General features: G+C 48.0%; 2 protein-coding genes across 4 annotated transcripts in view; one reads left to right on the top strand and one right to left on the bottom strand.

Annotated features, from left to right (window-relative positions):
- The window catches only part of STING1 (stimulator of interferon response cGAMP interactor 1), a 21,805-nt gene extending 16,136 nt beyond the window's left edge, over positions 1–5,669 (bottom strand). For 2 of the 3 annotated variants that reach the window (XM_038771366.1, XM_038771369.1), the window contains exons 1-3: positions 5,592–5,669; positions 2,362–2,690; positions 2,085–2,262 (exon numbers count right to left, since the gene is read on the bottom strand). In XM_038771366.1, the coding sequence (XP_038627294.1) occupies positions 2,085–2,262; positions 2,362–2,603 (420 nt within the window). In that variant the 5' untranslated portion in view covers positions 2,604–2,690; positions 5,592–5,669. Of the gene's footprint in view, positions 1–2,084; positions 2,263–2,361; positions 2,725–5,591 lie in introns of all 3 variants that reach the window. The other variant, XM_038771368.1, reaches the window with a different exon arrangement.
- Positions 5,670–19,576: 13,907 nt separating this feature from the next.
- UBE2D2 (ubiquitin conjugating enzyme E2 D2) lies at positions 19,577–55,721 on the top strand. Its single transcript, XM_038771185.1, has 7 exons — positions 19,577–19,775; positions 42,546–42,609; positions 48,979–49,010; positions 49,113–49,190; positions 49,294–49,399; positions 54,573–54,666; positions 55,534–55,721. Exons 1-7 carry the CDS (start codon positions 19,752–19,754, stop codon positions 55,577–55,579), a joined length of 444 nt encoding a protein of 147 aa, XP_038627113.1. The 5' UTR covers positions 19,577–19,751; the 3' UTR covers positions 55,580–55,721.
- Positions 55,722–72,089: the final 16,368 nt, after the last annotated feature.

The raw sequence follows: 72,089 nt of genomic DNA, 5'->3' as shown, positions 1-72,089 counted from the left end.
AGCACTTACTGCGTGCAGAGCACTGCACTAAGATTCACTCATTCATTCAACCGTATTTATTGAGCACTTACCTCACTAAGCACCTAGCAAGCGCTTAATTAATGCCATCATCATCATCATTAACTGTATTTATTGAGCACTTACTGTGTGTGCAGCACTGCACTAAGATTCACTCATTCATTCAACCGTATTTATTGAGCACTTACTGGACTAAGCACCTAGTAAGCGCTTAATAAACACCATCATCATCATCATTAACTGTATTTATTGAGCGCTTACTGTGTGCAGAGCACTGCACTGAGATTCACTCATTCATTCAACCGTACTTATTGAGCACTTACCGCACTAAGCACCTAGCAAGCGCTTAATAAACGCCATCATCATCATCATTAACTGTATTTATTGAGCACTTACTGTGTGCGCAGCACTGCACTAAGATTCACTCATTCATTCAACCGTATTTATTGAGCACTTACTGGACTAAGCACCTAGTAAGCGCTTAATAAACGCCATCATCATCATCATTAACTGTATTTATTGAGCACTTACTGTGTGCAGAGCACTGCACTGAGATTCACTCATTCATTCAACCGTATTTATTGAGCACTTACCGCACTAAGCACCTAGTAAGCGCTTAATAAATGCCATCATCATCATTATCAACCTTATTTATTGAGCACTTACTGTGTGCAGAGCACCGCACTGAGATTCACTCATTCATTCAACCGTATTTATTGAGCACTTACTGCACTAAGCACCTAGTAAGTGCTTAATAAATGCCATCATCATCATCATTAACTGTATTTATTGAGCACTTACTGTGTGCAGAGCACTGCACTGAGATTCACTCATTCATTCAACCATATTTATTGAGCACTTACTGCACTAAGCACCTAGCAAGCGCTTAATAAACGCCATCATCATCATCATTAACTGTATTTATTGAGCGCTTACTGTGTGCAGAGCACTGCACTGAGATTCACTCATTCATTCAACCGTACTTATTGAGCACTTACCGCACTAAGCACCTAGCAAGCGCTTAATAAACGCCATCATCATCATCATTAACTGTATTTACTGAGCACTTACTGTGTGCAGACGTTTGGTTTTGTTCTCCGTCTCCCCCTTTTAGACCGTGAGCCCGCTGTTGGGTAGGGACCGTCTCTAGATGTTGCCAACTTGGACTTCCCAAGCGCTTAGTCCGGTGCTCTGCACGCAGTAAGCGCTCAATAAATACGATTGATGATGATAGCAAGCGCTTAATAAACGCCACCATCATCATCATTAGCTGTATTTATTGAGCACTTACTGTGTGCAGAGCACTGCACTAAGATTCACTCATTCATTCAACCATATTTATTGAGCACTTACTGCACTAAGCACCTAGCAAGCGCTTAATAAACACCATCATCATCATCATTAACTGTATTTATTGAGCGCTTACTGTGTGCAGAGCACTGCACTAAGATTCATTCATTCATTCAACCGTATTTATTGAGCACTTACTGCACGAAGCACATAGTAAGCTAGCTCTCTTCCTCCCTACAAGGCCCTACTGAGAGCTCACCTCCTCCAGGAGGCTTCCCAGACTGAGCCCCTTCCTTCCTCTCCCCCTCGTCCCCCTCTCCATCCCCCCATCTTACCTCCTTCCCTTCCCCACAGCACCTGTATATATGTATAGATGTTTGCACATATTTATTACTCTATTTATTTTACTTGTACATATCTATTCTATTTATTTGATTTTGTTAGTATGTTTGGTTTTGTTCTCTGTCTCCCCCTTCTAGACTGTGAGCCCACTGTTGGGTAGGGACTGTCTCAAGATGTTGCCAACTTGGACTTCCCAAGCGCTTAGTCCGGTGCTCTGCACGCAGTAAGCGCTCAATAAATACGATTGATGATGATAGCAAGCGCTTAATAAACGCCACCATCATCATCATTAGCTGGATTTATTGAGCGCTTCCTGTGTGCAGAGCACTGCACTGAGATTCACTCATTCATTCAACCGTTTTTATTGAGCACTTACTGCACTAAGCACCTAGTAAGCGCCTAATAAACGCCATCCTCCTCCTCCTCCTCATCACCTGGAGTCCCAGAATGAGGCTCAGGAGGTGGCAGAGGCACTCCAGAGTCAGGGCCAGGGGCAGATCCAGCTCAGGGCAAAAGGCGACGTGGAAATAGGTGCAGAGGAGCAGCAGGGTGCCGAGCCGGACGGACCCACCGAGGCAGGAGAGGGCAGCCCTCCAGTAGCTGCCCTGGTACCTGGGGATGGGAGAGAGGGGCTCAGGCCGCAGCAGGCCCCCCGTCCACCCTCCCGCAGCCGTGGATATTCGGGGGGGAGAGCGAGGGTCCTGCCTCTACCTCTCCCGGACGTGGCCGAGCTCTTCGGCCAGGCCGCAGACCCTCTGGGCCAGTTGTCCGACGTGCAGGGCCAAGAAGTGGCCGAGGAGCAGGGGCAGGGCCGAGGCGGCGGGGGGCCCCAGGACGCTCAGTCCGACCAAGCAGAGGACCAGAAGGGCGCTGGCCATCATCCGAGCCCGTCCCCTCCGCGGCCGGGGGATCAGCGGATGGGGCTGTGGGTATCTCTCGCCGGCCCTGGACATCGGCGGACGCGAGGGCTGCGCGGGCCTAGACTGGGCCCGACCTGGTTAGCTGCTCTCCGCGGCGGCGCTCACTACGGTGCCCGGCACCTATTAAGCAAAGAGACCAAAAAAAAGCCCACCCCTGGCTCCCAGTCAATCCATCTGTTGCATTTATTAAGCACTGTACTTAGGTTCATTCATTCATTCAATTTATTTATGTACTTAGGTTCATTCATTCATTCGTATTTATTGAGCACTTACTGTGTGCAGGGCACTGTACTAAGATTCACTCATTCATTCAATCGTATTTATTGAGCGTTTACTGTGTGCAGAGCACCGTACTAAGATTGATTCATTTAACTGTATTTATCGAGCACTTACTGTGTGCAGAGCACCGCCCTAAGATTCATTCATTCAATCGTATTTATTGAGCACTTACTGTGTGCAGAGCACCGTACTAAGAGTCACTCGTTCATTCAATCGTATTTATTGAGCGTTTACTGTGTGCAGAGCACCATACTAAGATTCATTCATTTCGTTGTATTTACTGAGCACTTACTGTGTGCAGAGCATCGTACTAAGATCCATTCATTCAATCGTATTTATTGAGCACTTACTGTGTACAGAGCACCGTACTAAGAGTCACTCGTTCATTCAATCGTATTTATTGAGCGTTTACTGTGTGCACTGTACTGATTCATTCATTCAATCGTATTTATTGAGCACTTACTGTGTGCAGAGCACCGTACTAAGATCCATTCATTCAATCGTATTTATTGAGCGTTTACTGTGGGCAGAGCACTGTACTAAGATTCACTCGTTCTTCAGTCATATTTATTGAGCATTTACTGTGTGCACCGTACTGATTCATTCATTCAATCATATTTATTGAGCATTTACTGTGTGCAGAGCACTGTACTAAGATTCATTCATTCAGTCGTATTTATTGAGCATTTACTGTGGGCAGAGCACCATACTAAGATTCATTCATTCAATCATATTTATTGAGCATTTACTGTGTGCAGAGCCCCCTACTAAGATTCACTCATTCAATCGTATTTACTGAGCACTTACTGTGTGCAGAGTACTGTACTAAGATTCACTCGTTCATTTAATCATATTTATTGAGCGTTTACTGTGTGCAGAGCACTGTTCTAAGATTCATTCATTCAATCATATTTATTGAGCACTTACTGTGTGCAGAGCACTGCACTAAGATTCATTCATTCATTCAATCGTATTTATTGAGCACTTACTGTGGGCAGAGCACCCTATTAAGATTCACTCATTCATTCAATCATAATTATTGAGTGTTTACTGTGTGCAGAGCACTGCACTAAGATTAATTCATTTAATTGTACTTATTGAGCACTTACTGTGTGCAGAGCACCGTACTAAGATTCATTCATTCAATCATATTTACTGAGCACTTACTGTGTGCAGAGCACTGTACTAAGATTCACTCGTTCATTCAATCATATTTATCGAGTGTTTACTGTGTGCAGAGCACTGCACTAAGATTAATTCATTTAATTGTATTTATTGAGCACTTGCTGTGTGCAGAGCACCGTACTAAAATCCATTCATTCAATCGTATTTATTGAGCGTTTACTGTGTGCAGAGCACCGTACCAAGATTAATTCATACAGACTTCTAGTCTTGTACAAACATATATACATATATACAGACTTCTGTACAAGTAAAATAGAGTAATAAATATGTACAAACATATATACATCTATACAGACTTCTAGTCTTGTACAAACATATATACATATATAGACTTCTGTACAAGTAAAATAGAGGAATAAATATGTACAAACATATATACATCTATACAGACCTCTAGTCTTGTACAAACATATATACATATATAGAGATTTCTGTACAAGTAAAATAGAGTAATAAATATGTACAAACATATATACATCTATACAGACCTCTAGTCTTGTACAAACATATATACATATATAGAGACTTCTGTACAAGTAAAATAGAGTAATAAATATGTACAAACATATATACATCTATACAGACCTCTAGTCTTGTACAAACATATATACATATATAGAGACTTCTGTACAAGTAAAATAGAGTAATAAATATGTACAAACATATATACATCTATACAGACTTCTAGTCTTGTACAAACATATATACATATATACAGACTTCTGTACAAGTAAAATAGAGGAATAAATATGTACAAACATTTTAGACTGTGAGCCCACTGTTGGGTAGGGACTGTCTCTATATGTTGCCAATTTGTACTTCCCAAGCGCTTAGTACAGTGCTCTGCACATAGTAAGCGCTCAATAAATACGATTGATGATGATATACATATATACAGACTTCTAGTCTTGTACAAACATATATACATATATATAGACTTCTGTACAAGTAAAATAAAGTAATAAATATGTACAAACATTTATACATATATACAGACCTAGTCTTGTACAAACATATATACATATATAGACTTCTGTACAAGTAAGATAGAGTAATAAATATGTACAAACATATATACATCTATACAGACTTCTAGTCTTGTACAAACATATATACATATATATATAGACTTCTGTACAAGTAAAATATAGTAATAAATATGTACATATATACATCTATACAGACTTCTAGTCTTGTACAAACATATATACATATATACAGACTACAGTACAAGGAAAATAGAGTAATAAATATGTACAAACATATATACATATATACAGACTTCTAGTCTAGTCTAGTCTTCTAGGCCATGAGCCCGCTGTTGGGTAGGGACCGTCTCTCTATGTTGCCGACTTGGACTCCCCAAGCGCTTAGTGAGTGCTCAGTAAGTGCTCAATAAATACGGTTGAATGAATGAACTCCAGCAATCTCTCCGGTCGCCCACCGTGTTCCAGCCCCCATTCTCCTCCCAATCCCCAATTTCCCATCCCGTGACCCACCTTCCCAGAACCGAGAGGGATGGGCTGGAGATGGGGAAGGGGCCGCGACCCCACTCACCTGACCAGGGTCCTTGGGGGGGGACAGAGGAGAGAGAGGATGGCGTGTCCGAGCCCCTCAAGCGCCTGAGGAGAAGGCAGGCGTGGGGCAGGGAACCCCCTCTCTCACAGGGGAAGTTGGCCTGGAAATCAGGAACTAGGGAAGGCACAGAAAGAAACTGAAAGTCCAGTCATTTCCCCTCTGGTTTTGTCCCACCACCTTGGCACCCTGATCACGCTGGCACCGTGAGGGCAGCAGGACTCAGAGGCTAAGATGACCTCTGACCCGCTCCCCAGAGCAGGGGCTTGGAGGGGCCCACCTCCTCATTCATTCACTCGTTCATTCAATCGTATTTACTGAGCGCTTACTGTGTGCAGAGCACTGGACTAAGCGCTTGGGAAGTAATCCTCCAGTCCAGCCACCCATTCCCACCGGGACCGCCCCCATGGGCCCACAGTCTGTCTTTTCTTCCCCATTTTTCGATTCCTCTTTCCAGATTCCTCTTTCTGGACCGGGAAACCGCAGTTGGAAATGCCAGTTGGAAGTTCATGCATTCATTCATTAAGGCCCTACTGAGAGCTCACCTCCTCCAGGAGGCCTTCCCAGACTGAGCCCCTTCCTTCCTCTCCCCCTCGTCCCCCTCTCCATCCCCCCCAACTTACCTCCTTCCCTTCCCCACAGCACCTGTATATATGTATATATGTTTGTACATATTTGTTACTCTATTTATTTTACTTGTACATATCTATTCTATTTATTTTATTTTGTTAGTATGTTCGGTTTTGTTCTCTGTCTCCCCCTTTTAGACTGTGAGCCCACTGTTGGGTAGGGACTGTCTCTATATGTTGCCGACTTGGACTTCCCAAGAGCTTAGTCCAGTGCTCAGCACACAGTAAGCGCTCAATAAATATGATTGATGATGATGACGATGATTCAATTGTATTTATTGAGCACTTACTGTGTGCAGAGCACTGGACTAAGCGCTTGGGAAGTACTCCTCCAGCCCAGCCACCCATTCCCACCGGGACCTCCCCCATGGATCCACGGTCCGTCTTCTCTTCCCCTTTTTTCGATTCCTCTTTCCAGATTCTTTCTGGACCGGGAAACCGCAGTTGGAAATGCCAGTTGGAAGTTCATTCATTCATTCAATCGATCGTATTTATTGAGCGCTTACTGTGTGCAGAGCGCTGGACTAAGCGCTTGGGAAGTCCAAGTTGGCAACATCTAGAGACGGTCCCTACCCAACAGCGGGCTCACAATCCAGAAAAGGGAGACAGACAACAAAACAAAACATGGATACAGGCCGACGGGTGCCCTAACGCAACAAGTCCGCCTTGGGAATCCAATCCCTTTTCCAGGAAACGTGAATTACCCAGAGGCCTTTGCTGAAATACCCGGAGCGCTCAGAGTTAGTGGCGGAGCCAGGATTAGAACCCATGACCTTCAGATTCCCAGGCCCGTGGTCTATCTACTATCCATGCTGCTTCCTTGCTATTCACTGGGGTAGGTAATCAGATAATAATAATGGTAATAACGGTAGTTGTGACATTTGTTAAGCACTTACTTTGTGCCATGCACTGTACTAAGCACTAGGGTAAATACAAGATAATCGATACCGATGATAATAGTATTTGTGCATTTGTTAAACACTTACTTTGTGCCAAGCACTGTACTGAGCACTAGGGTAGATATAAGATAATCGGATACTGATGATAATAGTATTTGTGCATTTGTTAAACACTTACTTTGTGCCAAGCGCTGTACTAAGCACTAGGGTAGACATAAGATAATTGGATACTGATGATAATAGTATTTGTGCATTTGTTAAACACTTACTTTGTGCCAAGCACTGTACTAAGCACTAGGGTAGATACAAGATAATCGGATACTGATGATAATAGTATTTGTGCATTTGTTAAACACTTACTTTGTGCCAAGCACTGTACTAAGCACTAGGGTAGATATAAAATAATCGCATACTGATGGTAATAGTATTTGTGCATTTGTTAAACACTTACTTTGTGCCAAGCACTGTACTAAGCACTAGGGTAGATATAAAATAATCGCATACTGATGGTAATAGTATTTGTGCATTTGTTAAACACTTACTTTGTGCCAAGCACTGTACTAAGCACTAGGGTAGATACAAGATAATCGGATACTGATGATAATAGTATTTGTGCATTTGTTAAACACTTACTTTGTGCCAAGCACTGTACTAAGCACTAGGGTAGATATAAAATAATCGCATACTGATGGTAATAGTATTTGTGCATTTGTTAAACACTTACTTTGTGCCAAGCACTGTACTAAGCACTAGGGTAGATACAAGATAATCGGATACTGATGATAATAGTATTTGTGCATTTGTTAAACACTTACTTTGTGCCAAGCACTGTACTAAGCACTAGGGTAGATACAAAATAACTGGATACTGATGATAATAGTATTTGTGCATTTGTTAAACACTTACTTTGTGCCAAGCACTGTAGTAAGCACTAGGGTAGATAGAAAATAATTGCATACTGATGGTAATAGTGTTTGTGCATTTGTTAAACACTTACTTTGTGCCAAGCACTGTACTAAGCACTAGGGTAGATACAAGATAATTGGATACTGATGATAATAGTATTTGTGCATATGTTAAACACTTACTTTGTGCTAAGCCCTGTACTAAGCACTAGGGTAGATACAAGATAATCGGATACTGATGATAATAGTATTTGTGCGTTTGTTAAACACTTACTTTGTGCTAAGCCCTGTACTAAGCACTAGGGTAGATACAAGATAATCGGATACTGATGATAATAGTATTTGTGCGTTTGTTAAACACTTACTTTGTGCCAAGCACTGTACTAAGCACTAGGGTAGATATAAGATAATCGGATACTGATCATAATAGTATTTGCGCATTTGTTAAACACTTACTTTGTGCCAAGCACTGTACTAAGCACTAGGGTAGATGCAAGGTAATTGGATACTGATGGTAATAGTATTTGTGCATTTGTTAAATACTTACTTTGTGCCAAGCACTGTACTGAGCACTAGGGTAGATGCAAGATAACTGTATACTGATGATAATAGTATTTGTGCATTTGTTAAACACTTACTTTGTGCCAAGCACTGTACTAAGCACTAAGGTAGATACAAGATAACTGGATACAGATGATAATAATATTTGTGCATTTGTTAAACACTTACTTTGTGCCAAGCACTGCACTAAGCGCTAGGGTAGATACAAGATAATCGGATACTGATTTTAATAGTCTTTGTGGCATTCGTGAAGCACTTACTTTGTGCCGGGGTTGATACAGGATAATCATACGATAATATTTATTAAGCCAACTTGTACTTCCCAAGCGCTTAGTCCAGTGTTCTGCGCACAGTAAGCGCTCAATAAATACAATTGAATGAATGAATGAATTAATTAAGCATGTACTATGAGTTTAGCACTGTACTAAGTGTATTAAGTCCCTAAGATTTAAGTACAAGTACATGTTGGCATCATCTAGAGACGGTCCCTACCCAACAACGGGCTCACAGTCTAGAAGGGGGAGACAGACAACAAAACCAACTGAGCCCCCTCCTCCCCATCTCCCCACCCACCTACCTTCTTCCCCTCCCCACAGCACCTGTATATATGTATATATGTTTGTACGGATTTATTACTCCATTTATTTTACTTGTACATATTTATTCTATTTATCTTATTTTGTTAATCTGTTTTGTTTTCTTGTCTGTCTCCCCCTTCTAGACTGTGGGCCCGCTGTGGGGTAGGGACTGTCTCTAAATGCTGCCAACTTGTACTACCCAAGCGCTTAGTCCAGTGCTCAGCACACAGTAAGCGCTCAATAAATACGATTGAATGAATGAATGAATGAATGAATGTGGACAGGTGTCAAGTCATCAGAATAAACAGAAGTAAAGCTAGATGCACATCATTAACAAAATAAATGGAATAGTAAATATGTAGAAGTCAAATAAATAGCGTAATAAATCTGTACAAACAGATATACAGGTGCTGTGGGGAGGGGATGGCACATAGTAAGCGCTTAACAAATACCACAATTATTTATTATTATTATTATTATTATTGTTAATTATTGGAAGGCGGCTCTCCTGCGCCACCTGGCGGACCAAACTCGGCACAGCTCGGTGTCCAATTCAGTCATTCATTCATTCATTCAATCGTATTTATTGAGCGCTTACTGTGTGCAGAGCACTGTACTAAGCGCTTGGGAAGTACAAGTTGGCAACATATAGAGACGGTCCCTACCTGTATATGTATATATGTTTGTACATATTTATTACTCTATTTATTTATTTATTTTACTGGTACATATCTGTTCTATTTATTTTATTTTGTTAATATGTTTGGTTTTGTTCTCTGTCTCCCCCTTCTAGACTGTGAGCCCACTGTTGGGGAGGGACCGTCTCTAGATGTTGCCAAATTGGACTTCCCAAGCGCTTAGTACAGTACTCTGCACACAGTAAGCACTCAATAAATACGATTAATTGATTAGAAGGGGGAGACAGACAACAAAACATATTAACAAAATCAATCAATCAATCAATCGTATGTATTGAGCGCTTACTGTGTGCAGAGCACTGTACTTAGCGCTTGGGAAGTCCAAGTTGGCAACATCTAGAGACAGTCCCTACCCAACAGTGGGCTCACAGTCTAAAAAGGGGAGACAGAGAACAAAACCAAAGATACTAACAAAATAAAATAAATAGAATAGATATGTACAAGTAAAATAAATAAATAGAGTAATAAATCTGTACAAACAAATATACATATATACAGGTGCTGTGGGGAAGGGAAGGAGGTAAGATGGGGGGGATGGAGAGGGGGGCGAGGGGGAGAGGAAGGAAGGATTTATTTCTAAAATAAATAGAATAAATATGTACAAATAAAATAAATAAATAAATAAATAAATAGAGAAATCAATCTGTACAAACATATATACAGGTGCTGTGGGGAGGGGCAGGGGGCAACAGGGGCGTTTTGGAAAAACTGCGACCCCCAGGCAAGTGGTAGATAGAAGGGAGAGATCAATGAACGGAGGGGAAGGGGCGTGGGATCGATGAATCAATCAATCAAAGGTATTTCATTCATTCAGTCGTGTTTATTGAGTTTCCTGAGTGCTTACTGCGTGCCCAGCACTGTACTAAGCGCTGTGGTGCAGTGAAAAGAGCCCCGGCCTGCGAATCAGAAGGTCATGGGTTCTAACCCCAGCTCTGCCTTCTTGCCTGCTGTGTGACCTTGGGCAAGTCGCTTCTCTGGGCCTCAGTTCCCTCCCCTGTAAAATGAGGATTGAAACTGTGAGCCCCAAGTGGGCAACCCAATTTGGTTATATCCACCCCAGCGCTTAGTAATAATAATAATAATAATAATAATGATAATAATAATGGCATTTATTAAGAGCTTACGATGTGCAAAGTACTGTTCTAAGCGCTGGGGGAATACAAGGTGATCAGGTTAGAAGAGAGAACAGGGGGCTGGGCCCCTCGTACAGTGCATTTCCCCAAGCAGGAACTCAATAAATACTGTTACTGCTGCCGCTGCTACTATTACTATGTTATTACTTTATTTATTTATTTTTTTATTTGTACGTATTTATTCTATTTATTTTATTTCGTTAATATGTTTTGTTTTGTTCTCTGTCTCCCCCTTCTAGACTGTGAGCCCACTGTTGGGTAGCTATTTATAAATTGTTGGTATAATTAAAGACTATTTAATTTTTTTAAAAAAGGGGGCAGGGACAAGACCCTTAACAAATACCATAAAAAAAGGCCTGATTATCTTCTATCTCCTTCGTCACTTAGTACAGTACCTGGCCTATGCTAAGTGGTTAACAAAGACTATTTAATTTTTTTAAAAAGGGGGCAGAGACAAGACCCTTAACAAATACCATAAAAAGACCTGATTATCTTATATCTCCCTCATCACTTAGTACAGTACCTGACCTATACTAAGTGGTTAATAAAGACTATTTAATTTTTTTAAAAAAGGGGGCAGAGACAAGACCCTTAACAAATACCATAAAAAAGGCCTGATTATCTTCTATGTCCCTCAGCACTTAGTACAGTACCTGGGCTATATTAAGTGGTTAACAAAGACTATTTAATTTTTTAAAAAAGGAGGCAGAGACAAGACCCTTAACAAATACCATAAAAAAAGGCCTGATTATCGTCTATGTCCCTCATCACTTAGTACAGTACCTGGCCTATACTAAGTGGTTAACAAAGACTATTTAATTTTTTTTAAAAAAGGGGGCAGAGACAAGACCCTTAACAAACACCATAAAAAAAGGCCTGATTATCTTCTATCACCCTGAGCACTTAGTACAGTACCTGGCCTATACTAAGTGGTTAACAAAGACTATTTAATTTTTTTAAAAAAGGGGGCAGAGACAAGACCCTTAACAAATACCATAAAAAAGGCCTGATTATCTTCTATGTCCTTCATCACTTAGTACAGTACCTAGCCTATACTAAGTGGTTAACAAAGACTATTTAATTTTTTAAAAAAAGATTAAAGAGACAAGACCCTTAACAAATACCATAAAAAAAGGCCTGATTATCTTCTATGTCCCTCATCACTTAGTACAGTACCTGGCCTATACTAAGTGGTTAACAAAGACTATTTAATTTTTTTTTAAAAAGGGGGCAGAGACAAGACCCTTAACAAATACCATAAAAAAAGGCCTGATTATCTTCTATCTCCCTCAGCACTTAATACAGTACCTGGCCTATACTAAGTGGTTAACAAAGACTATTTAATTTTTTTTAAAAAGGGGCCAGAGACAAGACCCTTAACAAATACCATAAAAAAAGGCCTGATTATCTTCTATGTCCCTCATCACTTAGTACAGTACCTGCCCTATACTAAGTGGTTAACAAAGACTATTTAATTTTTTTAAAAAGGGGGCAGAGACAAGACCCTTAACAAACACCATAAAAAAAGGCCTGATTATCTTCTATCACCCTGAGCACTTAGTACAGTACCTGGCCTATACTAAGTGGTTAACAAAGACTATTTAATTTTTTTAAAAAAGGGGGCAGAGACAAGACCCTTAGCAAATACCATAAAAAAGGCCTGATTATCTTCTATGTCCCTCATCACTTAGTACAGTACCTGGCCTATACTAAGTGGTTAACAAAGACTATTTAATTTTTTTTTAAAAAGGGGGCAGAGACAAGACCCTTAACAAATACCATAAAAAAAGGCCTGATTATCTTCTAGCTCCCTCAGCACTTAGTACAGTACCTGGCCTATACTAAGTGGTTAACAAAGACTATTTAATTTTTTTAAAAAAGGGGGCAGAGACAAGACTAAAATCCAGGTTTTCTGATTCCCGGGCCTGGGCTCTTTCCACTAGGCAACATTAATTAATGTGCACAGAAGGCCAACTCGAATTAGCCTTATCTATATTTTATTCATCAATTAATGCTATTTATTGGAGTGTGGAATGGGGGAATAGAGAGATGACATGGCATAATGGATAGAGCCCATGCATGGGAATCAGAAGGTCATGGGTTTTATTTAGTCCGGGGTCTGCCCCTCATCTGCTGTGTGACCTTAGGCAAATCACTTCACTTCTCTGTGCCTCAGGCCCCTCATCTGTAAAATGGGAATTGAGACTGTGAGCCCCACGTGGGGCAGGGACTGTGTTCCAGTTTTACTTGTATCCACCCCGGCGCATAGTACAGTGCCTGGCACGTAGTAAGTGCTTAACAAATACCGTGATTATTCTATTATTAATTTCTGTGCCTCAGGGACCTCATCTGTAAAATGGGGATGAAAACAGTGAACCCCATGTGGGACAATATATAATATATGACAATATATGTGTGACGATATATGTGGCCAACGCGTACTTCCCAAGCGCTTTCCAGTGCTTAGAACAATACTTTGCACATAGTAAGCGCTTAATAAATGCCATCATTATTTTATTAGTAGTAGTACAGTGCTCTGCACACAGTAAGTGCTCAATAAATACGATTGAATGAATGACGACCTTGTATGTACCCCAGCGCTTGGAACAGTATTTATACAATGATTATTGTATTATTATTCTCTGTGTCTCAGGGACCTCATCCTAAAATGGGGAGGAAGACTGTGGGTCCCACATGGGACAACCTGCTTACTTTGTATCTACCCCAGCGCTTGAAACGGTGCTTATACCATCATTATTACATTATCCATTCATTCAATCGTATTTATTGAGCGCTCACTGTGTGCAGAGCACTGGACTAAGCGCTTGGGAAGTACAAGTTGGCAACGTATATTATTTTCTGTGCCTCAGTGACCTCATCTGTAAAATGGGGATAAGTGTGGGCCCCACGTGGGACAACCTGATGACCCTGTAGAAGCAGCGTGGCTCAGTGGAACGAGCCCGGGCTCTGGAGTCAGAGGTCATGGATTCAAATCCCGGCTCTGCCAATTGTCAGCTGGGCGACTTTGGGTAATGTCACTCCACTTTGGCGTGCCTCAGTCCCCTCATCTGTAAAATGGGGATGAAGACTGTGAGCCCCGTGGGGGACAAGCTGATGACCTTGTATCCCCCCCAGCGCTTAGAACAGCGTGTGGCACATGTACCATCATCACCAATTGTCAGCTGGGTGACTTTGGGCAATGTCACTTGACTTCTCTGTGCCTCAGTCCCCTCGTCTGGAAAATGGGGGTGAAGACTGTGAGCCCCCTGTGGGACAACCTGATCACCTTGTATCTACCCCAGCGCTTAGAATAGTGTGTGGCACATATGCAGTGTGGCTCAGTGGAAAAGAGCCTGGGCTTTGGAGTCATAGGTCATGGGTTCAAATCCCGGCTCCGCCGATTGTCAGCTGGGTGACCTTGGGCAAGTCACTTCACTTCTCTGCGCCTCAGTGACCTCATCTGTCAAATGGGGATTATTCATTCATTCATTCCATCGTATTTATTGAGCGCTTACTGTGTGCAGAGCACTGTACTAAGCGCTTGGGAAGTCCAAGTTGGCAACATATAGAGACGGTCCCTACCCAACAACGGGCTCCCATGGGACAACCTGATCACCTTGTAACCTCCCCAGTGCTTAAAACAGTGCTTTGCACATAGTAAGCGCTTAATAAATGCCATCCTTATTATAACTGTGAGCCCACTGTTGGGTAGGGACTGTCTCTATATGTTGCCAGCTTGTACTTCCCAAGCGCTTAGTCCAGTGCTCTGCACACAGTAAGCGCTCAATAAATACGATTGATTGATTGATTGATTATTGTCAGCTGGGTGACTTTGGGCAAGTCACTTCACTTCTCTGCGCCTCAGTGACCTCATCTGTCACATGGGGATTATTCATTCAGTCGTATTTATTGAGCGCTTACTGTGTGCAGAGCACTGTACTAAGCGCTTGGGAAGTCCAAGTTGGCAACATACAGAGACGGTCCCTACCCAACAACCGGCTCCCATGGGACAACCTGATCACCTTGTAACCTCCCCAGTGCTTAAAACAGTGCTCTGCACATAGTAAGTGCTTAATAAACGCCATCATTATTATAACTGTGAGCCCACTGTTGGATAGGGACTCCCATGGGACAACCTGATCACCTTGTAACCTCCCCAGTGCTTAGAACAGTGCTTTGCACATAGTAAGCGCTTCATAAATGTTGGGTAGGGACTGTCTCTCTATGTTGCCAGCTTGTACTTCCCAAGCGCTTAGTCCAGTGCTCTGCACACAGTAAGCGCTCCATAAATACGATTGATTGATTGATTGATTGATCATAATTATAACTGTGAGCCCACTGTTGGGCAGGGACCGTCCCTATATGTTGCCAGCTTGTACTTCCCAAGTGCTTAGTCCTGTGCTCTGCACACAGTAAGCGCTCCATAAATACGATTGATTGATTGATTGATTGATTGATCATAATTATAACTGTGAACCCACTGTTGGGTAGGGACCGTCTCTATATGTTGCCAGCTTGTACTTCCCAAGTGCTTCGTCCAGTGCTCTGCACACAGTAAGCGCTCCATAAATACGATTGATTGATTGATTGATTGATCATAATTATAACTGTGAGCCCACTGTTGGGTAGGGACCGTCTCTATATGTTGCCAGCTTGTACTTCCCAAGCGCTTAGTCCAGTGCTCTGCACACAGTAAGCGCTCCATAAATACGATTGATTGATTGATTGATCATTATTATAACTGTGAGCCCACTGTTGGGTAGGGACTGTCCCTATATGTTGCCAGCTTGTACTTCCCAAGCGCTTAGTCCAGTGCTCTGCACACAGTAAGCGCTCCATAAATACGATTGATTGTATATATGTATATATGTTTGTACACATTTATTACTCTATTTATTTTATTTGTACATATCTATTCTATTTTATTTTGTAGTATGTTTGGTTTATATCTCCCCCTTTTAGATGGTGAGCCCACTGTTGGGTAGGGACTGTCTCTATATGTTGCCAATTTGTACTTCCCAAGCGCTTAGTCCAGTGCTCTGCACGCAGTAGGCGCTCAATAAATACGATTGATTGATTGATTGATTATTAATTGTCAGCTGGGTGACTTTGGGCAAGTCACTGTGGTGGGCCTCAATCTGGAAGGCGGGGGTGAAGACTGTCCCTGGGGGACAACCTGATGACCTTGTATCCCCCCCCAGCGCTTAGAACAGTGATTGGTGCATAGTAAGCGCTCCATAAATACGATTGATTGATTGATTGATCATTATTATAACAACTGTGAGCCCACTGTTGGGCAGGGACCGTCTCTATATGTTGCCAGCTTGTACTTCCCAAGCGCTTAGTCCAGTGCTCTGCACACAGTAAGTGCTCAATAAATACGATCGATGATGATGATTGATTGATTATTAATTGTCAGCTGGGTGACTTTGGGCAAGTCACTATGGTGGGCCTCAGTCTGGAAGGCGGGGGTGAAGACTGTCCCTGGGGGACAAGCTGATGACCTTGTATCCCCCCCCAGCGCTTAGAACAGTGATTGGTGCATAGTAAGCGCTCCATAAATACGACTGATTGATTGATTGATCATTATTATAACTGTGAGCCCACTGCTGGGCAGGGACCGTCTCTATATGTTGCCAGCTTGTACTTCCCAAGCGCTTAGTCCAGTGCTCTGCACGCAGTAAGCGCTCAATAAATACGATTGATTGTATATATGTATATATGTTTGTACACATTTATTACTGTATTTATTTTACTTGTACATATCTATTCTATTTTATTTTGTAGTATGTTTGGTTTTATCTCCCCCTTTTAGATGGTGAGCCCACTGTTGGGTAGGGACTGTCTCTATATGTTGCCAATTTGTACTTCCCAAGCGCTTAGTCCAGTGCTCTGCATGCAGTAGGCGCTCAATAAATACGATTGATTGATTGATTGATTATTAATTGTCAGCTGGGTGACTTTGGGCAAGTCACTGTGGTGGGCCTCAATCTGGAAGGCGGGGGTGAAGACTGTCCCTGGGGGACAACCTGATGACCTTGTATCCCCCCCCCAGCGCTTAGAACAGTGATTGGTGCATAGTAAGCGCTCCATAAATACGACTGATTGATTGATTGATTGATCATTATTATAACTGTGAGCCCACTGTTGGGCAGGGACCGTCTCTATATGTCGCCAGCTTGTACTTCCCAAGCGCTTAGTGCAGTGCTCTGCACGCAGTAAGCGCTCAATAAATACGATCGATGATGATGATTGATTGATTATTAATTGTCAGCTGGGTGACTTTGGGCAAGTCACTGTGGTGGGCCTCAGTCTGGAAGGCGGGGGTGAAGACTGTCCCTGGGGGACAACCTGATGACCTTGTATCCCCCCCCCCAGCGCTTAGAACAGTGATTGGTGCATAGTAAGCACTCCATAAATACGATTGATTGATTGATTGATTGATCATAATTGTAACTGTGAGCCCACTGCTGGGCAGGGACCGTCTCTATATGTTGCCAGCTTGTACTTCCCAAGCGCTTAGTCCAGTGCTCTGCACACAGTAAGCGCTCAATAAATACGATTGATTGTATATATGTATATATGTTTGTACATATTTATTACTCTATTTATTCATTTTACTTGTACATATCTATTCTATTTTATTTTGTAGTATGTTTGGTTTTGTCTCCCCCTTCTAGACGGTGAGCCCACTGTTGGGTAGGGACCGTCTCTATATGTCGCCAGCTTGTACTTCCCAAGCGCTTAGTCCAGTGCTCTGCACATAGTAAGCGCTCAATAAATACGATTGATTGATTGATTGATTAGAACAGTGATTGGTGCATAGTAAGCGCTCCATAAATACGATTGATTGATTGATTAATTGATCATTATTATAACTGTGAGCCCACTGTTGGGCAGGGACCGTCTCTATATGTCGCCAGCTTGTACTTCCCAAGCGCTTAGTCCAGTGCTCTGCACGCAGTAAGCGCTCAATAAATACGATCGATGATGATGATTGAGTGATTATTAATTGTCAGCTGGGTGACTTTGGGCAAGTCACTGGGGTGGGCCTCAGTCTGGAAGGCGGGGGTGAAGACTGTCCCTGGGGGACAAGCTGATGACCTTGTATCCCCCCCCAGCGCTTAGAACAGTGATTGGTGCATAGTAAGCGCTCCATAAATACGATTGATTGATTGATTAATTAATTGATCATTATTATAACTGTGAGCCCACTGCTGGGCAGGGACCGTCTCTATATGTCGCCAGCTTGTACTTCCCAAGCGCTTAGTCCAGTGCTCTGCACGCAGTAAGCGCTCAATAAATACGATTGATTGTATATATGTATATATGTTTGTACATATTTATTACTCTATTTATTTATTTTACTTGTACATATCTATTCTATTTTTTGTAGTATGTTTGGTTTTGTCTCCCCCTTTTAGACGGTGAGCCCACTGTTGGGTAAGGACCGTCTCTATATGTCGCCAGCTTGTACTTCCCAAGCGCTTAGTCCAGTGCTCTGCACATAGTAAGCGCTCAATAAATATGATTGATTGATTGATTGATTAGAACAGTGATTGGTGCATAGTAAGCGCTCCATAAATACGATTGATTGATTGATCATTATTATAACTGTGAGCCCACTGTTGGGTAGGGACTGTCTCTATATGTCGCCATCTTGTACTTCCCAAGCGCTTAATCCAGTGCTCTGCATGCAGTAAGCGCTCAATAAAGACGATTGATTGATTGATTGATTATTGTCAGCTGGGTGACTTTGGGCAAGTCACTGTGGTGGGCCTCAATCTGGAAGGCGGGGGTGAAGACTGTGAGCCCCCTGGGGGACAACCTGATGACCTTGTATCCCCCCCCAGCGCTTAGAACAGTGATTGGTGCATAGTAAGCGCTCCATAAATATGATTGATTGGTTGATTGATTGATTATTAATTGTCAGCTGGGTGACTTTGGGCAAGTCACTGGGGTGGGCCTCAATCTGGAAGGCGGGGGTGAAGACTGTCCCTGGGGGACAACCTGATGACCTTGTATCCCCCCCAGCGCTTAGAACAGTGCTTGGTACATAGTAAGCGCTTAATAAGTGCCATTATTATTATTATTATTAGTATTAGTATTATTATCAGGGTGGCAGGGCCACCGCCCTTCACGTTTCCGGCCCCGCCCCCTCCCCCGTCGCCTCAGCCGCCTCAGCCGCCCTCCGTTCTCGCGCGCGCGCGCGCGCCCGCTCTCGCGAGAGTTTCCCCGGGCGACGTCACCCTGGAGGAATCGCAGCGCTCCTTCCGCGGTGTATCCCTCCGCCCCGCGCCCTCCATCCGCGCCCCCTCGGGACCCCCGCCCCGCCACACCGGACGGGGCCCCTCCCGCCGATCGGGCCGAGGGGTCGGGGTCGCCTCTGGGGGTCGCGCGGCCGAGCCGGGCGGGCGGAGGCGGCGGACTACTTCGCCCTCGGGCGGCGGACTACTTCGTCCTCAGGCAGCGGAGGGATCCGCGGTGTGGGGGCGGAGGGGGGGCGGTGCCTGAGGAGAGGAGGAAGGGGAGGCGGCGGCGGCGGCGGCGGCGATCGGGCGCGGGGGGGCCGCCGCCGGGTCGGGCGCTTAGCACAGCCTCCGCGCCTGCAGTCGGGGGGATCCGGGGCGGATCGAACACCCCGACGACGTGACGACGCCCAGCCGGGGTCCGTCGCCCCCTCGCACGGCCATCCCTCCTCCTCCTTCGTCGTCGTCCTCCTCCTCCTCCCCGCACACAATGGCTCTGAAGAGAATCCACAAGGTAAGTGGGGCCTCCCCCACTCGTCCTATTTATTCCTAACCGGGCTATTGATTAAGCGCTCCCCAGGCGCGCTTAGAACCGTGCTGGGCACACACAAGCCCTTAATAAATGCCGTCGTTAGTATTATTAGTGCAGGGCAATCAGGTGGTCCCATTATTGTTATTAGTGCAGGGCAATTAGGTGGTCCCATTATTATTATTAGTGCAGGTCAATCAGGTGGTCCTATTATTATTATTAGTGCAGGTCAATTAGGTGGTCCCATTATTATTATTAGTGCAGGGCATTCAGGTGGTCCCATTATTATTATTAGTGCAGGGCAATCAGGTGGTCCCATTATTATTAGTGCAGGTCAATCAGGTGGTCCTATTATTATTATTAGTGCAGGTCAGTTAGGTGGTCCCATTATTATTATTAGTGCAGGGCATTCAGGTGGTCCCATTATTATTATTAGTGCAGGGCAATCAGGTGGTCCCATTATTATTATTAGTGCAGGACAATCCGGTGGTCCTATTATTATTACAGGACAATCAGGTGGTCCCATTATTATTATTATTACAGGGCAATCAGGTGGCCCTATTATTATTATTGCAGGACAATCAGGTCGTCCTGTTATTATTATCGCAGGACAATCAGGTGGTCCCATTATTGTTATTATTATTATTACCACTATTGCAGGACAATCAGGTGGTCCTACTATTATTATTATTGCAGGGCAATTAGGTGGTCCTACTATTAGTATTATTATTAGTGCAAGGTAATCAGGTGGTCCCATTATTATTATTATTATTAGTGCAGGACAATCAGGTGGTCCCATTATTATTATTATTATTATTATTAGTGCAGGACAATCAGGTGGTCCCATTATTATTATTAGTGCAGGACAATCCGGTGGTCCCATTATTATTACAGGACAATCAGGTGGTCCCATTATTATTATTATTATTACAGGGCAATCAGGTGGTCCTGTTATTATTATTGCAGGACAATCAGGTCGTCCTGTTATTATTATCGCAGGACAATCAGGTGGTCCCATTATTGTTATTATTATTATTATCACTATTGCAGGACAATCAGGTGGTCCTACTATTATTATTATTGCAGGGCAATTAGGTGGTCCTACTATTATTATTATTATTAGTGCAAGGTAATCAGGTGGTCCCATTATTATTATTATTATTAGTGCAGGACAATCAGGTGGTCCCATTATTATTATTATTATTATTATTATTATTAGTGCAGGACAATCAGGTGGCCCCATTATTATTATTAGTGCAGGGCAATCAGGTGGTCCCATTATTATTATTATTATTATTATTATTATTATTAGTGCAGGGCAATCATGTGGTCCCATTATTATTATTGCAGGGCAATCAGGTGGCCCCATTATTATTATTATTAATAATATTGCAGGGCAATCAGGTGGTCACATTATTATTAATATTGCAGGGCAATCAGGTGATCCCATTATTATTATCATTATTTCAGGGCAATCAGGTGGTCCCATTATTATTATTATCATTATTTCAGGGCAATCAGGTGGTCCTATTATTATTATCATCGTATTGCAGGGCAATCAGGTGGTCCCATTATTATTATTATTATTATTCTTATCATTATTGCAGGGCAATCAGGTGGTCCCACATGGGGATCACATTTTATGTTTTTTTTTTAAATGATGGCATTTGTTAAGCGCTTACTATGTGCCAAGCACTGATCTAAGCGCTGGAGTGGATACAGAGTAGTCGGGTGGTCCCACATGGGGCTCACAGCTTTTGTTTTTTTTTTTTTAAAAAAAATGATGGTATTAAGCGCTTACTAGGGTCCAAGCACTGTTCTAAGTGCTGGGGTGGATACAGGGTAATCAGGTAGTCCCACATGGGGATCACAGTTTTTGGGTGTTTTTTTTTTCATGATTTTTTTTAAGTGCTTACTAGGGGCCAAGCACTGTTCTAAGCGCTGGGGTGGATACAGGGTAATCAAGTGGGCTCACAGTTCTGGGTTTTTTTAAAAAAAATGATGGTATTTGCTAAGCGCTTACTAGGAGCCAAGCACTGTTCTAAGCACTGGGGAAGGTACAGGGTAATCAGGTGGTCCCACATGGGGAACACAGTTTTGGGGTTTTTTTTTTTTTATAATGGTATTTGTTAAGCGCTTACTATGGGCCAAACACTGTTCTAAGCGCTGGGGGAGATACAGTGCTTAGAACAGTGCTTGGCACATAGGAAGTGCTTAATAAATGCCATCGTTATTATTATTATTATCATTATTGCAACACAATCAGGTGGTCCCATATGGGGCTCACAGTTTTGAGTTTTTAAAAAAAATAATGGTATTTGTTAAGTGCTTACTATAGGCCAAGCACTGTTCTAAGCACTGGGGTGGATACAGGGTAATCAGGTGGTCCTACATAGGGCTCATAGTTTTGGGTTTGTTTTTTTTTAATGGCATTTGTTAAGCATTTACTGGGGGCCAAGCACTGTTCTAAGCGCTGGGGGAAGTACAGCGCTTAGAACAGTGCTTGGCCCCTAGTAAATGCTTAATAAATGCCTTTGTTGTTATTATCATTATTATTACAGGGCAATCAGTTGGTCCCACATGGGGCTCACAGTTTTGTTTTGTTTTAAATGCTGGTATTAAGCGCTTACTGTGGGCCAAGCACTGTTCTAAGCGCTGGGGGAGATCCAGGGTAATCAGATGGTCCCACAAGGGGCTCATAGTTTTTGGGTTTGTTTTTTTTATGATGGTATTTGATAAGTGCTTACTAGGGGCCAAGCACTGTACTAAGCGCTGGGGGAGATACAGGGTACTCAGGTGGTCCCACATGGGGCTCACAGTTTTGGGGTGGTTTTTTTTATGATTGTATTTGTTAAGCACTTACTATGGGCCAAGCACTGTTGTAAACACTGGGGGAGATCCAGGGCAATCAGGTGGTCCCACATGGGGCTCACAGTTTTTGTATTGGAAAAAAAATAGTATTTGTTAAGCGCTTACTATGGGCCAAGCACTCATTCATTCAATCGTATTTATTGAGCACATACTGTGTGCCGAGCACTGTCCTAAGCAATGGGGAGATACAGGGTAATCAGGTGGTCCCACATGGGACTCACAGTTTTTGGGTTTTTTTTTTAAATGATGGTATTTGTTAAGCGCTTATTAGGGGCCAAGCGCTGTTCTAAGCGCTGGGGGAGATACAGGGTAATCAGGTTGTCCCACATGGGGCTCACAGTTTTTGTTTGTTTTTAAAAATAATGGTATTAAGCGCTTATTATGGGCCAAGCACTGTTCTAATCGCCGGGGGAGATCCAGGGCAATCAGGTGGTCCCACATGGGGTTCACAGTTTTGTTTTGTTTTTAATCCCCATTTTACAGATGAGGTCACTGAGAAGTGACTTGCCCAAGGTCACACAGCCGATAAGTGGCAGAGTCAGGATTAGAACGCAACCTGTGACTCCCAAGCCCGAGTTCTTTCCATTGAGCCACGCTGCTTATTCATTCATTCAGTTGTATTTATTGAGCGCTTACTGTGTGCAGAGCACTGTACTAAGCGCTTGGGAAGTTCAAATCGGCACCAGGGACAGTCCCCACCCAGCAATGGGCCCCCGCTTGTGGTGGGAGCCAATCCCCCCACCCCGGGGGCCATTGTCCCTCAGGACCGGCTCCTTCCCCCTCCCCCCTTCCTCCTGGGGGGAACCTCCACCACCGCCCCCCAAAAAGAACAAAACAGGACCCCCTTCACCCCCATCCCCCTGGGTCCTCAGGGCCAAAAGGGGTCGAGACCCCCGTTCCATTGTAACAGGAAGTTAAGGAGGGAATAATGGGGCTCCGGCTCGGCATTCATTCATTCAGTCGCCTTTATTGGGCGCTTACAGTGTGCAGAGCACTGTACTAAGCGCTTGGGAAGTTCAAAAAAGCGTTGAAAAGGTGGGGGGGAGAAGGCGTTTTAATTCCTGCAGCTCGCCGTGGGTACAGTCAGCAGCCTCCATTTCAACCGGCAGAAGCCCAGCCGCCCTGAAGAGAGGAAATAAAGCCTATTTGGAAAGCAGGGGGGAAGGCCTCCAATGTCTGAAAAAGGGATAGGAATGTGCATTTTTAAGGGGGTGTGGGCCTGGGGGCTGTTTCTCGTCCATTTCGATCAGATTTAATTCGTAGTGATCAGTTTCGATCAGATTTAATTGTCGTAGTGATCGAGTGCTTACTGTGGGCAGAGCACTGAGCCGAGCGCTTGGAGAGTGCAATTCTAAGCGCTCAGTACAGTGCTCTGCACACAGTAAGCGCTCAATAAATGCGACTGATTGAATGAATCCAGCAAGCGCGGTCCAGTTGTTGTCTTTTGACACGTCGGGTTGTCGTTGGGAACGACGGGGCCCGGCCCGCTGCGGCTTTGGGACCTGATCTGACCCAAAACAGCAGGAAGTGACCCTTTCGCTGGCGACGGTTAGGTCATTATGTCCAGCGTGGTCTCCCAGAAGCGACCCCAGGAAGGTAACCCATTCGGAGTTTTAAGCTTCGGCTGGGGCTTCAAACACAGATTTTACGTACGTGTGTTCACCGGGGGACTAGGCCGGGGTGACGTCTGGGGGCTGTTGGGGTAGGACTCGGAAAGCTTTCGGGGCGAGAGTGATTTCACCCGCCCCTGGGCCTCCATTTAAGAGTTGGGCTGAACGGCCCCCATTTTAGGCCTGGAGAACGGCGTTTGACAGCCAAGCATCATTCCCACTCCAGGCCGAAGGATTTGAGGATCGAGAAAAGGCAGGTTGCAAATGGAGCAGGCCGGTCTGAAAAATGAAAACTAGTGCGAAGCCGAGCAGAAACCTCCCTCCCCCCTTCCCCTCCACGATTGGAATTTGGTTCATCTCTTCGGGACAAGTGAAGATTCCCGAGGTCTTGGCTGCGATCGCGTGTGGCTGATGAGCCCGAAATCCATCGTGAAATCCATTTGGGAGACGGGACGGGCCTTTTCGGGGGCTTTTAACTCTGCTGAAGCGAGTGTTTTAAGTTAACGTTTTCATTAAGCGGTGCCTTCCTCTTATTGCAGATTATCCAAATGAGACTGAGAAGGGCTTCGCTAATGCCTGTAGAAATCCTTTTCTCTTGAAGGTCTTGGGAGCTGGTCCCAGAGGCTCCCCTGCCTCAGAGGTGAATCAGATTCAAACTGCCAGCCACACACTTCCATCTTCCCAGCAAACATGAATCTAATATCTAGAGGTGACTCTGAAAAACGAGGTTTATGGTCTTGCCGTTTAGGGGGTACATTTGGGCCACAGTGAGCTGGTTGCTGTAAAATTTTGTCCCTTTCACATCCTTAAAACCTGGAGCTTGAAATTTTCCATGTCAGGGTAACACGGCCTCCGTACTTCGAGACCAGTAAGACTCCTTGATGTGATTCTTTTCTTCCGGCCTTCTTGAAGCACTTTTAGGAAGAACGTTGTGTTCGGAGGTTTTAGCGTTTTGTAACCCTAAGCGCCGTGCTTAATATGGGAAAGGGAATAATAGAGTACAGGCCAGGACACCAGGAGACTCAGCTCTGTCACTGAACCTCTCCAGCCCTCAGTTTCTTCACCTGTAGAATGGGGATCCTATGCCTGTTCCCCTTCCCTCCGAGACTGTGAACCCTGTGTGGGACAGGAACTGTGTCTGACCTGATTACCTTCTATCTACCCCAATGCTTGTCCCAGTGAGCACTTACAAGATATCATTATTTTACCCATTCTATCTAAAATCTGCCTTTTCCTAGACATCCAAAATGCTCCCACATTAATTCAGGCACTTATCCTATCCTGCCATGATTGCTATATCAACCTCTTTGCTGACCTCCCTGCCTCCTGTCTCCCCACTTCAGCCCATACTTCACTCTGCTGCCCGGGTCATTTTTCTACAAAAACGTTCAGTCCGTATTTCCCCACTCTGATGCCCAGATCGTTTTTTCTACAAAATCGTTCAGTCCATGTCTCCCCACTCCTCAAGAGCTTCCAGTCATTCAGTCGTATTTATTGAGCGCTTAAGCGCTTGGGAAGTACAAGTTGGCAACATATAGAGACAGTCCCTACCCAACAGCGGGCTCACAGTCTAGAAGGGGTAGACAGACAACAAAACAAAACATATTAACAAAATAAAATAAATAGAATAAATACGTACAAGTAAAATAAATAGAGTAATATATGTACAAACATATATACATATATATACAGGTGCTGTGGGGAGGGGAAGGAGGTAAGGCAGGGGGGTGGATGAGGAGGGGGAGAGGAAGGAGGGGTGTTGTTATGGTATTTAAGTGCTTACTGTATCCCAAGCACTGTACTAAGATAAAAGCTAATCAAGTCGGACACAGTCCTTGTCCCACATGGGGCTCACAGTCTCAATCCCCATTTTACAGATGAGGTAACTGAGACCCAGAGAAGTTAAGTGACTTGCCCAAGGTCACACAGGAGACAAGTGGCAGAGCAGGGATTAGGACCCATGGACTTCTGACCCCATGGCACGTGCTCTGTAAAGCATACTGCTTCACTAAACATTATGGTTTTATAAAAGCAAGAGGAAGAAAGGTCATTTTGATCCCAGGTACGAATGAGCGGCCTAGATGGTGAAAATGTCAAGGTTTATAATAATAATAATTGTATTAATGCTTCCTTTTGTGCCAAGCACTGTACTGAGCACTAGGGTAGATACAAGATAATCAGATCCCATGTGGCGCTCTCATCTTTAGGGGGGCGAACAGGTATTGGATCCCCGTCTTGCAGTAGAGGGGAAATGAGACGAAGTGGAGTGACTTGCTCAAGGTCATGGTTGGGACCGGGATTAGAACCCAGGTCCTCTGACTCCCACTCCCGTGCTCTTTGCACCCGGCCACGCTGCTTCCCGAAAAGTTGGGATTGTTGAAACCCCATCTTCAATCAATCAGTAGTACTTATTGAGCGGTTACTGTGTGCAGAGCACTGTACCAAGTGCTTGGGAGAGAACAGCGTGGCTCAGTGGAAAGAGCTTGGGTTTTGGAGTCAGAGGTCATGGGTTCAAATCCCGGCTCTGCCACTTGTCAGCTGAGAGACTTTGGGCAAGTCACTTAACTTCTCTGAGCCCCAGTTACCTCATCTGTAAAATGGGGATTAAGACTGTGAGTGCCCCGTGGGATACCTTGATCACCTTGTAACCTCCCCAGTGCCTAGAACAATGCTTTGCACATAGTAAGTGCTTAATAAATGCCATTATTATTAACAATATAAGAGAGTTGGTAGACACTTCTCCATCCACTCAGAGTACTGCTTGAGAGCTAGATTCTCTTGCCTGTTAAGTCTTCCTGTGCATCCATTTAAGGTTCAGATTATGACCACATCGCAGCTCCTGGCTTCTTGAGACTGCCCGATGAAAACGGCCCCAGGGCACAGAGGTGGTGGAACTTGGGTTCACGGACACGGGGAGAGGTGGCCTGTTAAAAACATTGATCATGGATCGATTGTCAACTCCCTCCTGCCTTTAACCTCACGCATCTTTTCCCGATGCCAGGGTGACCCTCTCCTTCCGATCTGCGTAGATGAGGCGGGCCTGGACCCCTTCAGTATTCCGCCCACCCAAAGGACACTCCTGTTCAGAGGTGAAGGTCCCTTCCATCTTGCCTTCAGAGACATCATCATCAATCGTATTTATTGAGCGCTTACTATGTGCAGAGCACTGTACTAAGCGCTTGGGAAGTACAAGTGGCAAGAAGGCTCTGTCAGTAGTCCAGTGGCCGCCCTCCATTTCAAGTTATGAGGCATTCACACTTCTATCTCTCTCTCTCTCTCTCTCTCTCTCTCTCTCTCTCTCTCTCTCTCTCTTTCGCTCTGCCTCAGTTTTTTCACCTATAAAATGGGAGGGTAAGCTGCAGTTCTCCCTCCTTACTCTGTGAGCACCATGCGGGCCAGGGACTGTGTCCGATCTGACGGGATCTATGTCAACGCTTAGCACAGTGCTGGGCAGATAGTGGTTAACAAATACCAGTAGCACCCCATGTTTCCTTTCTAGACTCTAGGCTACTTCGGCCACCTAGGAAGGCTCAATTGACTACCTCGTATTCCCGACTAACGGGCCATTGCAGAGCATTTCTCACAAAAAAACACCTGGTCGTGCAGAATATGGATTTTTTTTTTTTAATGGTATTTAAGTGCTTACTATGGGCCTGGCACTCTATTGAGGGCTGAATAGGTATAAGCTATTCAGGTTGGGTATAGTCCCTGTCCCACATGGGCCTCACAGTCTTAATTCGGATTTTACAGGCAAGGTATCTGAGGCCCAGAGAAGTAAAGTGACTTGTCCAAGGTCACGGAGCAGACAAGCGCCCAGCTGGGATTAGAACTCAGGTTCTCCAGATTCTATCGACTAGGCACTGCTTCTCTTTAGGGAAAGTCGTCCTGGTTGTTCGGGGACTTTGGGAGAAACCCAAGTTTCTGACACATCAGTGCCCTCGGGTTTAGAGCCCTGAAATCTTTATTCCTCCAACTCAGCCGACTCGATGAATAAGAACTTCAGAAACCAGTGGAATTCCTTCCTGAAGAGCAGGGTGGGGTCCCTTTTAACCCCTTGAAGATTCTTAAGGTCCTAACTCCCCCCGCACTGGCCCATGTCCTCAACAAGCAGATGCTCCTGAGACCTAAATAAAATAGCTGGCCCAGCTCGAAATGTTCCTCTTGGGGACATGGGTTTGCCACCCTCAGTACCCCGTGAGCAACAACATCCCGCATTGGCTTACTCACCATCCCAAGAAGAAATGGCGTTTCACCACAGGCCACGCGTGGTTCCAGGTTAAACGTCGGAGGATCCCAGAAGTCCAGGACGGTTTTCCTCTTGCCGTGCGTGGGCGCCTTCTCCGGCATTCCCTTGGGGAAGCGATCGCATCCTGATAGCTGGAAATGGCTCCTCACTCTGATTTCTCTATGGTGCTGTCCACTATAGTAAAAAAAAAAAAAAAAACCACCCCCAGCCCCCCGCCCTCATGGATATCTTGACCCACCTCTTTTCTCTTCCAGTAAAGTTTGCGGCATGTGCCATTGTGGCTGAGAAGTTGACTTTGTCTACCAAGGGTTATCCAACTCAACCTCTTTCCGGCTGTTTCAAAGCTGAGTTTTTGGTTTGTTTTTGTTAAAAGGAGGCAGGAGTGGACTTTAGGTAGAAATAGTCCTTTAGAACCCAGGTTTGAGATGTACTCCTGAAAATTTTCCCCAAGTAATTGAGGAAAATCAGGGCGTTCAGTTCTCAAAACTGCAAATTTGTGTTCCGCGATGGCTTCTTGGTCTTTTTTGTTTGTAGTTTAATAATCTAGTCTGGGCACTCTTTTTGGGTCGTTTGTGTTTTGTTTTGCTTCATTTACTTGCCTTCCACCTAGCTGGATGCGCCATCCATTTCAGGGTTTGTATTTTATTTGAAATCTTGTCTTTTGTTATAGACGGGCTGTTTACCAGCCCCAGCTCAGGCTTTTGATCTTGCATTTACGTAACAGCCCCACAAGTGACTCTCCTCTTTCTGGGAAAGAAAGAGGCAGGAGGCCACAGCGAAAAAAAGAGGTGTCGGTGTGTCCCGAAGAAGCGGTCATGTGTGTGATAAGTGCCCCCGGTGCAGCTCTTCGGATTGGTGGATTTGATGTTTTAATCTAATAGAGCTGGCATCCTTGGGATGTGGAGATGTATCTGAATGGCGAGTTCTTCAGGCCCCAGGGAAAGGCGATCCTTTTCCAAGGAAGGCAGTCCTTCCAGACTTCATATTTGTTTCTAAATGGGACAAGTGGTTCCCGCCCTTTGAGCCTTCCTTTAAAAAGACAAACAAAAAAAACTAACAAAAGCAAAAACACCCCCGTAAAACTGACTCCTAAAGATTTCCTGTAAATCTAGACTTTAGATTTACTCTAGACGATAAGCTCCCTTTAGACTGTAAGCTTGTTGTGGGCAGAGAATGGGTTTACCAAGTAGTCTCTCCATTTTCAAGGTTCTTTTGAAGTCACATGTCCTCTCAAGCCTTCTGTGACTAAGCCCTTATTTCCTCTTCTCTCACTCCCTTCCGCGTCACCCTTGCACCTGAAAATGTTCCCTTCTTTCACCCCTCCCTCAGCCCCACAGCACTTAGGTACGTATCCTTAATTTATTTATATGATTAACATCAGTCTCTCCCTCTAGACTGTAAGCTCACTGTGGGCAGAGAGTGTGGCTACCAACTCTATTATATTGTACACTCCCAAGCACTTAGAACAATGCTGTGCACACACTAAGCACTCAATAAATGCAAATAATTGTGATAACAATAGTAATTGTGGCATTTGTTAAGCACTTACAGTGTGCCAGGCACTGTACTAAGCGCTGGGATAGATCATCCCCATTTCTTTGCAAACAGGGGCCTCTTTGGCAAGGTCCTCAGAATCTTTGGGGCGGTGGTATTTCTAACTAGTGCATCATAATAATGATAATAATTGTGGCATTTAAGCACTTACTATGTACCAGGAAGTGTACTAAGTGTAAGCGCTTAGTACAGTGCTCTGCACACAGTAAGCGCTCAATAAATACGATTGATTGGGGTGAATTCAAGCAAATTGGGTCGAACACAGTCCTCATGTCTTTTGGGGCTCATAGTCTTAATTCCCATTTTACAGGGGAGGTAACTGAGGCCCAGAGAAGTGAAATGACTTACCTAAGGTGCCACAGCAGGCGAGTGGCAGGGCCAGGATTAGAACCCAGATCCTCCTGATTCCCAGACCCCCAGGCTCTGCCCACTAGGCTAATCCCAGGCGAGAGGGCCCGGCTGATCACGGCTGTGGGCCGTGGGCACTTAGTACAGTGCTCTGCACACAGTAAGCGCTCAAATACGATTGACTGACATGAGGTGGAAACCCAGATGGGTCCTACGTGCTGTCCTACCTCCTCTAAAAATGGCAAGGGCCCCTGTCAACATCCTCCCTCTCTATATATAGACAATATTGTAAGAGGGTTGTGTGTGTGTGTGTGTGTGCTTGTGTATGTAAATGTCTACCCTTCGTGTACACACACACAAAACACTCTGCAGTCCTTCAGTCTGAAATTAAGTCCACATCTTCAGGGATGAACCGGGGTGGTTTAGAAGACTTTTGAACTGGTCTTGACAGGTCTCTTGACTTGATTATTCGCACTTAAAAAGTCAGACACGCCGTTCTCAGATGGAAACCTTCAAACCTTTGACACGAGACACTTTTGTCCTTTTGTGTTTCTGCTGAGGCACTCGATGGAGTGCTCTACCTCATGGACGCTCAGAATGAGAGAGAGAGAAAAAGAAAGAAAGAGAAAAAGAAAGCAGAAAAGTCTTTTCCCCCTGAGTGTGGTGGTGTGGTCACACAGGGAAAAAAGAGGTCTCCCTTGGAGTAAATTGGCAGAGACCAAGGACCCCAAGAATTCTTTCCTCTTAGGCCCCTGTTTCCTCAGATCTGGATCTTAAGACTGCCATTATGATCTCTTGATTGCTCCTCCCAATGACGCGAGACCTGGGTAGCTTCCCGAAGGAGGTTAATTGAGGAGGGAGACTTTTATCATGCCAACTAAACTTCAACAAGAAACTCAGGAGGGAAATAAAATAATCAAGGGGACTTCTTGGGTTCCAGTTGTCAGTCCATAACCCGATTAACGGGGCAATTTTAAAAGCAGGAACTTCCCTGGACGTGATTTTTCAGGCGCTTCAGGGCACCACGTCCACCTTGATAGTCCCTCTTCTTTTCTTTTTTTTAATGGCATCTTCGATAGCGCCCGGCGGCCCCCAAATTCTCCTACCTCTGAAAATTCTAGAGAGGAAATGATGTTGAGCTTTCCAAATTCAGATGTGGACTTCCAAAGGCTTAGGCAACCCCACAGCAGCCTGGAATAGTTGTGGCCTTAGTGGGAAAAGCCTAGGTCTTGGGAGTCAGAGGACCTGGGTTCTAATCCCGGCTCCGCCACTTGTCTGCTGTGTGACAGCGGGCAAATCACTTCACTTCCCTGGACCTCCATTTCCTCATTTGTAAAATAGACTTTAGACTTTTAGACTGTGAGCCCACTGTTGGGTAGGGACTGTCTCTATATGTTGCCAACTTGTACTTCCCAAGCGCCTAGTACAGTGCTGTGCACACAGTAAGCGCTCAATAAATACGATCGATGATAAAATAGGGATTAAATCCTACTTAGACGATGAGCCCCATGTGGGACAGGGACCATGTCCACGCTGATTCTCTTGTATCTACCCCAGGGCTTAGCACAGTGCATATCCCATTGTCATTGTGGGCATGTTGTTATTGTTGTACTCACCCAAGCGCTTAGTACAGAAGCAGCATGGCCTAGTAGAGTGTGGTGTAGAGACGTAGAGAGGTCTAGTGGCTAGAGCATGGGCCTGGGAGAAAATTGTGGGTTGTATTCCCAGCTCCACCACTTGTCTGCTGTGTGACCTTGGGCAAGTCACTTCACTTCTCTCCCCTCTTCCCAACCCAAGCGCTTAGTACAGTGCATCGCACCCAGTGGGCGCTCAGATACTATCACTACTACCGCCACCGACCCTTGGAAAGACGCATGGCAACAGGCATGACTCGCTTCAGTGGGAATTTTAACACTTGTAACTGAATATCAGCAACTCTGGGGTTTTGGGGCACTGACTTGGGCCCCTTTGCCAAAGAACCTTGGCAGTCGCAAATAAACGGTGCCACCAGGATGATTGCCAGCTCACGGTGGCCCCGCGCCTTCTGTCTTCTTGCCAGAAAGCCAGGGTGGTCGGGGGCTATGGATGAAATTTTTTTTTTTCTCTTCCTCCTCCCAAGACTTCAGCGGACAAAGACACACACATACGTCCCTTGCTCCAAATCCTTTGGAGGGTGAATGCCGTCTCAAAGGCTGAGCTATGATGGCCAAACTCCAACTCAGACCCTGCCCTGCTTAAAGGGTCGTAATTATCACTATCTGTTCTTCCCCGTACTTAGACTGTGAGCCCTTTGTGGGACCTGATGATTTTGTATCCACCCCAGCACTTTGTACAGCGCTTGACACACAATAAGCACTTAACAAATAGCGTGATTCTCATCCTAGGAGAGGAGGTTTCCGCTTCTAACTGCAGTACTTCCGATCCAGACGGCACCTGCTCATCCCCGGGTTTATGTCTGCCCACATCCGTCCCTTATATTCGGATCTGGAGGTGGGAGTCCGGAGACGTTGAAATGGGTTCCAATGCAGAGATGGTCGGACACCGGGATTTCACTGGGCTGTTGTATTAGATTCGATTATTTTAATAGCTTCGGGGAGAGTAATTTCCAGTAACCTCAGAACACTCACACTAGCTCTGTTCATGCAGCAGACTGCACAAGCACAACTCCCCTGCAGCGTGACTTTGGCCTCTTCTTATAACTAGATCACAAGAGATTCTTGTGATCTTAAGGCCGCAACCTCCACAGGTTCCCTAAGGTTTTTCTCCGAAACAGATGACAGAAAACCACCGGCCCCGGCGGGGTACGGCGTGGCTCTGGAGATCGTCCCTGTGGCTATTAGTTTGGGTACCGAGGAGCCAGCTGTGTACCCAGAGGGCATCTCCCAGTGGTCTCGCGATGGGCGTTTGCAGGCTTGTGAACAGACGGTTTAATTTTAGGAATGCGAGGGACTAGGGCAGCGTTCGTGAGGACGACAGGATGTATTCAAGCGCTGAGCCTCGGAGCGAATGAGAGGTTATGCGATCGGGTCCGGTTCCGATCCTGCCGGGGCTTCCGGATTCACCCCCATTTTACAGATGGGGAAGTTAAGGTCTCGTGGAGGGCGAATCGCCCGAAGGTCACACACGGCAGGCCACGATAGGCAGAGAACCGGGATGAGAATCCCAGTCTTCCTGACTCCCAGCCCCTCACTCCTTCCACCAGGCCCTGCCAGACCAGGAGGAGGCGTCTGGAGGCTGGGCAGGGAAACCGAGACCCTGAGCGGGATATTCCCAGAAGCCCCCACGCTTGACACGAGCTCTAGCAAGGAGGTGGTGGGGAGGAGTAAACCATTTATAGCAGCGGGCCTGTGGGTAGAAGCCCCTGTTGGGAAATAGATCCACAGCAAGCGATCGAAAAGGGGTATCCTCATCCCAAATCAGGGCTTTTTTAATCTTCCCTCCTTGGCAGGTCCTCTGTGCGAAACTTTAATTCCTTGGCTCTTTCCCACCTCTCCTTCCGCCCTACATCTTTCCCAAGGCGGTGGCTGGGATCTGGGAAGAGGGCCTCTTGGGTAGCTGAGCACTTGGACTTTAAACCAGCCAACTTTTTGTGAGGGTCATGTTTGAAAAAGCATCTCAATACTGTGGCCTGGGGTCCTAGCTGAAGTTGTTCGCCCTTCCCAGTCAGTTTCCAGCTTCTCTTCATGGGGCATTTTTTGGCTCTAACATGAGTTTCTGCATCAGCCCCGCCTTTCCTTCTCTGAGAATCGCCCATCCGTGCTGTAACTGTAAGCTCCTTGAAGGCAGGGATCATGTTCACCAACTCCATTGCTCTGGACTCTCCCAAGCAGTGAGAAGCAGCGTGGCCTATGGATAGAGCACGGGCCGGGATTCTAATTTGGGCTCTGCCACTTGTCTGCTGTGTGACCTTGGGGAAGTCACTGTACTTCTGCCTTAGTTACCCCTCATCTGTAAAATGCGGATTGAGACTGGGACCCCCATGTGAGACAGGGACTGTGTCCAACCTGATTAGCTTATCATCATCATCATGAATCGTATTTATTGAGCGCTTACTATGTGCAGAGCACTGTACTAAGCTTTTGGGAAGTACAAATTGGCAACATATAGAGACAGTCCCTACCCAACAGTGGGCTCACAGTCTAAAAGCTTATGTCTTTCCAAGTGTTTAGTACAGTGCCTGGCACTTAGTAAGCACTTAACAAAGGCCTTTTTTAAAAAAATAAAGCATTCACTACAGTGTTCGGCACGCGGTAAGTGCTCAATAAATAACATTGATTGTTGCTCTGCAGGTGACACAGCCCAAGCAACCAAAGGGGCCAGTCAGCTCAATCGTATTTGAGAACGTAGTGTGTGCAGAGCACTGTACTAAGGGTTTGGGAGAATACAGCATAGCAATATAACAGACACAGTCCCTGCCCACAACAAGCTTCCCAATCTAGAGGGGACTCCTTGCCCTCCCTCCCCCAGACCATCTCTTTAGGTCACCCCGGGGCGGACTCAGCAGCATTCCCGCTGTGCCAACTGCCCACCAGGTCTGAGGGAAACTGGCATCCCCTGCCCTTGGTATCTCCCCGCTCAAACCTGTTCCAGGGACCTGCCACCTCGGAAACCAAGCATTGGACCGAGAATGGGGAGGAAAGCTTGAAACACCGGAATCTGGGCACCAGGGGAGGTGGCATTTAACCAGGATAGCGGCCTTTGAGGCCCTTGGGGTAGATCGGGGCACGTGCCACTTTTGTGGCAAGTTGTGGCAATGAGAGGAGACAGACACGGCCTACACGGGCATGTCATGCATGTCCCCATGACAGAAAAATATAAAGGGCTGCCACCATCCACAGCACACTCAACTAGGCCCCTCCTCGGTTATCTGGCGAGTGGCTGGAGGCGGCGGTCCTTAATAATCACGTTGTGTGTTTTTAAGCGTTCACTGCGCGGTAAGCCCTGGGGTAGATGCGGTACAATTAGGTCAGACACAGTCCCTTCACCTTAGGGGGCAGGAGAAAGGCCCCATTTTACAGATGAGGAAACCGAGGCCCGGAAGTCGAGCGCCTGGGCCTAGGTGTGGGAGGGGAACGGGTCAGGTGTCCGGCTACTCTTCCTCTCCCTCTAATGTACTTATTCATGGCCCCAGGCCTCACAACAAATCGCAGACGACAACCTTCGCATTTCACCTAGAGTCTCGGGACAAGTCTCTTCAACAGCTTCACCTCAAAACAGTGAGGGGGGAGGGTCTCATAACTTCCTTCAGTCAATCAATCAATCAATCAATCGTATTTATTGAGCGCTTACTGTGTGCAGAGCACTGTACCAGAAATGAAGCAGCGTGGCTCAGTGGAAAGAGCACGGGCTTTGGAGTCAGAGGTTGTGGGTTCAAATTCCGGCTCTGCCATTTGCCAGCTGTGTGACTGTGGGCAAGCCACTTAACTTCTCTGTGCCTCAGTTACCTCATCTGTAAAATGGGGAAGAAGACTGTGAGGCCCCCCGTGGGACAACCTGATCGCCTTGTAACCTCCCCAGTGCTTACAACAGTGCTTTGCACATAGTAAGTGCTTAATAAATGCCATCATTAAAATGCCATCATTAACCCTCCATCCCCCCTGCCTTACCTCCTTCCCCTCCCCACAGCACCTGTATATATATATATATATATATATATGTGTGTGTGTGTGTGTGTACACGTATTTATTACTCTTATTTGTACATATTCTGTTTATTTTGTTACTATGTTTCGTTTTGTTGTCCGCCTCCCCCTTCTAGACTGTGAGCCCGCTGTCGGGTAGGGACCGTCTCTAGATGTTGCCAACTTGGACTTCCCAAGCGCTTGGCACACAGGAAGCGCTCAATAAATACGATTGAATGAATGAACCCTGGTACCTTTCTTCCCCTACACCCTTTCTTTGTGACTTACTTTCTTTCTTTCTTACTTTCTTTGTAAGTCACCTCCGAGAACTCGTCAGCTCTGGCAGCCGAGCTCCACCTGCCCAGTGTAGTACTGATGTAAATCATCTCAGAAATCGCGTCCGTTCTAGCAGCTGTACTGCCGCCCACTAAGTTGAACGTTGACACCACGCTGACTCCATCATCCGATCCATTCATCCACTGCCTTTTATTTTGTTAATATGTTTCGTTTTGCCGTCCGTCTCCCCCTTCTAGACTGTGAGCCCGCTGTTGGGCAGGGACCGTCTCTAGATGTTGCCAACTTGGACTTCCCAAGCGCCTAGTCCAGTGCTCTGCACACAGTAAGCGCTCAATAAATACGCTCGAATGAATCAATGCATTTCTTGAGTACTGCTCGGAGAAGCAGCGGGGCTCAGTGGAAAGAGCGCGGGCTTTGGAGTCAGAGGTCATGGGTTCAAGTCCCGGCTCCGCCAGTTGTCAGCTGGGGGACTTTGGGCAAGTCACTTCACTTCTCTGCGCCTCAGTGTCCTCATCTGTAAAATGGGGATTAAGACTATGAGCCCCCTGTGGGACAACCTGATTACTTTGTTACCTCCCCAGCACTTAGAACAGTGCTTTGCACATAGTAAGCGCTTAATAAATGCCATTATTATTATTATTATTATTATTATTACCTACTGGGTGCAGGCCGCTGTACTAAGCGCCCGGGAGAGTCGATAGTCTTCTAGCGCCAACCTACTTGGTGTACCTCAATCTCATCTGTCTCACCGCTGACCCCTTGCTCACGTCCTTCCTCTGGCGTGGAACTCCTTCCCCCTTCATATACTTCCCTCCCTTCAATCAATCAATCAATCAATCGTATTTATTGAGCACTTACTGTGTGCAGAGCACTGTACTAAGCACTTGGGAAGTACAATTTGGCAACATATAGAGACGGTCTCTTCCTCCCTTCAAAGCCCTACTGAGCGCTCACCTTCTCCAGGAGGCCTTCCCACACTGAGCCCCCTTTTTCCTCCCCTCCTCCCCATCCCCTCCCCCACCTCCTTCCCCTCCCCACAGCACTTGTATATATTTGTACAGATTTATTACCGATTTTATTTTACTTGTACATATTTGCTGTTCTATTTATTTTGTAAATGATGTGCATATAGCTTTAACTCTATTTGTTCAGACGATTTTGACACCTGTCCACGTGTTTTGTTTTGTTGTCCGTCTCCCCCTTCTAGCCTGTGAGCCCGTTGTTGGGTAGGGACCGTCTCTGTATGCTGCCGACTTGTCCTTCCCAAGCGCTTAGTACAGTGCTCTGCACACAGTAAGCGCTCACTTAATACAACTGAATGAATTGAATGGATATACCTCAGACCAGCGTTTTCCCCACCTTCAAAACCTCTCCGAAAATCATATCCAAAAAGCCTTTCATTCATTCAATTGTATTTGAGCGCTTACTGTGTGCAGAGCACTGTACTAAGCACTTTCCTGACTGAATCCTCTTTCCCCCCTCCCTTCTGCATTGTCTGTACACTTCGATCCGTACCCTTTAAGCACTTGATATCCACCCCACCTTCAGCACTGCATACATAGTCATAATTTATTTATATTATTGTATGTCCTTCTAGATTGTGAGCTCATTGCGGGCAGGAAACGTATCTGCCGACTGTTATACTCTCTCAGGCGCTTAGTTTAGTGCTTTGCAGACACAATAAGCATTCGGATATGAGTGGTTGAATAGTGCATTTATCAAGCACCGTTCTAAGCGTTGGGGTAACTAAAAGTGCATCATATTAGACATGTTGATTGATTTGATGTCTTGAGACTTCAGATGTGTTTCCCACCAAGTATCACTGATGTTTTGGGTTTTTTTATGCCATCTGTTAAGCGCTTACTACATGCTAGACGCTGTTCTAAGCACTGGGGTAGATAGAAAGTCATTAGGTTGGACACGGTCCACATCCCACAGGGGCTCACAGTCTTAATCCCCATTTTCCAGATGAGATAACCGAGGCCCAGAGAAGCCAAGTGACTTTTCCAAGGTCACATAGCAGACAACGGGTGAAGCTGGGATTAGAACCCATGTCCTCCGGTCTCCCAGGCCTCCACTAGGCCCACGCTGAGCCCTTATTATGTGCAGGGCATTGTACGAGGCGCTTGGGAGAGTTCAGTACAACAGAGTTGCCAGGGCGTTGGAGTTCAAAGGTCGTGGCTCCCTAACTTCAGACGTGTTGTTTCTAATGGCAAAGAAATCAGTCCACTTTGGGAGTTTCCCAGGGCCCTCGTCTCTGCTAAACAGAAGCGGAGAGACCAGGATTCACCACTTCTGTGGGTGCGTGGAACGTGTTGTCATTTCCTTGCTTGCGGCCCTCGTCCTCTTCAAGAGGACACTGTGTGAAGAACCAGAAAGATAGGCTCCGTTGTCGGAGTATCACTAGGGTCTACCCAGGTAGCACTCTTGGGTGGCGACTATAGGTGGGTCGTCTGATGAGGAGTCTTGGCAAAACGAAATCCTCAAAGGAGTTTCTGGCCGAGTTCAAGCCCCCCCGAAATAGCACTTCAAACTTAAACGTGGCTTAAATTTGGGGGACAGAGTTAGTCCGCAAAGAGATGTCACGTTTGTACAAAGCTTGTTGCGTTGCCTCCGTTCTATTCCTGTGGTTCGCTCTCCTGTTCTGTTGTCCAGCTGCTTAGTACAGTGCATTGTAGCAGCAGGCGTCCAGTAAGTACCTTTGTAACCTCTACAACTCCCGGCCTACTGGTTTCGAACGTTTGCTTGGTGGCCAAGTTATGGGCCTCTTGTAGCATCACTGCCTCAGATCAATACCGACCTCACTTCCTTCTCCCGTCTGGGTGTCCTCCAGGGACGCCGCCTCTCTCCATTGTCCATCAGTGGTATTTCTTGAGCTTTTACTATGTGCAAAGCACTGTACTAAGTGCTTGGGGGGGTGGGGAGAATGACACAATAGTGTTGGTAGAACCGATCCCTGCCCACAAGGAATTTACAATCCCTTGCCTCTCCCTCAAGCTTCCCATCAGCTTTCCGCTGCCAACCTCCTCCTAAAGTTTTACGATACGAGCGTCCTACTTGTGATTTTTTATGGCATTTATTAAGCGCTTACTATGTGCAAAGCACTGTTCTAAGCGTTGGGGAGGTTACAAAGTGATTCTTGTGGGCAACAGCACTTTGAGTACCCCCCAGACCCAGAGCACTGTACTGGGCGTCTGGGAGTATGGACGATCTTGCGTCTTCAGTAGTTTTTGACGTGGAGATTTCAGCGACCCATCTGACTTGGTTTAATTAAGTCCAAGGGATTTGAAAGACTCCCCCATCCTCCCCAGATAGTAAGACCAGGGCCAAAATCACCATGTGAAGAAAGGAGAGTTGACCTGCCTTAAAAGAGGCTGATTTTGTACTTCTGATACCTGGTGCTATCTCCCCCTAGCCTGTAACAGGTTTTTTTTGTTAGTTTTTTCGGGGGCGGGTTTTGGTATTTAAGCACTTAGTAGGTCCCAGGCACTGTACTGAGCACTGGGATAGATACTTTAATTCTGTTTGTTCTGACGACTTGACACCTGTCCAAATGTTTTGTTTTGTTGTCCATCTCCCCCTTCTAGACTGTGAGCCCGTTGTTGGGTAGGGACCGTCTCTATATGTTGCCGACTTGTACTTCCCAAGCGCTTAGTAATATAATAATAATAATAATAATTGGCATTTGTTGAGCGCTTACTATGTGCAAAGCACTGTTCTCAGCGCTGGGGGGATACAGGGTGATCAGGTTGTCCCACGTGGGGCTCACAGTCTTAATCCCCATTTTACAGATGAGGTAACTGAGGCCCAGAGAAGTTAAGTGACTTGCCCAAGATCACACAGCAGGCATGTGGCGGAGTCGGGATTCGAACCCATGACCTCTGACTCCAAAGCCCGTACTCTTTTCACTGAGCCACGCCGCTTCTCTAATACAGTGCTCTGCACACAGTAAGCGCCCAATAAATGCGATTGAATGAATAAATGGACACAGTCCATGTTCCACCTGGGGCTCAGTCTTAAATCCCCATTTTGCAGGTGAGATACCGGAGGCAGAGAAGGAGTTTACGTGACTCGCCCAAGGTCACACGGCAGTCAGGTGGCAGAGCCGGGATTAGAATTTATGCCTTCTGACTCCCGAGCCTGTGTTCTTTCTGCTAGGCAACGCTGCTCCCTGCCTTTTTTTGGGCAGAGAGCGTGTCTACCAACTCTGTGGTATCGTACTTCCCCAAGCACCTATAGTACAGTGCTCTGCACATAGTTGGCACTGAGTAAATACCAAAGATTGATCCCTTAGACGAATCCGGGCTAGCGGACCCTCACTCAGACTTCCCTCACTGAAGAGGGAAGCCACTGAGCCGTCTCCTTAGCCCCGGTGGTCTCCTGGAGCGTCTCTGCTCCCCCCATCCCCAGCTGGGGGAGGAATCACCAGTGCCCAATCAATCAATCGTATTTATTGAGCGCTTACTGTGTGCAGAGGCGCTTGGGAAGTACAAGTTGGCAACATATAGAGACAGTCCCTACCCAACAGTAGGCCCAGCCTATGGTCAGTGCTCTCAGGCCAGTAGAACCGGAGGGCAGTGGTCCTCCGGCCACCGCAAGACCCCAGGGGAGGCCGCCTGCCTCCCACTGGGCATCCCAAGCTCCAGCTCTGGAGACTGTTAATAATAATTTATGATAGCATTATTTCTTAGCGCTTATTAAGTGCCAGGCACTGATATGAGTGCTGGAGTAGATACAAGGTAATCGGGTTGGACACAGTGCCTGTCCCACACAGGGCTCACAGTCTCAATCCCCATTTTACTGGTGAGGTAATCGAGGCACGAAGACTTGCCCAAGGCCACACAGCAGACAATCAATCAATCAATCAATCAATCGTATTTATTGAGCGCTTACTATGTGCAGAGCACTGTACTAAGCGCTTGGGAAGTACAAATTGGCATCACATAGAGACAGTCCCTACCCAACAGTGGGCTCACAGACAAGTGGTGGAGTCAGGATTAGAACCCAGGTCCTTCAGGATAGTTTTCCTGCTTCCCACCCCCTGGGCATAGGGTGGAGCCAGGGTGCCCTAGGGGGCAAGGCTTCTGACCCGCAAACTTCCTGTCTTTTACCCTCTCCGAACCAGCGAGGAAAGAAAACGCTCCCTGCCCGGTAGGGTTTGGAAAAGAACCGTTACCTGCAGCACGCTTTGATCTGACTTTTCCATTCCCTGGGGAAACATCACTTCGTTCTCTCCACGACCTCCCCACCCCCAAAAAAAAATAATCTTCAAGAACACGGGAATCATTTTCTCAACCTCAAAGAGCACCTAAGATTATTTGGAAACACCTTACGCCCGGGCAGCGCCGATCCATTATTTCCGCCCTTTAATTGTTAATTGCCCACCTCAGAGGCTTCTGCTAAATGACCAAAGCGGGCACCAAACATGAGCGTGGCGTCATGGTTTCTAGTTGGCCCATCTGTCCAGCAAGCAGAAAGCGGAACTCTTTTGGCAACGGGGGTCGAAGGCTGACGTTCGATTCGAGCAAACATAGTCTTCTGGGTTTCTTCAGTATTCGAGGCGTTGGCGTGTGTTGTGTGGAGTCTGATCTACCCTCTTTCATCTCGGGGGTGGGGAGGTCTTCCATAAGCACGGGTTTGCTGCAAGAGGGGTCGCCCGGGTGGTTTCCAGGGCTCGGCGATGGTGAGTGCCATTTTAAAACTCGGTCCCAGGCGGCTTTCGCTTTCCTGACGCCTAAACCGGCCTAGATCAAACTGTAAAAGCTCATTCCATGGACCCCGCCCCACAGGCTGGCCCTCCGGCCACCCGTGAGGAGTTGCTCAGCTCTTTTCAAGGTCCGCCCAACTCCAGGAGCCTCTGACCGAAGAGGAGAGGGCAGCCGACTCTGGGAGCTGCCCCGCGCCTCGCCTGCAGCCTGGGCGGTCTCCTTAAATGCGAACCCGAGTCCAAAAAGCCCGTCGTGGCTACCGTTGCGTTGAGTCATGGGCCTGGAACTTTTAAGCACCCAACAGCCGAGATTAGGCGGCATTGGTGAAGAGAAAGTGGGTGAGACCGGGCCCCGGGTTAATTTTATAGACGACAAAGTCAATTTTCTCTCTCTTTTTCTCTCCATCTCTCCCTCTTTCTCTCCCCCCCCCTTGTCTCTCTCCTCTCTCCCCTCCCCTGTGTCTCTTTGTCTCTCCCCCCCCACACCCTTTCCTTTCTGAAGGAGCTGAATGACCTGGCCCGGGACCCTCCAGCACAATGTTCGGCAGGTCCCGTCGGAGATGACAGTAAGTACCCCCCGCCGCCCCCTCCCCCGAGCACCCCGGCCACGGACTCTGCGGGAGTCAGAAGACCCAAATTCGACTCCCGGCCCCCGCACTTGCCTGCTGGGTGACCTCGGGCAAATCACTTCACTTCTCCAGCCGGACCTCAGTTTCCTCATTTATAAAATGAGGGTTTTAGACCTGTCCTCCCTCTATCCCGTAGACTGTGAGCCCCCACGTTGGCCAGGGACTCTGTCCGACCTGATGATCTTGTGTCTACCCCAGTGCTTAACACAGTAAGCACTGAGCCAAGGCCACCATTGTCACCGTTGCCGTTAACCGTTTTGGGACCTAGCAGGGTCCGTTTCGGACCTTGGCTTTCTGCGCACAGACTGTCGGTGAGGTCAGAGGGGAGGGTGACGTCCTGGGCTCCTCACAACGCTTGAGGGGTGAGTTCAAATGCAGACTCAAAGCTCCCAGCTCCCACAAACCTCACGTTGCCCAGGGCTCCGCAAAGGTGGTTCTAATGGAGTAGAATGGCTCAGAAGGAGGGCGATCCTGAACGGGGTCAGGACTAGGGGAGGCTGCCCCAAGAAATGAAACCTAAAAGACTTGGGGACCCCCAAATCTGCTCCTCAGAACCAGGCCAGACTAGATCATCATCATCAATCGTATTTATTGAGCACTTACTGTGTGCAGAGCACTGTACTAAGTGCTTGGGAAGTACAAGTTGGCAACATATAGAGACAGTCCCTACCCAACATCCCTGCCTCTGAGGAACATGAGCACTAGTGGGGCGAGACCAGACGTCAGTCAAGTCGATGGTACTTATTGAAGCCTCACTGTGTGCAGAACGCTGTTCTAAGCGCTTGGAAAGAGTACACTGTGGTGGACTCGGTAGACATTTTCCCTGCCTTCAAGGAGCTTACAGTCTGCTGCGTACGGAGCACTGTATCGCACTCGGGAGAGAGCAAGACGATAGAATTGATAGGCACAATCCCCGCGCTCAGGGAGCTTGCTTAAATTTTAAGCGAGATTAAGATTCAGAACACACAATTAAGGAACACAGATATTTTTAAAAAGCCCCTCCTACGGCTGCAGCCCCTTTAAGCTTGCTGATAAACTAGGTTATGTTCAGTCATTGTCAGTCAGTGGTATTTATTGAGCGCTTACTATGTGCAGAGCACTGTATTAAGTGCTTGAGCAGATCCAATACAGTATAGCTAGCAGGCATGTTCCCTGCCTGCATTTGAGATCACAGTCCAGAGGAAGAGGCAGGCATTAATATAAATAATTTGTGATTGATAGTTTAAGGATTGGTACCCGATTTAAAGTATGCTGTTAAAAGCACCTAGTGGGCCCCAAATTCCTGGCGTGCCTGACAGTGGCTACCAAAGTCCCGTAAAAGCTAGGGTGCAGAGAGGGGAGTCTGTTGACAACAATAACAACTGTGATATTTAAGCGCCAACCATGTGCTCGGCACTGTACTAAGCAGTAGTGGGCCCCAAATTCCTGACGTGCCTGACAGTGGCTACCAAAGTCCCTTAAAAGATAGGGTGCTTAGAGGGAAGTCTGTGGACAACAATAGCAACTGTGATATTTAAGCGCCAACCATGTGCTCGGCACTGTACTAAGCACTGGGGTTGATACAAGATCACCGGGTTAGACACAGTCCCTGTACCACACGGGGGCTAGGTGGGTGGACAGGTATTCCCATTTTACAGATGAGGACCTGAGGCCGGGCCAACTCCCAGGCTGGGCCCTTATCCCCAAGGCCGTGCTGCAGGTTGCTTGGTCGATATGAGTACCAAAAAGTTGGAATAGTGAATATTTACCAGGAAGCCACTGGAAACAGCATGGCTTAGTGAATAGAGCACGGGCCCAGATGCCAGAAGGACCTGGGTTCTAATCCCGGCTCTACCACTTGTCTGCTGTGTGACTTTGGGCAAGTCGCTTCGCTATTTTGTGCCTCAGTTACCTCATCTGTAAAATGGGGATTAAAACTCAGAGCCCCGTGTGTCCCACCTGATTAACTTGCATCCACCCCAGACTTTAGTACGGTGCCATATGAAAGCGCCCAACAAATGCCGTCATTATGATGATTTCCTGAAACTCGGTCGGCTCTCGGTTAGAGCGCCTGTTTCAGGAACTGTAGTAAGCACTGGAATTCATTCATATTGAGCGCTTCCTGTGTGCAGAGCACTGTACTAAGCGCTTGGGAAGTCGAAGTTGGCAACATATAGAGGCGGTCCCTACCCAACAGTGGGCTCACAGTCTGGAATGAGCATGGTATGTCCCGGAGGGAGTGCTGTTAGTGGCCTTTTAGGAATAAACTGACCTTCACCACGCTTGCCCCTTCCGACCCGGCCCCGGCGGGGACCCCACGTGTCACGGAGGCTCAACGGTCGTGAGGTTTCAGAGGCCCCCAAGCCTCGGGGAATAGTTGCCCCTTCCTCCCAGCCCGCCGCGGGCCATAGACCTCTCCACCCCCACGTTGGCAAGTGGCGTCCGATGTCCGAAACCGGATCGCTCACGGGCCGGCTTGGGGCCAAGGTCCCAAGCCCCCACCCATAACCTCAAGCCTCCAGGCCGGGAAGCCACTCTGGACCGATGTGGGCGGACAGAGAAGGGCATTCGGGGCATCTTCACTTGGCCATCACCTGACGGAGCCCGGTGGTCTTTCCAGCCACGGTGCTGCGTCCTGGACCACAGGCGAGCTGGTGGACACACGGCCTACGAGTCTTCTGACCCACGCCCACGAAAGATCTGGGTCTGTTGGGTAGGGACCGTTTCTATATGTTGCCAACCTGGACTTCCCAAGCGCTTAGTACAGTGCTCTGCACACAGTAAGCGCTCAATAAATACGATTGATTGATTGATTGAGAGATGGTTCTATCCAGGTCCAGGATGGAGCGCATATCCCGAGTGGCTCCCTTAGCCCTCACCTTCTCCACGGACCACCAGGCCTCACTCTCTCAATAATGGTATTTGTTGAACACTTGCTCTGTGTGGAGCACTTTTCTCAGCATCTGGGGGAGTCCAAATCAATCAATCAATCGTATTTATTGAGCGCTTACTGTGTGGTATTTGTTGACCACTTGCTCTGTGCGGAGCACTGTTCTCAGCAGCTGGGGGAGTCCAAATCAATCAGTCAATCAATCGTATTTATTGAGCGCTTACTGTGTGGTATTTATTGAACACTTGCTCTGTGCAGAGCACTGTTCTCAGCAGCTGGGGGAGTCCAAATCAATCAATCAATCAATCGTATTTATTGAGCGCTTACTGTGTGGTATTTGTTGAACACTTGCTCTGTGCGGAGCACTGTTCTCAGCATCTGGGGGAGTCCAAATCAATCAATCATTCGTATTTATTGAGCGCTTACTGTGTTCAGAGCACTGTACTAAGCGCTTGGGAAGTACAAGTTGGCAACATAGGAGAGAGGAAGAAAGATGGACAGAGAAGGAAAAGTTCACCATCCATGTAACCCGGGCAAAGGATGGGCACTTTTGCCAGTCATTATTTTTCATCAATCAATCCCAGCCCCCTAGGAGCTTCCGGCCTCGTTGGGGAGACCAGCATAAGCTCTGGACTGTAAGCTCGTTGTGGGCAGGTGTCTGTTCATTGTTGTATCATACTCTCCCAAGCGCTTAGTACAGTGCCCCGCACGCAGTAAGCACTCAATAAGTGCGATTGAATGAATGAATTAAAACTACAGACGGGAAGTAATTTGGGGAGTGGTCCCCTCACCCTCCAGAAGCAGCGTGGCTCAGTGGAAAGAGCCCAGGCTTTGGAGTCAGAGGTCATGGGTTCAAATCCCGGCTCCGCCAACTGTCAGCTGTGTGACTTTGGGCAAGTGTCTGTGCCTCAGTTTCCTTCATCTGCAAAATGGGGATTAAAACTGTGAGCTCCCCGTGGGACAACCTGATCACCATGTAGCCTCCCCAGTGCTTAGAACAGTGCTGTGCACACAGTAAGCGCTTAACAAATACCATCATAATTATTATTTGAAACCTGAGTCCTGCCCCACCTATTCCGTCTCGCAAAGGGGTGGCACCGGGCGGCAAGAGGAGCAATACGCAGGGGGAGTCCATCTTCTCTCGGGGTCCCTCTCTGTTGCCCGTATTTCCGCTAAAGTAGCCCCGTGCCTGTCCAATCCCATTACTAACGAAGAAGAACACACCGGCACGACATGGGGCGTCTGCAGCCGCAGAGTCAGGTCAAAGGCCTGTGGAATTGGCGGGTCTTCCAACTTTCCCATCCCGAGGGAATCGCCCACGGCTCCTGCCTGAGCGCCTCCGCCGCCTGCCGCTCCGTAGTCACGGGGCTGCCCTGTAGCGGGCTAAAAATAACTTGGCGTGGCAACCAAGACTCAGTTGCCACCCTCCTTTTTCTTTTTTCTTTTTAAAAAAATGGTATTTGTTAAACGCTTGCCGCCGGCCAGGCACCCTACTAAGCACCGGGATAGATACAAGCTAATCGGGCCGCGTCCCACATGGGGCTCACAGTCTAAGTCCCCGTTTTACAACCGAGGCCCAGAGAAGGGAGGTGATTTGCCCAAGGTTACACAGCGGACAAGAGGCAGAGCCGGGATTAGAACCCAGGGCCTTCCGACTCCCTTGGCCTGGGCGCTCTCCACTAGGCCACATGGCTAAGGCGTTACCAGCACGATCGGGTTGCTGGCTAGGAAAGAAGAAACCCCACCCGGAAACATTCTCAATCAATCAATCAGTCGTATTTATTGAGCGCTTACTGTGTGCAGAGCACTGTACTAAGCGCTTGGGAAGTACAAGTTGGCAACATATAGAGGCAGTTCCTACCCAACAGTGGGCTCACAGTCTCAAAGGGGGGAGACAGAGAACAAAACCAAACATACTAACAAAATAAAATAAATAGAATAGATATGTACAAGTAAAATAAATAAATAGAGTAATAAATATGTACATATATACAGGTGCTGTGGGGAAGGGAAGGAGGTAGGATTGGGGGATGGAGTTTAGGTTGTTTCCCCCCCCCTTCACCATAATAATAATGGCATTTATTAAGTGCTTACTATGTGCAAAGCACTGTTCAAAGCGCTGGGGAGGTCACAAGGTGATCAGGTTGTCCCATGGGGAGCTCACAGTCCCCATTTTACAGATGAGGTAACTGAGGCCCAGAGAAGTTGTGACGTGCCCCAAAGTCACACAGCTGACAAGTGGTGGAGCCGGGATTTGAACCCATGACCTCTGACTCCAAAGCCCGGGCTCTTTCCACTGAGCCACGCTGCTTCTCTGTGCCCATGAGGGTGGCCGGTCTATTTTCCAAGTTGGAGAAATCCCAAGGATCCGGGCAAGCCTGCCGTGTACCCCCGTGCTGGAAACAGTGTGGCCCAACGGATAAGAGCACGGCCTGGGAGTCAGGAGGACCTGGATTCTAATCCCGGCTCCGGCACCCGTCTGCTGTGTGTGGGTGACCTTGGCCAAGTCATTTCACCTCTCTGGGCCTCAGTTCCGTCATCTGCAAAATGGGGATTTAAGACTGTGAGCCCGTACGGGACAAACCTGAAAACGGACCAGCCAGGGTTGGTCACCGGACGCGTTCATTTGATAATGTTGCTATTCCTCTTCGGCTTAGTCCAAATATAGATGTGGCAGCGGAGAGAGACCTCGTCGGTAGTATTTTTAAGCCTGGGCGGGTCCAGTTTCCAAGCGCCAAAATGATCGTAGATTCCTCGGTCTTCCAGGATTTCCCTCCCTTAATCCAGAGGAATTGGATTTTGGGCCCTGGGTGAGAGGGCTGAGGAAACTCACACCTTTGCGATAGCGCGTCCTCAACCCGTTTCCTCCCTGTTGATCAATCGGTGGCATTCGTTGAGCAGCCCCTACTGTGTGCAGAGCACTGTGTTAAACACCCCGGGGAGGTGGAAGGCCATTAGACTGTGAGCCCACTGTTGGGTAGGGACTGTCTCTAGATGTTGCCAATTTGTACTTCCCAAGCGCTTAGTACAGTGCTCTGCACATAGTAAGCGCTCAATAAATACGATTGATGATGATTAAAGGAGCACCTGCTCTGGGGAGGGACAAACTGCCCGGGGAGGGTGGGGGGGGGGGGGCTTCCCTCCCGAAACACACGTCTCCCTGGCTTTTTTTCGGGCCAGTCCAACATGGAGCGCACATCCTAAGTAGGAGAGTGAACCAGGATTGAATCCCCATTTTGCAGATAAGGGAACTGAGGCACAGAGAAGCAAAGGGACTTACCCAAGGTCACTCAGCCAGGAGGGTGGCGGAGCCGGAATTAGAAGCCGCGTCCTCTGCCTCCCACTTTCCACTAGCCCACGCTGCTTCTCTTAGTGACTGGTGTTTCTCTCTCTCTCTCGCTCTCTCTCTTTTTCCCTTTCTCTCTCTTGTCTTTCAGTGTTCCATTGGCAAGCCACAATAATGGGGCCAGTAAGTATCCCGACCCCTCTCTCGCCACTGTAAATCCCTCGCGAGAGTCCAGCCTGGTTTCTAATCGTGCTCTCTCCTTTGTCCCGCCCCCCCCCTCCTCAGAACGACAGCCCCTATCAGGGAGGAGTATTTTTCTTGACAATTCATTTCCCGACAGATTACCCCTTCAAACCACCCAAGGTGAGTAAGTAGCCCAAACTGCCCCTTCCCCGGCCCCCCCACCCCTCCGACCTCGGGGCCCCGCCGATCTCAAAGGCGGGGGCCCTCCTCTCTCTCTCCGCAGGTTGCATTTACGACAAGAATCTACCATCCAAACATCAACAGTAATGGCAGCATTTGCCTCGATATCCTCCGGTCACAGTGGTCCCCGGCACTAACTATTTCAAAAGGTACCGAGGGCGAGGGGGGGCTATAGTAATTATAATTATAATAATCATAAATAATATAAATATATTATAAATATTTTATATGAATATATAAATATCATAAATAATATAAATATTATTATATTATGGATATAATATAATTATAGTAATAGTAATTGTGGTATCTGTTAAGCGCTTACAGTGGCCTGTAAGCTCGCTTTGGGCAGGGAATGTGTCTGCTGCTGTACTCTCCCAAGTGTTTAGTACAGTGTTCTCCGCACGGTGAGCACTCAGTAAATACGATCGGATGAAAGAGTGAATGAATGCGAAGCAGCGTGGCTCAGTGGAAAGAGGTCATGGGTTCAAATCCCGGCTCCGCCACTTGTGACTTGCCCAAAGTCCAACAGCCGACTTCACTTCTCTGGGCCTCAGTTCCCTCATCTGGAAAATGGGGATTAAGACCGTGAGCCCCCCGTGGGGCAACCTGATCACCTTGTCACCTCCCCAGGGCTTAGAACAGCGCTTTGCACACAGTAAGCGCTTAATAAACGCTGTCATTATTATTATGTGTCAGAGGGGTGGATACAAGCTAATCAGGTTGGACACGATCCCTTCCCCTCCGGGGCTCCTGATGTACATCCCCGTTTTACAGACAAGGTAACTGAGGCCGAGAGAAGTGAAGTGACTCTCCCAAGGTCACCCAGCAGCAGGCAAGGGGCAAGGCCGGAGTTAGACCCCGGGTCCTTCAGACTCCTAGGCCCAGTCAGTCTCTGTCCTGTTCTTCCTGTGTCCGATTTACCAAGCGGGTAGTTGGCGAGCGTCTAGTGGGTGCCAAGTACTGCGCTGAGCGCCCGGGAGTCTACCAGACTCGTTCCCCCACCCTCAAGGAGCTAATAGTCAGTCCTCTTGTCCTCCACTGTCAGGACACCCCTAGGAAGTAGCTGGGTCTCTGGTCCCGTCACCCGGGGTGGGTTATCCGGGCGAAGGTCGTGACTAGGCCCAGCAGACCCCACGACCGGACCCCCCCGGACGTCCACACTCGGCTTCCCGTTGATATGATATCATCATATCTGTTAAGCGTTTACTATGTGCCAGGCACTGTACTAAGCGCTAGGATGGATACAGAGTTGGACACAGTCCCTGTCCAACACGGGGCGTACAGTCTCAATCCCTATTTTATAGATAACAGGCCCAGGTAAGTGAAGCAACTTGCGCAAGGTCACACAGCAGACAAGTGGGGGAGCTAGGATTAGAACCCATGACCTTCAGACTCCCCAACTAACTCACTTCCCAATCCACCCCCCTACTCCCCTGACCAACTGATGGGCAACGGTGACCCTGAGGAGCGAGCTGGACTTGAACCTCTGGACTGTAAGTCCGGTGTGGGCAGGGATTGTCTCTTTTTACTGCCGACTAGTGCTTCCCAAGCGCTTAGTACCGTACTCTGAACACAGTAAGCGCTCAGTAAATCGATTGAATGAGTGAATCTCGGGCATCCTCTCTGCCATCTCAGCCACCGACCACTTGAACGCCATGAGATGCTTCTCTTCTAGACTGTGAGCCCGCTGTTGGGTAGGGACCGTCTCTATATGTTGCCAACTTGGTACTTCCCAAGCGCTTAGTACAGTGCTCTGCACACAGTAAGTGCTCAATAAATACGATTGAATGAATGAATGAATGTGCCGTCCTCCGTGTCATACATTGAAACCTCCCCAAAGCCGCCTTTCGGGCCTTACTCCATTTCTCCCCTAGGGAAGGCGTTTTTTTTTTTCCACCAAGGGAAGATGGCTCTCGGCCCGTCTGTAATGGTATTTAATAATAATAATAATGGCATTTATTAAGCGCTTACTATGTGCAAAGCACTGTTCTAAGCGTATTTAAGTGCTTACTGTGTGCCGAGCACTGTACTAAGCTCCGGGGTAGATTCAGGACAAACTGTCCCTGTCCCACATGGGGCTCACAGTCTGAGTAGGAGGGAGGACAGGAATCGAATCCCCATTTTACAGATGAGGAAAGTGTGGCACTGAAAAGCGGAATGACTTGGCCAGGGGCAGCCAGCAGTCAGGGGGCGGGGCCGGGATTAGAACCCAGGGCCTCTGACTCCCAGGCGTGAGCTCTTTCGGCTAGGCCATTCTGGTCCCCAGCAAGGTGGTGTGTCTGGAAAAAAACGGCCCTAAAATGGAGAATGCTCGGGAATCAATCAATCAATCGTATTTATTGAGCGCTTACTGTGTGCAGAGCACTGTACTAAGCGCTTGGGAAGTCCAAGTTGGCAACATTGGGAATAGGTGCAGCCAGCCCTCGGGCTCCTCTGGGCCGCTTCCCACCCCCAACCCTGGGGGCAATAATAATAATAATAATAATGGCATTTATTAAGCGCTTACTATGTGCAAAGCACTGTACTAAGCGCTGGGGAGGTTACAAGGTGATCAGTTTGTCCCACAGGGGGCTCACAGTTTTAATCCCCATTTTCCAGATGAGGGAACTGAGGCACAGAGAAGTGAAGTGACTTGCCCAAAGTCACACAGCCAAGTGGTGGAGCCGGGTTTCGAACCCATGACCTCCGAGTCCAAAGCCCGGGCTCTTTCCACTGAGCCACGCTGCAACAAGCCCAAACCCCAGCTGGTGGAGGACCGGATAGCAGAGCGGTTCCGGCGGGAGCCCGGAGCCAGACAGTTAACGGGTCTTTCCTTCCAGGTTCAGGGTCTGGGGGCTTCATTCGGGACCCTAATCCTGTCGTGGGCGGGGAATGTGTCCGTTTATTGTTGTATCATACTCTCCCAAGCGCTTAGTACAGTGCTGTGCACACGGTAAGCGCTCAATAAATAAGATCGAATGAACAAATGAAGGTAAAGGGGCGCGCGCACACCCGGATTGGTCCACGTTGGCAGCGTGGGGAACGTCTCCACCCAAGTTCACCGCCATTTGTGCCGGGGGTCGGGAATAGTTGATAATAATAATAATAATAATGGTGGCATTTGTTAAGCGCTTACTGTGTGCAAAGCACTGTTCTATATGCTGCCAGCTTGTCCTTCCCAAGCGCTTAGTACAGTGCTCTGCACACAGTAAGAGCTCAATAAATGCGATTGAATGAATGAATGAATGTTCCAATCAGTCAATTGTATTTATTGAGCGCTTACTGTGTGCAGAGCACTGGACTAAGCGCTTGGGAAGTCCAAGTTGGCAACATATAGAGACAGTCCCTACCCAACAGTGGGCTCACAGTCTGAAAGGGGGAGACAGAGAACAAAACCAAACATACTAACAAAATAAAATAAATAGAATAGATATGTACAGGTAAAATAAATAGAGTAATAAATATGTACAAACATACATCATCATCAATTGTATTTATTGACCGCTTACTATGTGCAGAGCACTGTACTAAGCGCTTGGGAGGTACAAATTGGCAACATAAGATATATATATACATATAAATAACATATATACACATATATACAGGTGCTGTGGGGAAGGGAAAGAGGTAAGATGGGGGGAATGGAGAGGGGGACGAGGGGGAGAGGAAGGCCTCCTGGAGGAGGTGAGCTCTCAGTAGGGCCTTGAAGGGAGGAAGAGGGCTAGCTTGGCGGATGGGCAGAGGGAGGGCATTCCAGGCCCGGGGAGGTTACACGGTGATCAGGTTGTCCCACGGGGCGCTCCCAGTCTTCATCCCCATTTTCCAGATGAGGTCCCTGAGGCCCAGAGAAGTGAAGTGACTCGCCCAGAGCCACGCAGCTGACAAGTGGCGGAGCTGAGATTTGAACCCGTGACCTCTGACTCCAAAGCCCGGGCCCTCTCCACTGAGCCACGCCGCTTCTCTATCTGATCTGAGCCACCCGCTCCAGGAGCCAGTGTGAGACCCCCTTCCAGGGGGTCCGCTTCTAGCGGAGCCCCTTCCAGGCCTCCATTCAACTCCCCTCCGGCACCAACGGCCCGACCTGAGCGGGACGGGGAGTGAGGCCAGCCCGGAAGCGGAGGCTTTTGTTCCTTGGGGACCGCGGGGACAAGAACAGCATCGTCGTCCGCGAGCTGCCCGCTACACTTCCTCCGGGCCTTGGGGTTCATCTTGGAGGTGGTCCCTTCTGGCCGCAGGGCAGGAGACCATGAGAAGCAGCGTGGCTTAGTGGAAAGAGCCCGGGCTTGGGAGTTAGGGGTCAGGGTGTGTGACTTTAAACAAGCCACTTCGCTTCTCTGTTCCTCAGTTCCCTCATCTGTAAAATGGGGATTGAGACTGTGAGCCCCACGGGGGACAGGGACTCTGTCCAACCCGATTACTTTGCAGTGCCTTAACAAATACCACCTCGCTTGGACAAACCCTTTCTGGGGGAATGCCCCACGCCGGGTTCTTTGAAGGCTTCAGAGCGCTCCCGGTTTCATGAGCCCACTGCTGGGTAGGGACTGTCTCTATATGTTCCCTTCAAGGCCCTGCTGAGAGCTCACCTCCTCCAGGAGGCCTTCCCAGACTGAGCCCCTTCCTTCCTCTCCCCCTCGTCCCCCTCTCCATCCCCCCATCTTACCTCCTTCCCTTCCCCACAGCACCTGTATAGATGTATATATGGTTGCACATATTTATTACTCTATTTATTTATTTATTTTACTTGTACATTTCTATCCTATTTATTTTATTTTGTTGGTATGTTTGGCTTTGTTCTCTGTCTCCCCCTTTTAGACTGTGAGCCCACTGTTGGGTAGGGACTGTCTCTATGTGTTGCCAATTTGTACTTCCCAAGCGCTTAGTACAGTGCTCTGCACATAGTAAGTGCTCAATAAATACGATTGATTGATTGATTGATTGATTGACTTGTACTTCCCAAGCGCTTACTACAGTGCTCTGCACACAGTAAGCGCTCATTAAATACTATTGATGATGATGATGATGATACGTACACGGGGGTGGCAGCCAGGGCAAGCCGGAGCCCGAGCTGGGGTGGTCCTGTCATCGCGGCCCCCGTCCCCAGCAAACATCAGGTGAGCCGAGGCAGAGGCAAGCCACTCGTGGAGAATGGCCCCGTTAGGTCCTTGAGTCTCCACCTTTGTCGGCCAGTGGTGTTTACTACAGCCCCTTCTGCGCGCAGAGCCCCGTCCTGAGCGTGTCTTGAGTTGGGGCAGGAAATCCCAGTTGGCCAGCCTCGTGTGACTACTCTTGGCAGCTGACCAGTGTCCATTTCTCTGTGTGTGTGTGTGTCTCTCTCCCCAGTACTCTTGTCCATCTGTTCTCTGTTGTGTGACCCCAATCCAGATGATCCTCTAGTGCCTGAGATTGCCCGGATCTACAAAACAGATAGAGAAAAGTGAGTAGAGCAAGGGCAGGCCCCGGCCTCGTTCAACCGAGGCCGCGTCCGGCGGGGCGAGGAGGGGTGGCCGGCCAGCGGCGAGGCTGGATCCCAGGAGGGTTGCGTTTCTGGCCCCTCCGACTCGAGTATTTTCAAACCCGGGGATCTGTGCCGTTCCCACCCCGCTCCCGCGTCTCCGCCAAAACGATGCCAGTCGGTTCGGCCCCACAGGGAACGGCAGGAGGAAATTGCTCGTTGGGCGCTGACGGGCCGAATGGGGACGGGTCGAGGTCCGGTACCGTCCGGGCCGTCGGGTCCTCTCCCCGCCCCGCGCCCGTCTTCACCTCTCCCAACCTCCCGCCGTGAAGTTCACGGGCACTTGAGCTGAAGTAGGCCGTGTGATTATCGAGGGTGCGCCGTTGGGGCCGCTTCCGAAACGTGAACGCCTTTTCCCGCCCCCCCAGAGCGGCAGAGCTAGGGGAGGGGGTACGAGGCCCATCATTTTGGCGCCGCCGTCGGGCGCGGGGCAGCCGCCCGGGCCTCCCGGAGGTAGAGACGGCCGGGTGATGCTCCCGCTCGACTTCCCTCGCGGTTGAAAGGGATCGCGACAGGTAAGTTGGAAAAAGGAAGGCCGCCCCGTGCCCCAGACTCTTCCCCAGTCACAGCGGGGATCGGGCACACGGCGTGTGGAAGCAGCCAAACCTCCCCGTCAGCCCTGGCTTAAATCCCTCCCGTCTTCCCGTCCCCCGGGGCCTTCCCTCTCCCCTCCGCCCCACCTCCGGATGGGGGCTTCGCCCGGGCCGAAGCGCCGGGTGCCGTCCCTGCTCTCCACCCGTCGCGGGGCCGGGCCCGCGGGGCTAGCCGACCGCCTCTCTGTGTGCGCAGGTACAACAGGATAGCTCGGGAATGGACTCAGAAGTACGCCATGTAATCGCCGCGGCGACGCCGGATCAACCCCGCTCCCAAATAAAGCCAGGGGAACTCTGACAGAGAGAGGATCCTTCCGATTTCCATTCGAGCGCTTTTCGACGAGCCCACGCCTTCCCCCTTCCCCACTCCCCCGCCCCTTCCCCGAACCCGCCCCCCTTCCGCCCCGTGCACATGTTTACCTGATGGAGCAGCGCTGCCTGTGTCGTACATACTTGGAACAACCGAATAGAAATACTGTATCCCCCCCCCTCCACCCTTCCTCCCCCGACATCCCCGGTCCCCACATCAGCTCCTAGCAAAGAAGCGCGTGCGGGCGTGGGTGGGCGCGTGCACGCGTGTGGGTTTGGGTGTGCAAGAAGCCAATTCTCCGGTCATAACCTAGTTGGGAGACCCATCCCTCCCCACCCCCCGACCCCGGGCGATTTCAGATTGGAGGCCGAAGTTGGGGTTGCGGGGTGGGCGGGAGGGGGGACGGTGCCACTCACCTGCTGGGGCAAGTGCTTCTTTTCTTTCTTTTTTTTAAAAAAAACACAAAGCAAAAGCGAAAACCTTTTAAACTCATATAACGGTTATGAAAGGCCACCGTTTCTGTGTTGGTTTCACCCCAAAGGAGCCGTCCTCTCTCCGCAAAGACTGAACCCCCAACCCCCTCGTCCCACCCCCGCGTCCTTTGTTCCAGGTCTAAGCCTAACTGATCAATGTTGAAATGGATTGGAGCTATTGGTTACGTTAAGTGATTGATGGGTTTTGTTTCCAAACCCCCTCCCCCTTTCCGCCTCCCCCCCCCCCCCCCAAATACTTTGGGTTTGTATGTGGTCTCTCAGTTACTACATAGCTAATAGCTCATATTTTTCTTATTTTTTTTTTTAACTGCTTAGGTCTCTGGATGTAAGGGTTAAAAAAAACCTCGTTTGACGGAAACCTTGTGTATATTTAAAAGATCCAGCCCACTCACTCCTCTGGAGTTTGTACGTTCGAGAGATTAATCCGTGTAATAAACTGATTACTACAGTCATTACATATAACTCTGTGTGAATAGGCTTTTTAATTGGAAAATCAGTGTGTCCAGATTCGGGGACGGGGGGGGTCCGTCCCCTAGCCACCTCATTTCAGCTCCGGCACGAAACCGGTTCCGCGTCCCGGCACGTGAGGGTCACCGTACCGAAGCCAGACGGGAACCTCATCCCGATGGCTTCCCTCAGGCTCCGGAGAGTCGGCGGCGGGACCGCGAAAGTAGGAGACTGGCCCTTCTTTAAGAGGAATCGGAGCGGCACGTCGCGCCCGTCGGTATAAATCTCTCTTTCCCAGCCCCGGCCCGTGGAAAGCCGCCGAGGACGCCGGGGAGACCCGAAGACATCAGCACAAGTTCGTAATCGTAGTTTCTACGCGACCGCCCGGCACCAACCCCGTGCAGAAATCCGTCTCCCCGCCCCGGTCTTAAATCGTAATTGTACGTGGCTCGGTTTCGGGGGACGCCTTCCCCAAGCTCCCATTCGACTCCGGTGATTTGATTCGACGTAGCTTGAGCCCCGCAAGCCGGCGTACGTGCCGGAATGGTCGTCGGCCCCGTGAATTAGGCTCCGATTTTAGAATCGCAAACGGGCCCCGTCCCGACCACTTCGAAACGCTATCATTTCACTCTTGCACAGAAACCGAGGAATAAAATGTCCAGTGCTTTTGGTCTAAATACGTTCCGCTTGTCTCTCCTCTCTTTCGTCCCCCCGTAACCTGCCGCCTCGGTGGTGCTAACGTCGCTCTGGGGCAGCGACCGCGGTGGGGGAGCTTGCCGGGCTGCAGGTTTTTTTGAGGGAATCGTTCTTTTCCCCCCCAAAAAAGAGGGTAAACTGAGGCACGGAGCAATAACCGCACCCTGGTGTCAGCATCACGTGGTCCCCGTGGATGGTCCCAGTAAGGAGTCCTGTATCGTGCTGTTTTTGACCATATTTTCCTCACCCTTGCCTCTTTCACTGTGTGAAGGCGCTTATCCTAGAGGAAAGAGCACGGGCCTGGAAGTGGGAAGACCTGGGTTCAAATCCCAGTTCTGCCACTTGCCCGCTTTGTAACCTTGGGCCCCTTCTAGACTGTGAGCCCACTGTTGGGTAGGGACCGTCTCCGTATGTTGCCAACTTGTACTTCCTAAGTGCTTAGTACAGTGCTCTGCACACAGTAAGCGCTCAATAAATACGATTGAATGAATGAAAGTCACTTCACTTCCCCATGCCTCAGTTCCCTCATCTGCAAAATGGGGATTCAATACCTGTTCTCCCTCCTAATTAGACTGTGAGCCCTATGTGGGGTCTGATTAGCTTGAATCTACCCCAGTGCTTAGTACAGTGAAGAGAAGCAGCTTAGTACAGAGAAGCAGCGTGGCTCAGTGGCAAAGAGCCCAGGCTTTGGAGTCAGAGGTCATGGGTTCGAATCCCGGCTCCGCCAATTGTCAGCTGTGTGACTTTGGGCAAGTCACTTCACTTCTCTGGGCCTCAGTTACCTCGTCTGTAAAATGGGGATTAAGACCGTGAGCCCCCCAAGGGACAACCTGATCACCTTGTGACCTCCCCTGTGCTTAGAACAGTGCTTTGCACATAGTAAGCGCTTAATAAATGCCATTATTATTATTATTACAGTGCGTGGCACATAGTGCTCCGCAAACATCATGGTTACTAAGTCACTTCTAGGCCTCAGTTTTCTCGCCTCTGAAAGTGTTATGTGCAGGACGTACGGTTCTGCATTTTTCAAAAAAATAAATTTACGGCATTTAAGGGCATACTAGGCGCCGGGTGTTCTACTAAGGGCTGGTCCAAGTAAATAATAAATATTCATTCAATCGTATTTATTGAGCGCTTACTGTGTGCAGAACACTGTACTAAGCGCTTGGGAAGTTCAAGTCGGCAACATATAGTGACGGTCCCTACCCAACAACGGGCTCACAGTCTAGAAGGGGGAGACAGACAGCAAAACAAAACACGTGGACGGGTGTCAAGTCGTCATAACAAATAGAAATAAAGCTAGATGCACATCATTAACAAAATAAATTTTTGTGATTTTTATACAAATAACATATTTATACATATTTACTATTCTATTATAGTAGTATATTCTATTATAGTATTTACTATTAGAGTATAACATATTTATACATATTTACTATTCTATTTAAAATAGAATAGTAAATATGTACAAGTAAAATAGAGTAATAAATCTGTACAAACATATACAGGTGCTGTGGGGAGGGGAAGGGGGTAGGGTGGGGGGTGATGGGGAGGAGGAGAGGAGAAATGGGGCTTAGTCTGGGAAGGCCTCTGCTGCTGTGACCTTGGGTCAGTCACTTCACTTTTCTCTGCCTCAGTTCCCTCATCTGTAAAATGGGGATTAAGACTGTGAGCCCCATGTGGGACAGGGACTGTGTCCAACCTGATCGACTTGTATTTATTGTGTGCTTGGCACATAGTAAGCGCTTAACAAGTACCGTAATCATTAAAGGTGTTTTTTTAATGGCATTTATTAAGCGCTTACTATGTGCAAAGCACTGTTCTAAGCGCTGGGGAGGTTACAAGGGGATCAGGTTGTCCCACGTGGGGCTCACAGTCTTAACCCCTATTTTACAGATGAGGGAACTGAGGCACAGAGAAGTGAAGTGACTCATTCATTATTGAGCGCTTACTGTGTGCAGAGCACTGTACTAAGCGCGTGGGAAGTTCAAGTTGGCTACGTATAGAGGCGGTCTCTACCCAACAACAGGCTCACAGTCTGTGCAGAGTGCTGTACTGAGCACCTAACAGAGGCAGAGTGCTGTTCTGGGCACTTGCTGAGCACAGTGAGAAGCAGCATGGCTCAGTGGAAGAGAGCACTGTCTTTGGAGTCAGGGGTTATGGGTGCAAATCCTGACCCCTCCCATTCTCAGCTGTGTGACTTTGGGCAAGTGACTTCACTGGGCCTTATCTGTAAAATGGGGGTGAAGACTGAGCCCCCCGTGGGACAACCCCATCACCTTGTAACCTCCCCAGTGCTTGGAACAGTGCTTTGCACATAGTAAGCGCTTAGTAAATGCCATTATTATTATTATTATTGAAGTAGGTGTTGCCTTTAGGGCTCATTGTGGGGGCGGCGGGGTGTTCTGGGCCTTTGGGAGAGTGGGATTGCCTTTAATAATAATAATGGCATTTATTAAGCGCTTACTATGTGCAAAGCACTGTTCTAAGCGCTGGGGAGGTTACAAGGTGATCAGGTTGGCTCACAGTCTTCATCCCCATTTTACAGATGAGGGAACTGAGGCCCAGAGAATAATAATAATATTAAGCACTTACTATGTGTAAAGCACTGTTCTAAGCGCTGGGGAGGTCACAAGGTGATCAGGGTGTCCCACAGGGGGCTCACAATCTTAATCCCCATTTTACAGTTGAGGTAACTGAGGCCTAGAGAAGTGAAGTGACTTGCCCAGAGTTACACAGCTGACAGTTGGTAGAGCCGGGATTTGAACCCATGACCTCTGACTCCAAAGCCCGGGCCCTTTCCGCTGAGCCACGCTGCTTCTCTGCCTTTTTTCCTTTGGTTCCTATTTCTCCTTTCCTCCAGGTTTTTGGAAGTCCTCGCCGTAGCCCACAGCACCAAGTCAGCCCCACCGCCCCTTCCGCGAGCTATCCGACGTCGGAGAGAGACGGTATGGCCTGTGGGAAACTCCGAGAATCCTCTGGGATTCAGGGGATCTGGATTCTAGCCCCCGGTTCTTTCACCACCACTTCCTTGCTGCGTGACCTCGGATGAGCCACTTAACTTCGCCGTGCCTCAGTTTCCTTATCTGTAAAATGGAGATCGGTACCTTTTCATTCATCCAGTCATATTTATTGAGCGCTTACCGTGTGCAGAGCACTGGACTAAGCGCTTGGGAAGTCCAAGTCGGCAACATCTAGAGACGGTCCCTACCCAACAGCGGGCTCACAGGCTAGAAAAAGCGCTTACCATGTGCAAAGCAATCAATTAAGCGCTTAGTACAGTGCTCTGCACATAGTAAGCGCTCAATAAATACGATTGATGATGATTTATTGAGCGCTTACTGTGCAGAGCACTGGACTAAGCGCTTGGGAAGTCCAAGTTGGCAACATCTAGAGACGGTCCCTACCCAACAGCGGGCTCACAGGCTAGAAAAAGCGCTTACCATGTGCAAAGCAATCAATTAAGCGCTTAGTACAGTGCTCTGCACATAGTAAGCGCTCAATAAATACGATTGATGATGATTTATTGAGTGCTTACTGTGCAGAGCACTGGACTAAGCGCTTGGGAAGTCCAAGTTGGCAACATCTAGAGACGGTCCTTACCCAGCAGCGGGCTCACAGGCTAGAAAAAGCGCTTACCATGTGCAAAGCAATCAATCAATCGTATTTAATCATCATCATCAATCGTATTTATTGAGCACTTACTGTGCGCAGAGCACTGCACTAAGCGCTTGGGAAGTACAAGTTGGCAATATAGAGACAGTCCCTACCCAACAGTGGGCTCACAGTCTAGAAGGGGGAGACAGAGAACAAAACAAAATATATTAACAAAATAAAATAAATAGAATACAGATGAGATAACTGAGGCACAGCGAATAATAATTCTGGTATTTGTTAAGCTCTTACTACTACTACTACTGTTCTAAGCGCAGGGGTGGTTACAAGGTGATCAGGTTGTCCTACGGGGGACCCACAGTTTTAATCCCCATTTTCCAGACGAGGGAACTGAGGCCCAGAGAAGTGAAGTGACTTGCCCAAAGTCCCACAGCTGACAATTGGCGGAGCGGGGATTTGAACCCATGACCTGACTCCAAAGCCCGGGCTCTTTCCACTGAGCCACGCTGCTTCTTGAGGTAACTGAGGCCCAGAGAAGTGAAGTGACTTGCCCAAAGTCACACAGCCAATTGGCGGAGCTGGGATTTGAACCCATGACCTATGACTCCAAAGCCCGGGCTCTTTCCACTGAGCCACGCTGCTTCTCCCCCTCCCCATCCCCCCCGCCCTACCTCCTTCCCCTCCCCACAGCACCTGTATATATGTTGGTACAGATTTATTACTCATTTTACGTGTACATATTTACTATTAATAATAATAATAATAATGGCATTTATTAAGCGCTTACTATGTGCAAAGCACTGTTCTAAGCGCTGGGGGAGATACGAGGTAATCAAGTTGTCCCACGTGGGGCTCACAGACTTAATCCCCATTTTACAGATGAGGGAACTGAGGCCCAGAGAAGTGAAGTGACTTGCCCAAAGTCACACAGCTGACGGGGGCCGGAGCCGGGATTTGAACCCATGACCTCTGACTCCAAAGCCCGGGCTCTTTCCACTGAGCCACGCTGCTTCTCCCCCTCCCCATCCCCCCCGCCCTACCTCCTTCCCCTCCCCACAGCACCTGTATATATGTTGGTACAGATTTATTACTCTATTTTACGTGTACATATTTACTATTAATAATAATAATAATAATGGCATTTATTAAGCGCTTACTATGTGCAAAGCACTGTTCTAAGCGCTGGGGGAGATACGAGGTAATCAAGTTGTCCCACGTGGGGCTCACAGACTTAATCCCCATTTTACAGATGAGGGAACTGAGGCCCAGAGAAGTGAAGTGACTTGCCCAAAGTCACACAGCTGACGGGGGCCGGAGCCGGGATTTGAACCCATGACCTCTGACTCCAAAGCCCGGGCTCTTTCCACTGAGCCACGCTGCTTCTCCCCCTCCCCATCCCCCCTGCCTTACCTCCTTCCCCTCCCCACAGCACCTGTATATATGTTGGTACAGATTTATTACTCTATTTTACTTGTACATATTTATTATTAATAATAATAATAATAATAATGGCATTTATTAAGCGCTTACTATGTGCAAAGCACTGTTCTAAACGCTGGGGGAGATATAAGGTAATCAAGTTGTCCCACGTGGGGCTCACAGACTTAATCCCCATTTTACAGATGAGGAAACTGAGGCCCAGAGAAGTGAAGTGATTTGCCCAAAGTCACACAGCTGACGGGGGCCGGAGCCGGGATTTGAACCCATGACCTCTGACTCCAAAGCCCGGGCTCTTTCCACTGAGCCACACTGCTTCTCTATTATTCTACTATTCTATTTATTTTATTTTGTTAATATGCTTCGTTTTGCCGTCCGTCTCCCCCCTTCTAGACTGTGAGCCTGCTGTTGGGTAGGGACCGTCTCTAGATGTTTCCAACTTGGACTTCCCAAGCGCTTAGTCCAGTGCTCCGCACACAGTAAGCGCTCAATACATACGATTGAATGAATGAATGAATGACTTGGACTTCCCAAGCGCTTAATACAGTGCTGTGCACACAGTAAGTGCTCAATACTACAATTGAATGAATGACTTGGACTTCCCAAGCGCTTAGTACAGTGCTCTGCACACAGTAAGTGCTCAATACATACGATTGAATGAATGAATGACTTGGACTTCCCAAGCGCTTAGTACAGTGCTCTGCACACAGTAAGTGCTCAATACATACGATTGAATGAATGAATGACTGGGGCTTCCCAAGCGCTTAGTCCAGTGCTCTGCACACAGTAAGCGCTCAATAAATACGATTGAATGAATGAATGACTTGGACTTCCCAAGCGCTTAGTACAGTGCTCTGCACACAGTAAGTGCTCAATACATACGATTGAATGAATGAATGACTTGGACTTCCCAAGTGCTTAGTACAGTGCTCTGCACACAGTAAGTGCTCAATACATACGATTGAATGAATGAATGACTGGGGCTTCCCAAGCGCTTAGTCCAGTGCTCTGCACACAGTAAGCGCTCAATAAATACGATTGAATGAATGAATGACTTGGACTTCCCAAGCGCTTAGTACAGTGCTCTGCACACAGTAAGTGCTCAATAAATACGATTGAATGAATGAATGAATGACTTGGACTTCCCAAGCGCTTAGTACAGTGCTCTGCACACAGTAAGCGCTCAATACATACGATTGAATGAATGAATGAATGAGTGACTTGGACTTCCCAAGCGCTTAGTGCAGTGCTCTGCACACAGTAAGCGCTCAATAAATAACGATTGAATGAATGACTTGGACTTCCCAAGCGCTTAGTACAGTGCTCTGCACACAGTAAGCGCTCAATACATACAACTGAATGAATGAATGAATGACTGGGACTTCCCAAGCGCTTAGTACAGTGCTCCGCACACAGTAAGCGCTCAATACATACGATTGAATGAATGAATGAATGACTTGGACTTCCCAGGCGCTTAGTACAGTGCTCCGCACACAGTAAGCACTCAATACATACGATTGAATGAATGAATGAATGACTTGGACTTCCCAAGCGCTTAGTGCAGTGCTCCGCACACAGTAAGCGCTCAATAAATACTTCCCAAGCGCTTAGTCCAGTGCTCTGCACACCGTAAGCGCTCAATAAATACGATTGAATGAATGAATGAATGAGTGAGTGAATGAATGAATGAGTGAGTGAATGAATGAATGAATGAATGAATGAATGAATGAATGAATGAATGAATGAATGAATGAAAAGCCCCCCGCCTCTTTGAGAGCCAGCGGGTGTGAGGGCGGCTGGGGCCAGCAGAGGGCAGTAGTGACCCACGGCGCCCACCGGGGGCCCCCCAAATCCCACTCCCTGGGATGGGGGGCTCGGGGATCCCAGGAATGGGACAGGGGGATTTTCCACCCAGGAAAGGCTACTGCCCATTCCCAGGACCTGGGGCTACAGGAAATCTGACTGGGGTAATAATGGTGGTGATAATAGTAGCAATAATAATAATAATAGCAATAATAATAGTACCACGGATTCTGGGATAAAGGGGAGGAAATGGGGAGGGGGCTGGTCCACCCAGCAAAGGCCACTGCCCACTTCCAGGACCTGGGCTAAATGAAATCTGACTAGGGTAATAATGATGGTGATAATAATAGCAATAACAACAACAACAATAATAATAATAATACCCCAGACTCAGAGATTAGGGGGAGGAAAGGGGAAGGGGGATTTTCCACCCAGCAAAGACCACTGCCCACTCCAGGTACCTGGGGTACAGGAAATCTGACTAGGGTAATAATGACGGTGATAATAATAATAATAATATAATAATAATAATAATAATAATAATACTGCAGACTCTGGGATAAGGGGGAAGAAATGGGGAGGGGGCTTTTCCACCCAGCAAAGGCTACTGCCCATTGCCAGGACCTGGGCTAAATGAAATCTGACTAGGGTAATAATGATGGTGGTAATAATTGCAATAATAATAATAATAATACTGCAGACTCTGGGATAAGGGGGAAGAAATGGGGAGGGGGCTTTTTCACCCAGCAAAGGCTACTGCCCATTGCCAGGACCTGGGGCTACAGGAATTTTGACTAGGGTGGTAATGGTGGTGATAATAGCAATAATAATAATAATAGCAATAATAATAATACCACGGATTCTGGGATAAGGGGGAAGAAATGGGGAGGGGGCTTTTCCACCCAGCAAAGGCTACTGCCCGTTCCCAGGACCTGGGGCTACAGGAAATCTGACTAGGGTAATAATGACGGTGATAATTGCAATAATAATAATAATAATACTGCAGACTCTGGGGTAAGGGGGAGGAAATGGGGAGGGGGCTTTTCCACCCAGCAAAGGCTACTACTGCCCTCTTCCAGGACCTGGGCTAAATGAAATCTGACTAGGGTAAAAATGACGGTGATAATAATTGCAATAATAATAATAGTAATACTGCAGACTCTGGGATAAGGGGGAAGAAATGGGGAGGGGGCTTTTCCACCCAGCAAAGGCTACTAACCATTGCCAGGACCTGGGCTAAATGAAATCTGACTAGGGTAATAATGATGGTGATGATAATAGCAATAATAATAATAATAATAATAATAATAATAATAATACCGCAGACTCTGGGATAAGGGGGAGGAAAGGGGAAGGGGGATTTTCCACCCAGCAAAGGCTACTGCCCACTCCCTGGTCCTGGGGCTACAGGAAATCTGACTAAGGTGATAATGGTGGTGATAATGATTGCAATAATAATAATAATAATAATAATATTGCAGACTCCTGGATAAGGGGGAAGAAATGGGGAGGGGGCTTTTCCACCCAGTAAAAACTACTGCCCATTTCCAGGACCTGGGGCTTCAGGAAATCTGACTAGGGTAATAATGATGGTGATAATAATAGCCGGGATAAGGGGAAAGAAATGGGGAGGGGGCTTTTCCACCCAGCAAAGGCTACTCCCCACTCCCGGGGCCTGGGGCTACAGGAAATCTGACTAGGGTGATAATGGTGGTGATAATAATAGCAATAATAATAATATTAATAGCAATGAAAATATTGCAAACTCCTGGATAAGGGGGAAGAAATGGGGAGAGGGCTTTTCCACCCAGTAAGGACTACTGCCCATTTTCAGGACCTGGGGTTACAGGAAATCTGACTAGGGTAATAGTGATGGTGATAATAATAGCAATAACAACAATACTAATAATAATAATAATAATACTGCAGACTCTGGGATAATAATAATAATAATGACATTTATTAAGCACTTACTATGTGCAAAGGGGAAAGAAATGGGGAGGGGGTTTTCCACCCAGCAAAGGCTACTGCCCATTTTCAGGACCTTGGGCTAAATGAAATCTGACGAGGGTGATAATGATGGTGATAATAATAGCAATAATAATAATAATAATAATGCAGACTCTGGGTTAAGGGGGAGGAAATGGGGAGGGGACTGTTCCACCCAGAAAAGGCTACTGCCCATTCCCGGGACCTGGGGCTAAATGAAATCTGATGAGGGTGATAATGATGGTGATAATAATAGCAATAATAATAATAATAATAAAATACTGCAGACTCTGGGTTAAAGGGGAGGAAATGGGGAGGGGACTGTTCCACCCAGAAAAGGCTACTGCCCATTCCCGGGACCTGGGGCTAAATGAAATCTGGCTAGGATAATAATGATTGTGATAATAAAAACAATAACCTGACCTCTGACTCCAAAGCCCGGGCTCTTTCCACTGAGCCACGCTGCTTCTCTCAGCAAAAACTCTCAGTTTAACAATTATTATTATTATTATTATTATTATTATTATTATTATTATTATTATTATTATTATTATTATTATTATTATTATTATTATCCGCTTCTGGGGGCGGTGATACCGAGGGCGGCCGCTGGAGGGCGCTGGAGGAGACGGGACCCCCCCGACACTTTGTCTTCGTGCGCCACCTCGCGGCAGGACGCGCCCACTGCAGTCTGAGAGGCGCCGCTTGGGGAGGATGGAAATAATAATAATAATTAGAATAATTAGAATAATGATAATAATAATGACATTTTACTAACCGCTTACTATGTGCAAAGCACTGTTCTAAGCGCTGGGGGGGGTTACAAGGTGATCAGGTTGTCCCACCTGGGGCTCACTGTTTTAATCCCTATTTTACAGATGAGGGAAGCGAGTCCTAGAGAAGTCGAGATTTGCCCAAAGTCACACAGCTAACAAGCGGCGGAGTCGGGATTAGAACCCATGACCCCTGGCTCCCAAGCCCGGGCATCTTCCACTGAGCCACGCTGCTTCTCAAGGGAGGAGAGAGGATGGGGGAGAGGAGGAGGTGGAACTCCTCTCCCCCATTTGAATGGGATTGCTTGAGGAAGCCAGATAATAATAATAATAATGCTGATAATATTTTTATGATAGCATTTATTAAGCGCTTACTCTGTGCAAAGCACTGTTCTAAGCGCTGGGGAGGTTACAAGGTGATCAGGTTGTCCCATGAGGGGCTCACAGTCTTAATCCCCCTTCTAGACTGTGAGCCCGCTGTTGGGTAGGGACCGTCTCTATATGCTGCCAACTTGTACTTCCCAAGAGCTTAGTACAGTGCTCTGCACACAATAAGTGCTCAATAAATACGATTGAATGAATGAATGAATCCCCATTTTACAGATGAGGGAACTGAGGCCCAGAGAAGTGAAGTGACTTGCCCGAAGTCATACAGCTGACAAGTGGCGGAGCTGGGATTTGAACCCATGACCTCTGACTCCAAAGCCCGGGCTCTTTCCACTGAGCCACGCTGTTTCTCTCACATAATGGTATTTGTTAAGCGCTTACTATGTGCCAAGCACTGTTCTAAGCACTGGAGTAGATACGAGGTGATCAGGTTGTCCCCCATGAGGCTCACAGTCTTCACCCCCATTTTACAGATGCGGTAACTGAGGCACGGAGAGGTGGAGTGACTTGCCCAAAGTCCCCCAGCTGACAAGTGGCGGAGCCGGAATTAGAACCCACGACCTCTGACTCTTTCATTCATTCATTCATTCATTCATTCATTCATTCAGTCGTATTTATTGAGCGCTCAATGTACTAAGCGCTTGGGAAGTCCAAGTTGGCAACATATAGAGACGGTCCCTACCGCCCGGTGCCTCAGTTTACCTCTCTGGAAACTGGAGGTGGGCTTCCCGGGGGTGTGGGAGCCGAGTTTTGTTTTGTTGTCTGTCTCCCCCTTCTAGACTATGAGCCCACTGTTGGGTAGGGACTGTCTCTATATGTTGCCAACTTGGACTTCCCAAGCGCTTAGTACAGTGCTCTGCACACAGTAAGCGCTCAGTAAATACGATTGATTGATTGAGGGCGATATGGGGAGGGGTCGCAGAGCACTGAGAAAACCTTCCCCCGGGGGTCTCTGAGCCCGGGACCCCTTTGGGCGGGAAGGCGGGGAGGGAATCAGAAGGCGGAGCAGCTCATTAGTCTTAATTGGGTCAGGATGGGGAGGTCGTTAGCGTAATGAGCGGAACCCCCAGCTGCTAAGGGGGAATCTGGTGAAAGGAGAGGTGACAGGGGGGAGGTCGAGGGGTGGGGGTGACGTTTCTTAACAGCCCTCCCCTCCCCAAAAAAAATGTTGCAGTTCTCCCCAAGATGGGGATGGGGCTGAGACCAGCCTGGGCACCGATGGCAGGGCACCGACCCCCCGGGGGCACACACCCACCCATGCCAGGGCAGCTGCGAGGTCAAGGCCTGGGCTTGGGCCTGGGCCTGGGCCCGGGCCCGGGCGGGCCGCAGCTGTCTCATCCCGGGAGAATTCCGTGACATTCCAGAGCCTGCCATCTGGGCTATGCAAATGTCTCTCCCTCGGTGAGACGGGGAGAGGGAAGAGGGGGGCGGGAATGGGGGGGCTTTCGGCCCCCGCCGCCAGAGCTGAGATTAGCTCCTGTCCTCCCCCCACGCTTCCCCATCTTCCGCCACCTTTTCGTCATCCCTGCACAACCTCTCCGTCCTCCTCCTCCTCCATGACCTCCTCCTCCTTCTCCCATCCTCCTCTTCCCTGTCCTCCTCCTCCTCTTCCTCCCCTTCCCTACTCCTCCTCCTCCCCTTCCCTACTCCTCCTCCTCCCCTTCCCTACTCCTCCTCCTCCCCTTCCCTACTCCTCCTCCTCTCCTTCCCTACTCCTCCTCCTCCTCTCCTTCCCTACTCCTCCTCCTCCTCTCCTTCCCTACTCCTCCTCCTCCTCTCCTCCTCCCATCCTCCTTCTCTCATCCTCCTTCTCCCATCCTCCTCTTCCCTGTCCTCCTCCTCCTCTTCCTCCCCTTCCCTACTCCTCTTCCTCCCCTTCCCTCCTCCTCCTCCTCCCCTTCCCTCCTCCTCCTCTCCTTCTCTACTCCTCCTCCTCTCCTTCCCTATCCTCCTCCTCTCCTTCCCTACTCCTCCTCCTCTTCTTCCCTCCTCCTCCTCCTCTCCTTCCCTCCTCCTCCTCCTCTCCTTCCCTCCTCCTCCTCCTCCTCTCCTTCCCTCCTCCTCCTCCTCTCCTTCCCTACTCCTCCTCCTCCTTTCCTCCTCCCATCCTCCTCTCATCCTCCTCCTGCCCTCCCTTCTGTTCTCCCTCCTCCCTCCTCCTTCTTCCATCCTCCTCCTGCCCTCCCTTCTGTTCTCCCTCCTCCTGCTCTCCCTCCTCCTCTTCTCCCTCCTCCTCCTCCCCTTCTCCCTCCTCCTTCTCTCCCTCCTCCTCTCCCTCCTCTTTCTCCCCATCCTCCTCCTCCCCATCCCTCATCTTCCCCTCATCCTCCTACCTTCCCTTCTCCTCCTCCCCATCCTCCTCCTCCTCCTCCTCCCCCCTCCTCCACCCCACTGACTCCATCCCACCAGGCCAGACCATGCTGACCATCATCAGGCCATCCCCAGTGGACAAAGGGGGTCTGGGTTGGGCACTGGGGAAGTGGCCAGGGAGAGAGAGGAGAAGGGAGGTGGGTTACCCTGCCTGGGAAGAGAAGACAGAAGGGGGAGGCACAAGTCACCAATGGGAGGGGAGGGGGGCAACATTCGGCGCCCCAGGCCGGGAAAAAAGGGGATCCGAAGCAGCACAGAGGACCTAAGTAAGATCAAAGGAAGAACTTCCAGATGGTCGGGAACTCTGAACCGGGCCCTTAGGTTGGGGGCCAACCTGGAGGGAGGCAGGGGGCTGGACCCATTGACCAAAGACACCTGGGCTGTCAGGTGTCTCGTCTTCCTACCGAGGCCCCTTCACTGCCCCTTATTCCAGGATTGGGAACGGGAACTACCACTAAACCTCTTCCTCTCCCGCAGGAAGCCCAGAGATTGTGTCCAGAATGGCCGATACCAGGGCCTGCTAGTTGGCAGCCCAGCCGAATCCTGCCCGACTTCGCTACGGCCCCTGCCCGCACTGCCCGGTGCCGTCCGCCAAGATGCCAGGTAGGAGGGAGGGAGGGAGGGGAGGTGGGCGGAGGACTGGGATCTGGGCACCTGCTGCGGGGAGGAGGAAGAAAACTAACCTATTCCTCTGGAGAACAGGGAGGTTGAGATTGTGTCTAGAACAGGATGGCATTTGCTTGGGTAAACTGTGGTGGGGCAGGCTGAGTCCTGAATCCAGTCCCTATTTTTTTTTTATGGTATTTCTTAAGTGCTTACTAAGTGCCGGGCACTGAGCTAAACACTGGGATAGATATAAAATCATCAGGTGCCCCACATGGGGCTCATCATCTTAGTCCCCATTTTACTATTGAGGTATCTGAGGCCCAGAGGATCGTAATAATAATTGTGATATTTGTTAAGCACTTGCTATGTGCCAAGGGCTTAGTCCAGTGCTCTGCACACAGTAAGCGCTCAATAAATACGATTGAATGAATGAATTACTCTATTTTACTTGTACATATTTATTCTATTTACTTTATTTTAGACTTTTAGACTGTGAGCCCACTGTTGGGTAGGGACTGTCTCTATATGTTGCCAACTTGTACTTCCCAAGTGCTTAGTACAGTGCTCTGCACACAGTAAGCGCTCAATAAATACGATTGATGATGATTTGGTTTATATGTTTTGTTTTGTTGTCCGTCTCCCCCTTCTAGACTGTGAGCCCGCTGTTGGGTAGGGACCGTCTCTATATGTTGCCAACTTGGACTTCCCAAGCGCTCAGTCCAGTGCTCTGCACACAGTAAGCGCTCAATAAATACGATTGAATGAGTGAATAATAATAATAATGATGGTATTTGTTAAGCACTTACTATGTGCAAAGCACCGTTCTAAGCACTGGGGAGGTTACAAGGTGATCAGCTTGTCCTACGGTGGGGGGCACATTTAATCCCCATTTTACAGATGAGGTAACTGAGGCACAGAGAAGTTAAGTGACTTGCCCAAAGTCACACAGCTGACAGTTGGTGGAGCTGGGATTTGAACCCATGACCTCTGCCTCCAAAGCCCGGGCTCTTTCCACACGCTGCTTCTCATCCTGGCTCCACCACTTGTCTGCTGAATGATCTTGGGCGAATGAATGCCAGGCACTGTCCTAAGCACTTAGTACAGTGCTTTGCACACAGTAAGCGCTCCATAAATGCGATTGAATGCATGAATAAGCGATGGGGTAGGTAGAAGTTAATCAGGTTGGACCCAGTCCCCTTCCCAAGTGGAGCTCACGGTTTTAATTCCCATTTTACAGACGAGAAAACAGGCCCAGAGAAGTGAATCTTCTCTGTTGGGTAGGGACTGTCTGTATGTGTGGCCGACTTGTACTTCCCAAGCGCTTAGTACAGTGCTCTGCACACAGTAAGCGCTCAATAAATACAGTTGATTGATTGAATCGAGGTCACCCAGCAGGATTAGAACCCATGCCCTTCTGACTCTAAGGCCCATGCTCTATCCACTTGGCCAAGCTGCTTCTCTTCCCCCTCTATGTCTGCCCCTTTAGCCGGCTGAAAGTCAGCCGTCTTGGCCCTTGGGTTTGCTGGCGATTTGACTGAAAATCTTCCACTGCCCTCTTGGCTGTCCGTGCCCTCCTTGGCGTTATTCTATTTATTTATTTTATTTGTACATATTTATTTTATTTTGTTAATCTGTTTCGTTTGTCTCCCCCATCTAGACTGTGAGCCCGCTGGTGGGTAGGCACCGTCTCTATATGTTGCCAACTTGGACTTCCCAAGCGCTTAGTACAGTGCTGTGCACACAGTAAGCGCTCAATAAATACGATTGAATGAATGAATGAATGGCCCGTGAAGACACCCCCCCCCCACCCCAGGCCTGGGTA

The sequence above is a fragment of the Tachyglossus aculeatus genome, chromosome X2, assembly GCF_015852505.1.
Source record: "Tachyglossus aculeatus isolate mTacAcu1 chromosome X2, mTacAcu1.pri, whole genome shotgun sequence".
NCBI lineage: Eukaryota > Metazoa > Chordata > Mammalia > Monotremata > Tachyglossidae > Tachyglossus > Tachyglossus aculeatus.
The sequence above is the reverse complement of the archived record's forward strand: the minus strand, read 5'-3'. Positions and strand labels throughout refer to the sequence as shown.

What these genes read in the sequence shown, in the direction of transcription:
- UBE2D2 (XM_038771185.1), top strand. Translation starts at nt 19,752, where the DNA reads ATGGCTCTGAAGAGAATCCACAAG. An exon ending in AGGTCCCGTCGGAGATGACA is followed by an intron (nt 42,610 to 48,978) that starts GTAAGTACCCCC and finishes CTTGTCTTTCAG; the next exon opens with TGTTCCATTGGCAAGCCACA. An exon ending in GGCACTAACTATTTCAAAAG is followed by an intron (nt 49,400 to 54,572) that starts GTACCGAGGGCG and finishes CTCTCTCCCCAG; the next exon opens with TACTCTTGTCCATCTGTTCT.